At 32.3% G+C, this 60,948-nt stretch overlaps 2 protein-coding genes across 13 annotated transcripts in view; both read left to right on the plus strand.

Annotated features, from left to right (window-relative positions):
- LOC127730753 (collagen alpha-2(I) chain-like) overlaps positions 1-5,269 on the plus strand; it is a 23,112-nt gene extending 17,843 nt beyond the window's left edge. For 2 of the 3 annotated variants that reach the window (XM_052239280.1, XM_052239281.1), the window contains exons 3-4: positions 3,841-3,898; positions 4,846-5,269. In XM_052239280.1, coding sequence (XP_052095240.1) covers positions 3,841-3,869 — 29 coding nt within the window. In that variant the 3' untranslated portion in view covers positions 3,870-3,898; positions 4,846-5,269. Of the gene's footprint in view, positions 1-3,198; positions 3,220-3,840; positions 3,899-4,845 lie in introns of all 3 variants that reach the window. The other variant, XM_052239279.1, reaches the window with a different exon arrangement.
- A 27,038-nt stretch (positions 5,270-32,307) lies between these two features.
- LOC127730754 (uncharacterized) lies at positions 32,308-55,183 on the plus strand. Of its 10 annotated transcripts, none has more exons than XM_052239289.1 (8): positions 32,308-32,604; positions 34,875-36,122; positions 36,548-36,625; positions 38,068-38,115; positions 38,685-38,708; positions 52,463-52,957; positions 54,051-54,087; positions 54,616-55,183. In XM_052239289.1, the coding sequence occupies exons 1-7, from the start codon at positions 32,538-32,540 to the stop codon at positions 54,071-54,073; spliced, it is 1,983 nt and encodes a 660-aa protein (XP_052095249.1). In that variant the 5' UTR covers positions 32,308-32,537; the 3' UTR covers positions 54,074-54,087; positions 54,616-55,183. The 10 variants fall into 10 exon arrangements, with proteins under 10 accessions (XP_052095249.1, XP_052095250.1, XP_052095251.1 ...); XM_052239282.1 differs by lacking the exons at positions 52,463-52,957; positions 54,051-54,087; positions 54,616-55,183 and adding exons at positions 42,118-42,204; positions 43,581-44,384; positions 50,191-50,788 and having other exon boundaries at positions 32,323-32,604; XM_052239283.1 differs by lacking the exons at positions 36,548-36,625; positions 52,463-52,957; positions 54,051-54,087; positions 54,616-55,183 and adding exons at positions 39,883-39,921; positions 42,118-42,204; positions 43,581-44,384; positions 50,191-50,788 and having other exon boundaries at positions 32,323-32,604.
- Positions 55,184-60,948: the final 5,765 nt, after the last annotated feature.

Genomic DNA, 60,948 nt, shown 5'->3' on the forward strand with positions numbered 1-60,948 from the left:
ATGAAATGTTCGAAGATGTGACATGAAATAACAAAGCTCATGAAATGTTGGAGGACGCTTTTCGGTAACCATAAAACAAAATAACAACAATTTCATAAACGTTTAAAAACAGAGGTACCCAAAAATGTACGAAATATGTGTTATAGACTAATTATACATAAAGCGTTCATACGAGACAAGTATTACGTTGATGCAATTTTTTGAGGTTTGACTTCATTTCACAAATGTTTCACTGAAATGTTCATTTGATAAGCTTGAGTCTGGATACTTTTAAAATCAATTATATTTCTATATAAAACATAGGTTATTAACTTATTGAAAGCAACTTTAAAAAACCACGCAATTTTAAAGTATTTTTTTTATAACATCGAAATCATAATACAACACTCACGCGAATATTTATCTAGAATAATGGTAGCTATATGTCTGTCGTGTTTGTGGCAGAGAACGGTGAATGGTAATCGTGTAATGCTTTAGCTCTGCAACTACTAAGTTTATTACACACACCTTGTGTGAGTGTCTAACTGTAATTCTAAACAGGTGCTACCCGCGGTAATTGTTTCTAACAAATAGATTTTGCATGTTTGCTTTACTTGTCACCACAATGTCACATGGCTCGTTATATGCTTACCAACCCTTTCAATCAAAATTTTACAGTCCCATGAATTATTTTGATATGACTATAAATGATTTTTGAACAACATGTCTGCAAAGAGCGGATTATTACATATTTCTTTACTAAAAAAATCATATTCACAAACGAGACTAGGTGACAGGAAATGTTAAGCCACCATGTAGTTGAAGGTTTTTCATGACCATAGTATACACATCAAAATCAACTCTTCTGCCATTTCAGTTCCCTTCGTGTGCCCATTATATTGCCTTTAGAAAAGGTCATACAATCTGAGGATGATAAGGTATCGTATCATTAAAGACACTCCTATATGTTTGCTTAACACATACTATCTTTAATCACCATTTTCTTCGCGAAGTGCCTGTACCTAGTCAAGAATATGGCAGTTATAACGTTTCATTTTTTGTTAGTTTTTATGGACTTCCCTTTTTTTGAATTGACCTTGGAGTTCGGTATTTTTATTATACTTTTTTAATCCTCTATGATAGTTTGCACTGGAATAATACTTGTTATTAACTGTGCTAGATTTCTTATCTCGGTCCTTTATGAAAAAACAGTTGTACTTTTTGACACGAGTGTGCTATTATTAGTAAATTAATATGTGCTGATTGTTGGGAATCTCTTGTACATTTATTCTTATTTATTCCTTTGTATTATCTGTTTGATTGTCCTTATCCCAATTCTATTCAGTGTAATACAATACTACATTAATAAAGTCCATATATTAGTTAACCTAAATAATAGTACATTTTTGTATAGTATCGCTTCTGAAACTATACAACGTGAAAACTGATGAGTCGGGGGCAATAGAAAATCAATTCATTCTTCAAGCGAATAAGCTGACAAAATAGTATCTTTAAGTCGATAAAATCACTGTTTTAAAGTCATTTCGAATTATAGTAAACATTTTATTCCCGCCCCCATGAATTATTTCTTAATTGTGAGTAGTTGTACCGAATAGACAGATTATAGTGCTATGTGATGGATACAGCACTCTCTTACGATTCCTCTCTGCACGTGACAGAACCGATGCAACAACTTTTCGACGGATCCATCGTAGGTGGTCTTTTGCACGGCTATTTTTCTGTCCCTATTCAAACATTTCCCACCTTTATTCCACTTTGAAATAGTATTGATCTGTCCTGAATATGTATTAAATGTTTGCCACTGAAAATTCTACTCAAAACTTTGATAAATCAATCAATCGATGTTAAAAATTACATTTTGTTCAATTAGGACACACGTGAGACTTTTGCAAAATCAATTTTAAAACGTTTTAGACTACCGCTGGATAAATTAGGGCATGCTGGATTATTGCAGAATGCTGCTTGGCATCCGACCATCAACGGTTCCGTTAAAGACTTGATGCAAGGGTTTTTTTTATATGCACGAGGCAACTGTTTAACTTCCCAATTCTAACCGTCACCTTACGTGACTGCATATTTATACATCCCGCACACTGAGCCCACATTTCCGGTTTTTGATAAGGTTCGTAATAGTAATTTGTGGACTTGTTCGTCTTTTCGTAGTTTTTCGTTTTAATGTCCCCTTGGTATCATTAGCTTCTTTTCTACATAGGAGATCTTCGTAAACATGCTTTTTACAACATTTTTAATAACTGAACGTGAAAAAGGAAATATATAACAAAGCATAAATCAAAATCCGTTTCATGTTTTATTAATTATAAGTTCTAGCCAAAATTATTGGCCTAACATTTTTCTCATAAAAATGCTGGTCAATATAAGCCAATTTATCCCGTATTTTTATGTATAACAAATGGTCAAACAATATCCTTTGTAAATGTCGTACAATAGATTAAATGAATTGGTGTAAACAGTGGCACCTGTAAAACATTATACCTAATATATAATGTCTTAATTCACATGTCGTCTAACAGTACGAACCATGTACGTAACAGAAAATATTGTCAGCTAACCATTCCTTTGTATTAGGTATCAATTGATCAAGGGTAGATTGAGAATGCGTCAAATATTACAACGTTTGTTTTAAAACAAGACTTATAATGATTAAGACTAATGGTATTGTCGTCAATAACACATTGTATTATATAATGGCCATTTGTTACATTTGTATGTCAAGAATTTGATAGCCAACATGAATATGTATTCTGAAGTGAAATGATTAATATTAAATATATGATTAAATGATTAATACAAACATATAAAATGTCACAAATAATGTGATGAAATCAAGAGAAAGGATTAAAATATACGCAAATATTACACATATTGCTTTTGGTTATCTATTGAACATAATGACATGTCCATATATCCTAATTTTGACGAAGAATACGGTATATTGTATTGTGACGTCGTGAATATTTAGAGAACGTTTTGAAAAAGAACTTGACCCACCCTTTAAATGGCTTAAAATATTGCACTATAGTAAACAGGATTATCCAAGTCTTAATGTGTTCTTTATTAGATATAATTAATTTTAATACTATAACTGCTAATCATTATATCCCCACAAGAACTGTTTGTACATTCACGTTTGTGGTAAAACTTGCATCAAATTAATCATCAATAATGAACTTTTTGTAGTTATCAGAGCACAAACAACTGGTAAATTAATACAATCTTGTGCTTTATTTGTGGCATGCGTTTTAAAAAAAGATTTGTAATGCTTCTAGATACTTTCATAATAACACATTTGTATGTGGATATATGGGAAGTTAAATAAATCCTGTTGAACTAAATTCTTGTTTGTATGATGTTTAAGCAATGTCAATATCATAATCTTCCTCGTGTTTGGTCAAAAATTATAAAAATACGGCTTGCCATTGCTAAATATGATGTAGCACTAGTACTTATTGCTTATTGCATGATGTCGTATGGAATTTGAGAATACCTATTTTGCTTCAGCTAAAGAAAATTAACACAGATTACAATGTATCTAGAAATACTCTTTTATAGATAGAACGTTTAAAGCATTTGATCTTATATCTATTTTCTTATTTTTATTCTACAGGCACTTTGTTTATTAGAGAAACTCTAACTTTCTATTCAACCACATTTAATCATATATCAAACGACTAACAGTGTAAAAAATCCTAAATTATTAATTATCAAATATATTATAGTGCTTAAAATAAGTAAACCATGATTGAAGAAATGTATAATTTTGATGAATTATCAATATACTAAGCTTGTTATATCTTAAACTGTCTTCATTCTATTCAACAGTAGCACCAGCCAGAAGAACACGTCGATAGTACGTCTGTATACAGACAAATTTTGCGTCGTAAGTATCACAAATTAAAACACTACTTTTTTTTAAGAAATGAAGAGATTTAAGAACATGTTGTGATGCCTATAATTGTAAAAGAAAAAAGTGGGAATTATTCACGGAATACGTTTAATACAAACAGGAAACTAACGACTTAACTTGGATAGTTTATCAGTATTAAAGGCTAACGACGCAGTCAAACAAGGATATAAAATTCCTCCTGTTATTTTATACCAACAACTCAATTTGAGTATGTGCAAAATGAAATTCTAATTAGGATTTGGCATAAAGTTTTTTTTTTTAATTGTTGGATACCTTCTAAATAAAATTTATTGCACATGTAGATAATTCTACAGGAGATATATACTTTTACAGATATATTGTAATCTGATTGACTAAGATTTCGTTCAACTGTCACCCCTCAGACTAGTAGCATCTCAGAGAACCATTTTCTTTATTAGTAATGTTCAATTTCCTAAGGTATAGAGACTAAACTAAACAAAGCCAGCTTTATTTTTAAGAGTTACTGTTTATTTGTAAACTTCTGCACAACTGTGTGTGGGTTGAACATTTTTCTCTAACTTTTACTGTTTTCAAATCAATATTATTTTTTTCCAGAAAATTACAAGCATAAGACATTATTGAGTATCGCTGTTCAACAAACAGTTGAACTAAAATGGTCAAATTCTTTGAGAATACAATGATCAAATGAAATAATGTTATGATAAAAGGGCATGATTAAATATGTAACGGATGTATTAAACATAACTTATCGATGTTAAAAACATAACTGTGTCGTAAATTTATTGTTATTTCCCTGTTTACTACACTGTTACTCTAACGATAACAGTTTTTATGTTAATAGTAAGTGCATCATAATACGAATATTATGCAATAGATGAAAAAAAATTAACATGTTATGAAAATTATTCTCTAATTATTTCCCAACATTTTTTTTGCAGCAAGACGAAACTAATATGTGAGGGGCTTTCATATGTCAACCATTGAAAAGTAATCTAATTACAAAACACAGAGACTGCTTTTGAAACAGCTTCTTTATACTTTAACAATAGAAGTTTAGTTTTTGATAGTTTAGATGATCGGACTATGCAGTTATTTCTCAGAAATCAATTAAAGAGTATGCTTGTATGATCTGACAATGCCTACATAAGTTTATACACCAAAAAGTAAACTACAAGTCATATAATAGTGTCTTTATGTTTCCTTTATATTATGTTGTTAAATGGTCATTAAAGAATAAAAAAAAAGTTATTATTTTTAATACTGATTATTTTATCGGTAGCTGAACGCTTTATATTGGAAATGGAAATGTTTTTGTTGTTGTTTTACTTTGTATATAGCAGTTCAATAAAACATACATGTGTTTATGGTTGTGATTATGTAAAACAATTATTTCGCCTATTTCCACAAAATTTCACAAAAAAGATTACAACTCGCCGACTGCAATTTAAACCAAATACAACACATACTTTTGTTTACCACAGCACAAATTTGTCCTCGTTATTGAGTATCTAATACTTTACACATTATCTAATCTATAACAAAGAAACTGTAACGGAGCCTTTTCTTTTCATATACAGTATATATGTTCTTTTTTACCTCCTAAAGGAGAGTTAAAAAACCACGCTTAATCAATTGATAAAAAAAATGAAGTCAAATGTACATGGAGTCAAAAATGTTATGTTCAGTTCAAATGAATAGAAAAGTACGCATCAGCGGCTCTTTTCACAAAAAAAAAATTAAGAGTAAAAATACTCGTAAGTCATATACACATTTCAGTATAACTTACGATCAATTTTAATCGTAAGATTTTTTGTGAAAAGAGTCACAGTAACGGAAGGTACAGTTGGTCGGAATCACTAAGTAATGCTCCAAATTTGTAGATAACATATTGTTTGGAAGGTCTCTAACTGGTCAGGTTCCAGTTCGAAATCGTCAAGAAATACAGGAAAGCAAATAATAGCAAAGTTCTTCATCAGACATGTTTACAAGGAAGACACTGAAAGTTATTGGATTGATATTATAGACTTCACACCAAAACATATCACGTTTGTTGTCGAGATAGTCACAAGAAGTATTATGGATCCAAAAACATTTTACCACATCTATCACAGAGAACGTATTTGTCTGTTACCTTTGTCTCTAACTAAACAGCAAATTACATACAAGTAGTGCGTTTGTTTGCGGTCGCTTGTTTCCGTAGATGTGGATGCCTTAATGGCACAGTCCATGCAGAGTGAGGTACACAGGATTTCTTGATAATTTTAAAAAGCGACAAAGTCACCGTCTATTTTATTAGCCATTGCAGTTTTCGCAGTACGTTTCCATACTAGAGAGGATGGAAATACTAGTAATCCGGTTTCACAGAAATAATGCAGATATATGTCGATAAACTATACTTCTGTGAGATGTTAATTTTACGGAAAGATATCAGATATCCCCGAACCCGTACCGATAGTAGTTGTCTTAAGGACACTTGTATCAGAAGAACCTAGACCTATATTTCAATTGTAAACAAATGGAAACATCTGATTGTTTGACTGATTGTTGTTTGCTAAACGTTCAGTGGCAAATATTGCATGCATGTTCAGGACGAGATCAAATTAACAATGATACAATTAGTAGGTCCTGAAATAGGGTTGATCGGATGATAGGCGGAAAGTTTTGAATGCCACTGAAAAATGAGGGTACATTTGATATACATTGGATAGGGCCAGAAATTTAGCCTTGCAACAGGCCCCCCCTACGAACCCATCAAAGAGTTGATGGAAGTGTTCTTAATGTGCAGAGCGTGGAGAAATAATTGAACTTCATTCTAAATTGACCCATTTATCATCGAATTCATGATGCCTTTTTGTCAATTAATTTGGTACTGTCAGCAGAGATCCCTTATTGATTTGAATATTTTGAATACATAGCATAATAACGTTTGTCAGCACAGCTACATGTCACCCAATGTTAAAAACAAGTGTCTTCATTAGATGTTAATTTCCATTTTTCTTTTTTTTTCTTTATATGTATATGTACATACGACTGTACATTGTTCTGTCCACTGTAACGAATTTTGTTATCTATATAGGAAAGGAATTTGCATAAGTGACTAGTTACTTCTTTTCCAATACCTGCATTGTACTGCTGTACATGTTTATAAATTGATTTACTGAATATTGTTTATAATTATTGTGATACAAATAGGGAACAGCTTTATAAGGTGAATGAACATAGTTCTGTATCAGTAGAATACGACCAGCTTGACATCAGTAGCTTATTCGGTGTATGCAATCAAAGTGGGATTTCTTGATTAAATTAGAAAAAACTAAATTTTGAATCGATCACGGTATTTCTTCAGTTGTGTTTTGCTAGAATTTTGGAGAAAAAAGAAAAGGGAGTGTGTTTTTATGACACTAAGCATTGAGAAACAATTTCATAGCGAATGATCGATTACTACTAAACGTGCTTGTAATTCTTGAATCTTTAATGAAAATGTCCTATTACTTTATCTTCATTACTCAAAAATAAATCTGGAAAACATGTGATCTCATCTTTATAACATCAAATATTGTTTAAATATTTTGAACAATTAATTTTTTTTGTCATGTCAAAGATATCTTCGTGATGTGTTAAAACAAACTTTAGTTATCGCAAGAAGTGGCTAACAACGTTGACTACTATATATTGTAGTATGTCAATATTCTAATACTGAATAAAAATTGTAGGTTTTCGATCGTTACGTTAATTATATTCTATAAAATGGACCATAATAAAATTGATGGAGTTCTATTTTAACTTAGGGAGCTACCATTTGATTTTTATGGGGGGGGCTAGGATGAAATTTGAAAAAAATAGGCAGGACAGGAGTGTTGAGTAAAAAAAAAGACAGGATGAGATTATTTGCAAAAAAAAAAAGGCAGGATGACAATTTAGTTAAATAAAAAAGTCAGGATAAACTAAAAAAAAGGCAGGACCGAATAGAGTGAAAAATAAAAAGGCAGGACCGAATAGAGGGAAAAATAAAAAGGCAGGACAAAATTTTTCATCCTAGCCCCCCCCATAAAAATCAAATGGTAGCTCCCTTATTGGATATTGTTTTTTTAATGTAAAGCCACATATCTGAGATCAAACGTATCAATGGCAACCAACGAGTAAAACATCTTTCATATTAACCAGACTCAAGCTGGCAGCTACTTTTAGCAGCCAATCAAAATAGCAGCCAATTTTAATGATATGTCTAAAAACAAAAAAAAAATATAAGACTAAAACGTTCCAAAAATTTAAAATCTTAGTTTAATATAATAGCACCTTCTTTGACAGCGGAATTCGACATTTTCACGGCTTGTCGTGATTCACCTAAGATGACATTCCGTTTTATATAACAGTGATGCTAGGAGCCACTTATTTTTCGGAGGACACTGTTTGTTTGATAACATAATTTACAATTTAAAATCGTTTTGTTCCGTTCTTTTGACCCAGGCTATTCGCCACTTAAATATTTTTCTGGGATCCGGGACTGTCTGGCCACCACAGTTTTATTTATATGGCAATTATTTGTACTGGCACATTTGACAAGGAAAATATCAGTTTTAGATTAATAAATTGGTAATGTTACATGCCGTACAAAATAGCCTACGTAGGATTTTTATAGAAAATACTTGTTCACATTCAAAAAAAGATTAACATTACGTGTATATCGAAATGTTTTCATTTCATATACAGGAATAGATATTGAAAATACATTTCAACTGAAATACTAGATATTTGATGATGCGGAGTGTATGGAATACATGTATGTAATTTTATGTCGTACATTGCATCTTTTTTATTCCGTTCATGGAAATATATATATAACACGATTCCTCACAACTTACTTAAATCCATTATTAACAATGGTAGTTGAACTTTGATTTATTATATTTTCTATTCCTACATTGTTTCTGTACCTCCTAATAATAAGGAATCAAAACAACAGAAAAAGAACGGAAAAACGATTTTAAATTGTTTAATTTTTTATTAAAAAGTGGCTGCTATCATCATTGGTATTTAAAACGGACTGTCATCTTTTGAGAATCACGACAAGCCGTGAAAATGTCGAATTCCGCTGTTAAATTATATCTAACAAAGATTTTGAGATTTTTGGAACGTTTGAGTCCTATACAGTTTTTTGGTTTTTAGACATATCAATAAAATTGGCTGCTGGAAAAAAGTGGCTGCTATCTTGTTTGGCTGCTAAAAGTTGCTGCCAGCTTGAGTCTGGTTTTATATTATACTCTTGAAGATCTCTTATCTGTATTTTAAAACAATGGTAGATATCGATTATTATGCAAACTTGATCCAATACCAATTATTATACGGCTTTGTTTATACTTTTTGTCCTTTTTTGGTTTATAAGCTCTTCATTTTTTTAATAAGTTTTTGGATTTTCAAATATTTTGGCCTCGAGCATCACTATAGATACATTTATTGACGAAATGTGCATCTGGTGCAGAAATATTGGTCCACTTAATGTTTTTACATCATAATTTCATTTTTTTCAGTCCTTTCTATGAGTGTACGCGTATAACTACAGCTTATGGTCACCATAAGTTGTTCTCCTGTATCGATAAACCTGGAGATCATAAACGGCAATTTCTGATTAAATATATTAACAGAGGTATTGATTTTGTCAACTTATCTAGTATATTTAATGCCTCTAACATTTAAAACTTCAAACCTCTCTATTTTGATAACATAGAACCACCTATTATTTCGTAAACATACAGAAAACAGTAAAAGTTTAATTTCTAATTATACGTCAGTTACATCAGACGTCAGTGTAGAAAAAAATGTTCCTTCAATCTAAGACTGTGAAACATTGAATGATCCTTATGACCATTCTATTACAGGAACCTCTGCAGCATTCAAGACTAAGAGGTTTTAAACATCTTTTTGAAAACGGTCAAAATATCGTTCTCCATCTAAAAATTGAATAGAAAGAATGTAGTTTCTACCACGCCCAACAATATAATTAGAACCACAGTTTGTCCTTAATATGTATTGGCTGCCTAAACTACACAAAAAATCAGTCAAAAGCCCGTCATCCCGGCCACTAATCTTTCAGTTTCAGTTACAGCATTTAACTAGATCCCTCTCCACTACCTACAAACTTTTCATTAACTTTAGTAATAAAGCATACTAGAAATAATGGAATTGACTTTTTTTTTTGGAATTTAAATTATTTTTGGATGTTTTAGATGAGTAACATGCTTTTGATGGTCCTTTCAATTCGGTTGACAGTTTCAACTTTTCAACTCTACACTACGCATCTACACAATATTATCAAAGTTCAATAAATCGTCTTTTGAAAAATCTTATGGCAAAATCATTTGACACAACTCATATAAAGCCATCTTCTGTAGAGAAAATGGTAAATATGCTAGATATACCTAATAGAAGTGGGATAATTTCACTAAAGCTGTAAATGTTCACCTTGACAACATCTATGTACGTTTCGGCAATACAGCTTATCAAAAGATTGTAGGTATTCCTATGAGCACCAATTGCGGCCCTTGAATTGAAGAATTGTGCCTGTATAGTTATAAATCATAGTGTATGGGCAAATTCAGTAGATAATCCGTCTAAATATACTGCAGACGATTAACCAAAGGAAATTACTTTATGCAAATCTAATATAAACAAAAATAACTCCTTTCCTAGATTTAGACATTTCAGTTTCACACGGGCAACTACATTGTATATGTATAAATTTACGACAAAAGAGGCGATTTTTCATTCTCTGTTGTTTCTTTTCCTTTTTTTTGGGATGATCCTTTGACCCCATCTTACGGTGTTAATATGTCGCATCTCGTTCACTATGTCCATGTATGTAGTGACAATGAACGGACTAATCTATATATCACTGGTCAATTGTTCTTATGTGTTGTTACAGCACTGCACCATGTTAGGGGGAATTGATGAACGCTCTCTATTATGTTTAACCCCACCGCATTCTGTATGTGCCTGTCCCAAGTCTGGAGCCTATACTTCAGTGCTTGATGTTGGAAGCTGTCAAAATATTTGATTTTTCGTTTTTTGTTTGTTTTAAACGTAAGTCAGACCGTTGTTTTTTTTCACTTGAATTGTTTTATATTTTGTCATTATGAGGCCTTTTAGTAGTTTTCTATTATACGGTATGGGTTTTGTTCATTGTTGAGGGCCATACGGTGATCAATTATAGTTGCTTACATCTATAAGTTATTTAGTCTTTGGTGGATTGTTGTCTCTAAATCCCTTTATTTTCACAAATGCATTTTTTATCAAAATTATGCACGTTGTCATGCTCATGCATCATAAAAAGAGGTTCGACTTTTGTGAATATGAAATTGGCTTTTTCGTCGGATGTTTTTAAAAAAGGCAATGAAGTAAAGTTTCAGTTTTTTTTCTTATAATGCGTATTTGATCTTCATAAAACGTTTATAGTTATTAGAAATATCGTAAACATATCACGTTTTGTCTAAACAACATTTTTTGTTACATGAATAATTTTTAAGTTTTGACTTCATAACATGACCATCGACTAACGATAAAATAGTGAATTTTGAGGTTTCCAGATGAACAAGATTAGTGGATTGGGAGTGATAGTTGTGGACGGTCTTATTATCTCGTTTGGTCAGTCTGTTCGCCCGTCATTAGACAATTTGCATTTTCGTCATCTTTTCTGAAACAAATAAGCCAATTTGAACCAACGGTAGCAAGAATGGTATATATAAGGTTTTGTTAAAATCAATGTTTGATTCCGATAGAATGGAAAACATGGTTGTCGAAGAACTGTAATAGGCAAATAAATAAAGATACAAGGTGAGCGATATAAGCTCACTTGAGGCTTCCGTTATAAACAGATATATATTTCACGTTGAAAAATATATGTAGAAAACCAACTGAGATGTGATTAATTATTTTTGAAAAGTAAACAATATTACAAAGAGGGAAGTGACTAATCTAGGTAAATGTTACAAACGGAGGTAAACGTGCATAAAAATGTTACATACATTATAAACTATGTAAGTTCAAATAAATTTTATTTTATGGAGCAATATCTAAAATAAATGGACAGAAAACAAATCATGCGTACAGTACATGACATGACGGTTTACCATAATCACCGAAATTAAAATTGTTTAAAATATGATTCACAAACTAAAAAATGGAAAATGACATATGTGACCTTTGTTTGTGACGGCTTTTGTTGAAAAGATTCAAAAACATGAAAAATGTTATTTTTTATAATTAATTGTTAAACAGTACATTTTATAGGTATATCATCTTACATAAAATGCTATGGTATTAAAGACCAAACAGCCTATTGTTGATGCGCATCAACTAACGCAACTTGGTAGTGACATAAAAGCTCTATGACGTTGTTTCTAGCCATGAAAAAAACGTCAAATTATAACGTCCTATTTCGGGTTTTTCACGGATTCCAACATGGTGTACGCTTTAAACTACGTCTTCCAAGAAAAGTGGAATTAAGCGTCGCGCTGATACCTGTAGTAAATTAAACACAAATGGACACAAAAGATACTACACTATCTGTTACCTACGTTCTAATAAAAATAATAATAAAAATATTAATTTTGAACTCGGCTTTTTACATTTGCGCCGATCTGCATTTCACTTTTTTCTTTCACTTGCCGATTTTGTCTTTCATTTGCGCCGATTGTGTACAGGTAAATTATAGGTGAAAGTTATTTATCATATAAACCTCTTCCGTTAGCCAGTTGTACATATGTTATGAATTGTCAATTACAACATGTATATAAATGTTGTCCCCTGGTCACAAAGGGGATGTGGGAGTAGAATTTCGAGCAGGATAAGTCAATTTAAACGATATTTGTGCACTCTGTTTACATCCACTAAAATCACGGAGTAAAATTATATTTACAGCATTTGAAAGCACCACAATAAAATCCATAAAAATGTAATACTAGTACAATGAATTATTTTCTTGTCGAGAATTTATATGCCACACATCTGATATATTCCTTTCTTGTCATTTCATCTTTTCTATACTTGTTGTACTTGCCAACAACGAAGTCCATCTTTTCTTTCTCGTGTCAAAACGAAGTTCTCGAACAATATGACCAAAATTATCTTAAACATAAGGGAACACTGTTTATATCCATATATTACCATACAATATACATTCTAGGTTTACTACATGTACATGTATTTACTTGTATAGCAATATAGTATCGGGGCTAGTGATAAAAAAAAATAGAATAGGCGCTAATGAAAGAATCAAATCGGCGCAAATTAAAGATCGAAATTTTTTTTAAATCGGCGCAAATCTCGTACGCCCGTGTAACTTTAAACTGGTAAATTTATATGACTTACGCTTAGAACTTTAACTTAATATATGATTTTCAAAATTGGGTTTTCAGAAGGTTAGGCCGATAAACAATATTTTCTAGAAGTTTCGATATACTTGCAACGTATGCATGTTGAGATTAACTTATTTGTTTAAGATTCTCGTAAAACAATGGTGATCTTGCAATGAAGTTAAATTTTTATCTATACTGCTTAATTGACAAAATCTTATAGTAAAAATAAAAATGATAAAGGTTCATTGTCTTTTTTCATTTGTTTCATTTCAAATTGTCTCAAGGAGAAATGATAAAGATTTCGCCTGATCTCACAGAAAAATATAAGAAATTAATATACTCAGTGAATGTGAATTTAAAAATTTACGGTTTTTAAAACTAAACTCGTTGTAAATTTAACTTATGACAAAAACAATTGCTTCAAGAATAAGATCCAACATAAAATTTCTCACTTTCAAAAAGCTACAATGACCGGAAAGATTGAAAACAAATTTCGATTTGCAATGCCGGCAATCTATACATTCCTTGTCTTTGTTTTAATTTCCAAAATGAGCTATTTAGATTCATACTATTTCATCCTGTTTTGAGAAATACTTTATCGTTTTCAACGGAAAATTATTTTTTAGATTCTAAATCATTTTTTGAATTAAATACTTATTTGTTTTATATTTACTGTCTCGTTTATTCAAAAAATTGAAAACAACACGTTTAATAATTTCATGCGTCCGAAGCGCTTTTCTGGATTTACCTTCATCAGGAACGCTCAATGCCAAACATTTAAAATCCGAAGGATGTTTAAGTACCGAAACAGTTACAAAACACGTGCGGTAGTAATAACGGGGATCGTATTTTATGATAGGTTAAATGGATGTAAAACGTTTTAGAATCAAAAACTTTAATTCATATATTATATCTATAATTTTAATTTTCTTATATTCTAAATATTCAGAAATAATGAATCCACAAACTAGATGGAATAATTTGTATACGCTCGTCTTATTCGTAACACATAATGGTATAAAGAAGTCCGTCCGTGCTAATGTGTGTCCGTCTGTCAACAGTAGCGAAAGAGTGCGCTTAGAGCAAAGTTCTGAAATTGACGCGACAAAAAACCCCACACATCTAGTCTAATATAGTCAAATAGTCTGTAAGTTAGCCAGTGTCATCTTTCATTTCTCTTTTTATTTTCAATGGTTTTGTTAATGAAAGGGAGAGGACAAAAACAGACTTTCCTTTCTAAAGCGTCGTAAAAGGTTATTTCGAACAATTTTTCATCCCGACGGATGGTGTTTCTGAAGGTTAATTTTGTGCGGCTACAACATCATGAGATCTGATACTGATACATACATGTGATCTCTTGTATTACCGGATAATAAAGTAAGTGAATATAGTTGTTATTTTTGATTCTTGAAAATTTAAATGTGGGTTTCAAACGTCCAATTTTCAATTTTTTTTCAAATGGTGCGCCAGCAAGGAAAACTTGTACTATGACGTCAGATTCAATGTTCTGAAGAAAGACAACTCTTTTCTTCAAAACGAACGAGAAAAAAACATGAACATTAATCATAACTTTTTTAAAAGGTCGGTGACATATACATTTTTTTGCTTTATTTTGAAGAGTACAAATGGCACTTTCCTTCTTGAATTTTTTATGAAAAAATCACTGGTAGATATTTTTTAATACTTGAAACGTTTTTCATTCTTGCGTTTTATTTTTGTCGGGAATGAAATAAATCATATTTTTTCATATCAAAACAATAAGAGTCTTAAACTCTTGAACCTGTATTTGATAGACACAAATCTACTTTTTAACATGAAACAAGAATTATGCTATTTTGGTTTGATATAATGTGATTTTTTGAGAGTTTAAATAACAAGCAAATATCATGTTAATAATCGGGAAAACATGAAACTGAGGTTGCTATAGTGACAAAACTAAGTAGGTGACCCCCAATTTTTTTTATCATATTTTGTTCCTCAAATCATAAAATACCTTCACATAAAATTTTAAGGAAAAATCACTGGTAGAATTGAATAGGCTGTTTGGTCTTTAATCTATGAGTTTAACATTCATTATTGTTGTCAAGGCATTACACTGATTAACTTTCGAAACAACTGTTGTACAGCTGTTGAATTATATTGCAGGAACACTTTGGTTTATTTTAATCCTTTGTCGAGATGTTGCATTAGAAGCTTGCTATATTCATATGTTAATTGTTGCTGCATATTTATGAAAAAATGGAGGAAAACTAAAAACACATAAAATATAATACATATCTCTTGGTTTTCCTCGTAGTTTTAAGCATAACACAACTGAACCGAGTTTAATTGCACGTCAGTCTCCGCTCTTTTCACTGGCAATTTCAATAAAAAAAAATGGTGTCGCTGTGTTAATATTACGATTTAAGACATTCAATTTGTTCAGTTTAAAAAATGAATGGACAATATTATATTTAAAAAAAATGACTATTCATAAAAAGTTTATGAGTACGCAAACATATAATATGTTTCTTTCTGAAAGGTCTTGTCGAAACCTAATTTTAATATTGGTAGAACTGTTGAAACATATTCCACCAGATGCGTATACTAGAAAGAAAGGCTATAAAAGTTAAGGATTTACGGTTGTCAACGTCGCTTCTTTATAACCATATTACATATTTGAGCCGACAAAACAATTTCATTATACTGAAGCAAAATGTTCTTTAGGGGGAATTGCAGGCGGAGGATGCTATCCTGTATATGTCCTAGACAGATAAACAAACACACAAACGAGCATACTTTTGTATCGATCTGATGAGTTAAGCCTTTTTCAACTGATTTTTATAGTTTGTTCTTATGTTGTGCTGTTTCACCACTGTCCCAGGTTAGGGGGAGGGTTGATCGCTCACAAACATGTTTAACCCCGCCACATTCTTTATGTGCATGTCCCAAGTCAGGAGCCTGTAGTTCAGTGTTTGTCGTTGGTTCATGTCGGTCATATTTGTTTTTCGTGAATTGTTTTGTTATAAATTGGCCGTTAGTTTTCTCAATTTAATTGTTTCATATTTATTATGTCGGGGCCTTTTATAGCCGACTATACGGTATGGGTTTTTCTCATTGTTGAAAGCCGTACGGTTGCCTATAATTGCTTACATCCACTTCATTTGAACTTTGGTGGATAGTTGTCTCATTGGCATTCATACCTCATCTCCTTATTTTTATATAGGTAAAATAGGCTGTGTTCCTTATTTTCATCAGTGGGAATATGATATAAATATAGGAGAATATGAATTGTTTACAGTTTACAATAAGTACATTACATGTCTTCACATGTATAGTGCAGCAGGTTAATAAGCATGTAATCTCCGCCCATTGTGTTTCAAGTTTCAGACTGAATTATTAAAGGATAGTAGTGTCCTTTAAATATTTGGAGTAAAATCAGTTGAGATGATCATTTCTTTACAGGGATATCATATTGTTTTAAAACTATCATACCGGTAATAATGATATCTTCGTTTCAAGTGCCGGCTTTATAATTTTATTAATCATTGGCAATTACTGTTTTCCTTTTTTTGTATTGGATAGAGTACAGTCTGGAACGATTGATATATATTATTCAGTTAAATGTAAGATTGATTACCGCATATAATGTTTTTATGAACCCTATACGCAAGACCAAGAGTCATAGGGATTTTACGGTTTCCTATGATACAAGATAATTTCTGGAAATTTTACATCATGATATGGAAGCAGGTGTTATAAATGTGAAAGCCTCGTTCATTGTGTTCAAATTCCACATAAAAGTATTATAAAATATTGTTTAATTAAAAAAAGAGGCAACAGAAGTTTCGTTCTGACTAACAAAATTCTCGCAGTTACTGAAAGCAAGCTCAAATTATCCGATGATATCAAATCCTACATTTCATTTGTACATCAACGTTATAAATAGTACAAGAAAAGCTTAATTTCATGGTTGTAGCATAAACATGTAATTAAAAGAGTTGGATGGTTCTTTTTACTTTATAGGGGTGTAACAGCGTTGATCGTGTCCACATTTTTAGTATGAAGCGAAGTACTTCCGCGCTTCATACAAAATGTGCCTCGGTCAACGCTTTTACTCCTCAATAAAATTATAAAAAGAAGCATTCAATTCTTAAATAAAAAATCCTTAGCATGTATATGTCATGTATTTCTGATGTATAATGTTAAATAAACAGACAAAAAATTGATGATTTTTGAATAAAATTAAGTAATAATATATCAAATGTATTGCTTTTTATAAATTAGTGATAAAGGTAAGAGATGCAGACCGGTATATATCGTCTACAGCCATCCAGGTGTGAAATCGATACACAAATATTAAGACTATTTCACGAACATAGCCTGCAGGAGATTTTAAAGCAGCAGTAAAGTTTTATTTTCAGAAAAATATTTATTTTAACATAACCATTAATGTTGTTTAGCAATATCACAGATTTTATTGTTCAGTTTGTTGAAATTGAGTTAAATTCCACTATGATGCTTTCGTCATGAGATTCATATTTGCAGTCGAATAATAATACACTACTTTTATTTTCACAGAAGCAATCTTATTCACTTTCAATCAATAGAGTTTTAATTCAATTTTAATTCAGTCGATTCGCTCACAAACTAAATAAAGTCAGAAGAATTTGATAATGCTTATTTTGTGAGTGAAAGTCTAACGATTTACAAAAAAGAATCCGTAAAAATAGCATTTATTGCTAAAAATATCCAATTCTATTTTTATAATAATTCGTCCAAATATCAGTAGGATAGAATTATCCATTCCAACGACATTTCATCATACATCTAGGACAGTTGAGCACATCTACGGCAACAGAAAAGTTTTCAGTTTCGGTCTATATCTGGATAATAAAGAGCATTCACACAACGACCTACATTTTACGCTTGAGTGACTGGTTAATTTGTCAGTTTTGGTTTATATCTAAGGTGCCGTGTACATCACGTATCGATGCAACTTCATCAGTGCGTATATCTTGGACATAGAAGCTCGCCCACGAAATTTGACTTGCATTTCACGCTTGAATGACGCTGGACAGTGCATGCATCTTACACAGTAAAGGACGTTCAAGCTACAAATGAGTGACATTAATTTATGTTTTAATGTCTTACATATTGTTGTTACAAATAAGCAAATGAATAATTTTGAAATTAAAATCACATATTGCGAACAGTTTATTGTTACAAGTTTTGATGGTTCTATACCACGGATATACCCGCCGTACAGTGGATTCCAGACGTTGCTGCGTATCGAAGCGTAGTTGCTAGATAGAACATCCAATTGTTTTTCATAGTCTTATGGCCGTAAAAGTAAGTATTCAATTTTTATGAAAACAAATTTAATTTACTGCTTCCAGAAATTATTGTATATTATTTATATTACATGAACACCCGTATACGTGTTTCATTTTTAGATGGTTAAAAGACTTCACTCCAAGTTTTGTCATGGTTCGTTGTCTTTGTTTAGTACCGTTCATCGCAAATTCTTGTACTGTTCGTTGTGCATTTTGACTATTCAAAGCCTATCAATATGGTAAAAATATTTATGTTACTACTGCGTTACAACTTTTCAAAGCTTATTAAAGAAAGTACTAAACTTTTCAAGGAAAATGTCATAGAAAACTTACCGAAAGTCTTTGGATATTCATGATATGAACGTGTATAACCTCAAGACGATGTGTCGCCATGACCTTCGTGTGACCTTGACCTCAAGACCAGAATACTATTTTTTTAGAGAGAATATATCTCTTAGAAACTGGATTGCAATAAGGTGCTTCCGATGAGTGGGCTCCTCTTGCCCCAGTAAGTTTTGTTTCACGTTAAGCATATACAAAATTCACGTGTTTTAATTTTCAATATGAAATGTTAGAAATGTAAAATAGTAAAGTCGTTACGAAAAAAAAACCAAACAGATGGCTATTTTTAGAAGAGACAGCATATGATCTTCTCGAGGGTACGAAAACGCGTAACGAACGGTACAGTAAACAATGTAATTAGTTCAGGACTATTTTGAAAAAAATCATAATAATTACAACGAACTAGGTATGCGGAATATATTCTAGAGGAAAATAAGCTCACTATCTGCACATATATATATCTGTTGTTATTTAAACTTATTTAATGTTTGCATTTTTGAAGCATTTTAAGGGAGTTTTTGTGACCAATACGTGCGTTTGTCATTCAGTAAGTACAGTTGGAGTTAAAATTGAAATTCTTTAATTGATATTGACGACTTAACATCCATACAACGTGTACAATACATATTTTTATCGCTATTTTACAAAAATTTCCTTTGATCTTACTGACTGATAATTTCCTTTCTCAGCGGAGTCGAGTGATATGAAAATTATCGCTAGAAACTAAGGGGGAACGTGTCGTTGCTAATGAAATTGACATGAAATTGACAACGTCGTCATAGGTAAAATAGCGATAAACAGATTATCATTGGTCATCTCAACTCGATTGCTTTTCTCGCTTTCGCCGTCCCGGCTCAAGCGATAAAATCAATCTCGATGAGATGATCAACGATAATCTATAAGTATACAAATTGCTTACACAACTTAACATATTTTGAAAATCATATATCGGCTTCTCTCGGCTTGTTTTTGTTTATCACTTTAGAACGCATAACGTCTGAAATCAACTGTACCTCGGTTATACTACGTGTATATTCAAGTAAGTATGTACGATAGGTTTGGATTTCAAATTGTAAATATCATCAATATCAAAGTCATCAAATGAATACTGTCAGTTTTCACATGTCCAATTACCACATAAGACCACAATGAAAATCCATCGCACCTATAAAAATCCCAAAATCAGAAATGGTTGCACTTACAGTGATAATGCATCGCACTTATTGTTAAAATAAATCGCTTTCAATAATTGATATTCTAGATTCTATTGCTTTAATAACACATTTTTGGACTTTTATCCTGTAATTGTACATTGGAAGGTCATATTTTAATGGAATTGTGTTAAAACATATCTTGAAATCAATTATTTTGTATTTTAAAAACATAAACAAACACAGTTTTCCCCATCATCCTTTATTCTACTAAAGTAATACTCGCGTATGACAGTGAAAACAAACTATCTGGATTCGCACTTTGTATACACTGATAAATCTCTGTCTAGTAAACTAACATAGGACATTAATGAGTTGTCCTCCGTATTCATGTAGACATTGCATCAAAAGTACTCAATGACTACTCAACCCCGTATTATTCTTTTCCGTCTCAACATATTTGTACAAAAATTTAAACATTGTTACTACATGATAGAACATGTAATATGAAGAATTGTTCTTTTTGCGACCAATAGTTGAAATCTATAAATTTACAACAAACATTGACATCGGTAAAAAGTAACATACACTTTTCTATTTGAATACATAGTGCATGTAACAGAGCACGTAACAATGTCAAAACAATATGTCTGTACAAAATGTATCTAAAACGTGTTAGACAACACGTGTGTTAATAACCATACAGTGTAATATTAAGACAAAATATGAAAATTAGTCTATATCTGCACAGTAAACAAATATCAAGGTATCAAGTTGACAGATTTTATTCAATTTTCTGTGAGTATTTATTAAAACAATATGAATAAGAAGGACATTCTTTACGACAATCAAACTTTTAACTGAAGTAAAGTTTTTTTAATACAAAGATGCATGGCTAGTTTCCTCCGAAATTATTTCACACATTTTCAAAATGTTTTCCAATCTTTACCAAAATTTACACTATCACAGTTTGGTACGTGTTTTATATGATTCTAATAACATCATGACGTATTTCTTATCATATAATCAAGCTATAAGTGCCTATAGATGTCTTGAAACAGCAATTTGATGGATCATGGCAATTTTGGGGTATTTACCCCATTATTAAACAACAAGGACAATTATACTTAACCACAACCAAAATTCTACCGTGTGTGTAGCTAATGTATGTTCGAAAAATGTCTGTCTTTCAGACATACATTAACTCGCGTGGGCTATTAATGGTGATTTTATATTAACAAAAAACATAAAAATTTGTGACATATTTCACCAGCAATGTACAATGCTTATACATGTATCACATTTTGATTGAATGGATATAATTTATATTCATTACCATTCGTGGGATACCAATTTTCGTAGACTTCGTAGGTAAAGGTAACACGCGAAGTACACCTTTTTTTATAGGTTTGAATCTAGACTGATAAAACCACGAGAACAAATATCCACGAAAATACAAATTTTTTCTCAGTCCATAAAAATTGGTACACATGAAAATAAACAAATTTACAGTATGTAAAGCTGGTATACACGTGTATTAATAATTTTCTCAAATATTCACAACCCAGTTGAGTTGGTTAAAACAACTTTCTGATTTCGACTACTTGAATGAAACACATACAGAGGAAATTAGCTATACCTTTTTAATTATTTTTGGTTAAGGATGTCCTTATAAACAATTAATGGACAATGCAATTGGCCAATATAAAACTATGGCATGTTCACTAGTATCATGTTGGGACAAGCTTTAGAAGGTATTAAAGCGGTGAGTAACTAACGGAAAAATTTGTATTTTATGAATTAAAAGAAGATGTGGTATGATTGTCAACGAGATAAATACCTACAAATGACCAAAGTAAAAGGATGCTAACAACTACAGGTTATGGATACTATCATTATTATACACTAAAACAAACCTTACAGTCCTCAGTCCTTTATCAAATGATGTCACTGTCAGAGCGTCCAGTACACAACGGATGATTGTACTATCGGCGACTAACATTTTACCAGTGATAGTATCTATCCAGAGCATTTATTGATTGATTGTTTCTTGCTTAACGTCAAATGACAATTAGTTCATGCATGTTCAGGACGAGAAACTATTTTGTACTTATTCGATGTTATCTATGTGGCTTTGCTGGTACGGGTCCCATACTGTCGTGGCCAATTCCATTTGTGCTCTTACTAATATCTTATAGGCATTTGATGGATTTTGAACTGATGTGGATGTTTCGATGTAAGAAACTAAGGCTTCGGCTGGCTTTACCTGTGATGCTTTTTATGAGTTCTTATTTGCCATAGTACAGCCTAGGTATTTAATTGATGTTACATGCTCCAGAGTATGGCCTTGAAGCTTGTAGTCCCACTTGATTTATTTTTTAAAATTTTTTGAGACTATGAGGATGCTGCATTTTTCAGGGTGGAACTCCATTTTCCAAAGTTGTTCCCATTTTGCCAGTTAGTCCAGGTCTTTATGGCAGTCGTTGTCTGTGGAAATGGTCGAATAGACAACAGTATCGTCCGATAACAGTCTTACCGTTGAGTGGAGCCCATTTTTGAAGGTCGCATATATAAAAAAGAAATAGGCTGGCTGATCCTTGTTGTACTCCAGATTCTACTTTCACTTTGTCTGACGTTTCGCCTTCAACCACTACAAGTTGTGTTGTGTTCGTTAGAAAATCCTTTATCCATCTGTTTGTTTTACTTCTGATGCCATAATGGTGTAACTTATGAAGAAGTAGACTGTTGGACACCTTGTCAAAAGCTTTAGAAAAGTCCAGTAGTAACAAATTTGATTGTTTTCCGTTTTTCAGATTTTTTGTGATATCGTCAATAAATTAAAAAGTTAAATCACAAAAATACTGATATTAAAATAGAATTAAAGGAGTTCTACTTCGCTTGATCTTTTACTCCTGCAGCCATGTTGTAGAGGGTATAAGATGTTATTTACCTCTGCATGTTTCATGATGATATTGGTGACTATATGTTATATTATTTTGCAGCAGATACATGTTAGGGATATTGGCCTAATGCTAATGATGATCAGGATCGTAGAAATTCCACTGGCTAGATTTTGCAGTATCATTGGTTTAATGTTGTCTGGTCCAGAAGCCTTGTGCGGGTTAAGATTTTTCAGTTGTATTAGTTAGTAGTGATGATTATAAGTTCGCTGTTTGGACAGTTTTCCTTCCACATTTGTTTACAGAAACTGCATACGGAAAACAAGTTGATGAGTACGGAAAGACATTAATTCAATAGCAGTACATTCCTGAAGATTTTGATATAATAAACAATTTACTTTAAAAAGAAAGTCTATGTACTCGTGTCTGATAGTAAAACGTAGTCATTCAAGTACATAATCATATCTATTCTGTGGGTTAAATTTGAAGTATACTATGACCTTGAATTGAAAATGTATTCTTGTCGGAATAAGTATGAAATATTTTGCCTTTGAAAATGTTATGTGTATCTTTACTTAGTTACAAGCATCTGTATAATTTTTGCACAAAAAATAAAAATGTCATCATAATTTTGCAGTTACGAGTTTCGTGGCCCTTTTTCTAGTAATATTTTAATACAATACAGAATAATCTCCGTTTCAATTCTAAACTTTCTGATTGCTTTGCCGTAATAAACACTTTTGTTTATGACCAATTCAATGGAAGCACACATTTTATTCACCAGTTTAAGCGTCATGTGCCTTCCATCTTGAAATACTGGTAACGTAACATAATTTATCCAATAAAGTGACAAATGAACTAAATATTACGATAAGTGCAACCACAGTATGACCGTATGTGTGGTCACTACAAATGCTAGAAAAATTTCTTTTGACCGGTTCAATTAAGTAATTTGAATTGTTTATTGTAATTTGAGTTGTCGCGCTTATGCTTAAAACATAATTTATTGATACCTACTGCTGTTAAAAAAAGCCAAAGAACTATCCAGAAAGTTTGTTATAATTCCCTAAATGCTCTCCTTCTTTGCCAATGCTTCTCTGGAATTGTTTATACTGCTACGAGACTATACGGTAGAAATAATTTCAATGTATACACAACAAACAAAATATTTACTTGCAAATCACGGCGCACAGAATGAGGATATTTTTTCAAACATGATATAAAGATAAAAATGAATAACATAGATTAAACAAAGTATTTCATTATTAGTTTTGATTTAATTGATTCACATTTAGTTTTGAAGTAAATGAAATAAGACGTTGGTGATAATACAAATATATATATATTGATACGAAATTCCAGAGCTTGCGTTTCCTATGTCATGATTTCCTTGACAAAGGATTGCTGCTTACCCCTTCGAACTTTTGACAGACACCACCACGAGTTGGTTGGCCGTTATGGTATATGTTTTACAGATGATATTGATATGTTCCAATTGTCGTGAAGTCAAGTTCTATTCATCTGAACGATTCGGCATATGTTGATAGCATGTCTGTCTACCTCTATCCATATAAAGTTAAGAAGACGTGGTGTGATTGTCAACTATCAACCAGAGACCAAATGTCTTTGATGCAAACAGCTATAGGTAACTGTACGGTTACTCCCATACCATCATAAGAACAAAATCAGTTGAAAGGTTTGACTCATTAGATGGACACAAAGCATAATTACAACTAACAAAAAGAATAAAGACACAAACTACCGATCCGAGAAGATATTCAGTTACTGAAAGTTTGCTACATGCCAATTTCTACTAATAATTTAATAATTCGAGTCGTCCAGATAACTTTACGGGTGACGAGTACGATCATTTGAATTTCGGGGGTAGGGGGCTTCCAAATGAATATCCAGGTCAGGTAAAAGCTGAACAAACAACATTTTTCCCCAAGACGGGATGTAAAGGAATATTATACAAATTGCAGGGAAAGGTTGTATTCAAATACGAAAATACACGGTTGCTTTGCTTTGGCGTGCGACATAAATAATTCGGCCTATAAACAGATGAAAATGAATATTCCGCTAATTACTTATCTGCAATTTTATACTATGAGCTTGCCTTCAGTAACTGCAAGCGTTCTTAAATACGGTATAATTTTTCATGTATTTTGTGTTTTTGTTACCTATCATACCGTTATTTTAGAGTTCATTGCTTTTCAAGTACTGGCTTTTAATGAATGTTCTTGTATGTACGTGTCATTAATTAATGACCGAGATTAAAAAGAAAGAGGGTTGAGATATAAAAAATATAATTTAATCGAGCCATCTATTCATGTGCCTTGCACTAGACAAGGACATCGTCAGCAGTTGTCGTTGTAACTTCTGAATTGGGTTTTAATGACTGATTATTGTTACTGTTAAATTCATTCACTACTTGTATGACTCGGAACGTTTAAGGGCTTAACACCTGTCCATGGCTGACGATTATGTCTAGATTTTTTTTCGCAATTTTTCTCGTCGAGTTGCTGTCTCATTGACATCACATCTCCTTTTATTCAATACACAAGAAGAAAACGATATACCACGAACGGTAAAAATTTACCACCATCAATGTCTAGTAGGTTAATGTTTGGTACACATCACCTAAACTTAGTAATTTTAGGTACTTGCAGCGAAAAAGGGTAAATTTTCCAACATTAAGGTCAAGGCTTTCATTACAACTTGTAACTTGGATGGAGAGTTGTCTCATTGGCACTCATACCACATCTTCCTATATCTATCTGTAAGTTCTTTTTGTCCGTTTCTTTTAAACCCATACTTGTGTAGGTAACTTTCTAGTCTATTTATCAAAAGATCAATTCTCGCCGTCAAAAAAAAAAACTTCATGTTTCTTTTCACGATTTGTCGATTGAATCTAAATCCCCGTCGTTTTGAATTCGCGATCTCATTATGAATGTTAATTACGGTTACAATTTTGCCATCAGACAGTGTACTTTAGTCGTTTGCATTAAGCGGGTTTTAATAGAAGTACCAAATTGGCCTAGTGCTTTCTGAAAAATTCGTGGCATATTCTTTACGCTTCAAACTCTTACCCCAAAAATAACGTGATAAATGTATCAAGGAAGTCTATGTTTAATGTGTCGTATCTAATAGCCGTTCGATATAACATTGTTTTTGTGTTTGTGAGAAATAAAGTGAATTACTTCAAAGTCACCAAAGGATTGTTTTATTACTTGAATAATAAATGAGAACATCATCCTTTAATATTTTTAAAAACGCATTTGTTTTCTCACAATTACTAACTCTTCACATTTAAACTCTCAGTCCATGTATCATGTTATTTTTTCAAATAAAATTATTTCATGTTAAAAACCGTTTTCATCTGTAAAATTTTGGGAAATGATCTTAGCGATAAGGAAAATCAGCGTCAAAACTTTATAAAATTATAGAATACAATATCTTTATTCTCATAATCATTGCAGATACACAGAGGAGGTGCAAAATATGTGTACAGAAATATACATATATTTTACAAACATTTATATACAATACAGTTATTTCAAAACAATATACATTTTAGGCAGAACAGTACAGAACAGTTAAATAACCGAAAGACAAAATGATGAAACAATAAAAAATAAAGAAACTCAAACTGGACCATATGATATCCGAAAACAAATCTAAAAGAACACATAAAATTGTTTTTTGAAACACGAATTTTCGTAAAGGACTTGGGAGTAGTATGTTGTGAAGGTTTTTATATCTGCTCTGCCATTGTTACACTGTATAGCATTTTAAGCAAAATCTTGTAAGAGAAATATCTCCTATTATTTTGGTGCCATTTGATCTGTAACACAGTGAAACAAAATACGCAAAGAGTAGTATTGAAAACATTTGTATGAGAAAGAGAAAGTTATCGTGCTTTAGGTACAAAACCTAATAAATGCAACATTTACTGCAAATCAATGTGAGGGATTTTTCAGGAAGTAAAATAACAGATGTTTTTGATAGAACTGAGAGTGAAAATCTTTGTCGAAGTTGGTGTAAAGTTTTATAAAAAACTGATTATATAACAGCTACATGTACACACATATTTCTTTATATAGTTGTCTTTGTAATAAATAGCTGATGTAATTTGTAGCACGGTTGTCGTTAAAAGACGGTAATGTGTGTTTGTTCAAACACTCGTTGTCAATATAATAGCTCCGTCTGTCATCATAATTCTATTTAATATCTAAGGTTTAGGATCACATTAATAATAACGACACGGTTGATAGACAAGTACTCTATGTCCAGAGGGATGATAGTAGTGTCCCTAACCTGTTCTCCACTGTGCCATAGGAACAATTTTTCAATTAATGGATATTAAATTTTGATATTTTGTAAGTATTTGCAATTTTGACAATGATAAATTACTTGCTAAATGATTTCATAACTTTTTATGAATAAGATAATTGTGAAAATATCTTAAGTTCTCTTGAATTTAGTTGATCCTTCGATGCCATTCAATGTACTATCATCAGCATTATATTTGATATTTTTCGCGGAATTTACAATTTAGCTGTCAACAATAATACTTAAATTTCTACCTCAACTAAAAGAATTTTCATGTTACTGACATGTTTGTCTGTGTACGTATCTAAGATACATGTAGTTGCTTCGACGTTTATTTTGTAAAATAGTAAGAAAATTGTATAGAAACTTTTTCGAAAATGATAGATTTTGCTTAATCAAAATTTCTGAACGATGATTTCAGAAGTCAAAGAAATAATGATAATTGGCAAATGTAAAATAAAAAGATGCAGCCGAAATTTGTATATTGTGAATAGAACCACCTTAGTAGATATAAGTAAAAACCAAATAAACTACACATAAAAATGATTAAAAGAAAATTAACAAACGGTCTGTGATATAAAGACGATTGAGGCTACAGTTTGAAATATTGGACACATAACTGGATTAAAGCAATTTTTAGATCGAGGATTTTTATAAAATACTTGATTTTTCAGTCAATGCTTATTAACGACGTGAAAATGTTATAAATAGCAAGATAGCTGGGGTTAAAACACAATAACTATAACACATCCCTGTTACAGGTAGAACATAATTTGAAATGTTTTTTTGCAGTTTACCTGTAATGAGTTGGCGTTGAGTGAGCAACCATTGTCAATGTCATCTTTCTTTAAGATATTTGCCTAACTGTGGACTTTAACCCAATGTATAGTTTGATCAGCTATTGACAATTGTTACTAAAAAAAGAGAAAAAAACAAACGTTAGCGCCTAATCGACTATCGCAATTAAATCACTGCAATCACTCCTTTCATACAAAAATGTCTATTATGAAATAAAGGCATGCTCTGATTTCCCCCAAATATTTATTGACGATAATCAAACTGTATAGTGTTGTAAGCAATGAACATGTATAGCAATGAAAGTGTCATTGACCACACCATTCTTTATGGTTATGTTAATCATATCATAAAAATTCTGTTACTCTTGACATATTTATATGTCTTCGTGAGAGAACAAAATACACAATTCTGCTGTGAAATAATGATGTATTCATGCAATTTAAGTTTCAAAAGAAATACCGAAATTTCAATCTATTACTAAATATATCAATATACATCTTTCATGATAGCAGCAGTAGACGGTTTTACGTGTAAATATCAAAGGTCAATAGCAACAGGCCACCTACGGACCCCTCACAAGAGTTGTTCTATAGCGTACAGAGAACGTGGCAGTCTCCCTACTTGATACATCGGATTGATTTTACGTATACCCTACTTTAGTAAGGGTTTTACTGTCGGAGGGGAGAGGCCCAGGAATATTTTTATAACCCTGTCAACCCTCGTTTAATGTAGATTATTATGATGTAAATTATTATGACACTTAGGTTTTTTGTTTTTTTTTTATCTTTTAGAACGATGTTTCCATCCCTAACACATTCAACATAGGAATAATAGCTGGTACAATAATATGTTATACGCCTTGTGTTCAGCTTTTGATTTCATTTTAGAGTGTGTTCATATAAAAACAGTAAAGATTTACTGTTAAAATCTGAAAAGCTTTGAGAGAGCCATAAGGTAAGTTTAAAAAAAAGAAGAAAGTCAAAATTCCATCTGAACTATGTTCTACACAAATCCGCTATTTAAATGCCCTTAAATGAACTTCATAAACACTGTCAGAAAAGACATTACAACATAAAAAGGAGAAGTAAATTACATTTGATATATTTTATTGACATGTGCATTCTTTGCCCAATCAATATGTCGTGTTAATAGCACTTTGTCAATAATGCCTCCTAGCTTTTATTGAAACAGAAGTGTCCCTGGTGTCCTCAAAGAAGTTCGTGCTGAACAGTAAGATTCTAATTTTATATTTATTTTTATTGATATTACAATAATTATTTATTTATTTATTTATTGAAAATTCAATGTTTTTTTTTGCTTATTTATTTAAAATTCAATATTTTTAAAATTTATTCATGGAAAATAAAATACTTTTATTGATCATTAACCAATTTTAAACTTTGTATTATTTACGATTTTCCAAGAAGCTGGATCCATTAAAGATAAATGTGACCATTGTCGGTTTTAAACAGTTACACAACGAGTTTTAAAATGTATAGTTAAATAACGATACCAGTTGATTCAGCATTTTAAAAGTACTTCATTTAAATAAAAAAAAAATCAGTTCTGTTTGTTCTAACGCGCATAAGTGCGTGTAATATACGTAGACTACATGTGACAACCCTGTCTAATTACTCTAGAAGTGACAAATAATAAGCGATGTGTTTAAGTATAAGTTATAACTTCTTTATACTATGTTAACCAAAATGAAGCAATTTGATCTTTTAAATTGAAATAACGAATACAATGTGACGCCTTCAACATTAATTTTTGTGTCCAATGAGCATAATTTATACTTTAAGACAAATAAACTTAGTCAATATGAACACATTTGAATATCTCGTACTTAGTACTGTTGAGTAATACACAATTCGGTCATGTTGAATCCACTGGACTCTCCATCTTGAAATCACGTAGTATCTGATGAAAACCTCAAATATTTAAAATAAACAAAGCTTATTATTGGTATTCAAACTCTTTATTTTATGCTAAATTTATAAATATATATCAAAAGAATTATAATACAATAAACAAAACATTTTTGCACTCAAAACAATATATTGAGTTAATAAAGAATGTTCAGTGTAATGTGACGTTTAGGTGTTACATTTTTAGTGAAGTCTGTATAAATTGTCCAAGTGAGAATCACAATTACACCCAGGTGCTCCGGAAGGGTCAGTGGTTACTGCTCTACTTTTAGCACCCAACATGTTTAGCATGGCAAGGAACCCCGTTGGCATGTTGATTTGGAGATGACCCCATCGAGGAAAAGACAACCAGATAATGACTTCGACAAATTGATTATATATCCGCGGCAGATTCGATTTAGGTCAGCTAAATCATGTCCCTAAAACTTGCGAAAATATGTCTTCAGCTTTTCCATTAAGAACCTTAGTTAGACAGCTTCCATGTAAGCAACAACCAATCCTCTTTAAAGAAGTATTGATAGGATTTACGTATATCAATTTCGTACAGCAATGAATCTATTTAAAATATTACATGACATTTCAGTTTTAGTTATCTTTATTGCTTATTATACCGGGGGAAAATGTAAAAAGTACATTTCGATTTTAGATCAATAGATAAAGTTTGAAATATTCTTGTTGATCCTTTGTTCAGTTATACGTCAAATCGATCTAAATGAAAGTAGTTCAACAGTAAATTTTCCGCTTTTGAATACATTGCTTTATTCAAATGTGATAGAAAAATTAAGACGATCTTAAAAGAATCGACGTATAATTAGAAGACATTTGGGGCGTTTTTACGATTCCTTCTCTTCTGAAACAGTCTAATTCAAATTGTATGAATACATACAATGTTTTAACTATTGGTACATTTTTAATGTGCCTTGAAGATAACTCCTATATTTTTTATATGACATACATATGGTTGTTACACAGTTATACACTGTTAACCCAAACAAAAGACCTTCTTGTACCTTCTTTGATATTGGTTTCCTGTTGTTTTTAATCTATAAACTTTACTATAAAGCAGTTATTTAACAAGCTTTATAAATATACAAATATATGATTTATGCTTATTTTTTTATAAATTGACATAAATGACAGTGGTTTATTTATGTCTTGTTGTTTCACTTGAATGAAACAATCTGTCTTCTGTAAATATACATAGTCATATGATTGTTAGAATATCTATAACCGCACCAACCGACTCCACGACTATGCAAGGGAAACTACCATGATTTCAGTTCAAAGAAAATAAATAGAAATCAAAATTATTATGAAATAATTTTCAACAAAAGCTTTTCAGTTCAATCGGTAAGGTTATTCCTTGTTATTCTTTAAGAATTTAAGATCATATTAATATTTCGAATTACTGGAAATATACCGATGAAAATAGTTTGTTTTAAAGTGAATCTGTAAATTAACAATTTGAATCAATACAAACAAAAGTATCATATAAGTAGTAATTTATGACAAATTGGACATCAATTCAACTTCTATTTATACTATAAAGACTTATCGAACCTAAACTTTCGAAAACACAACTGAGTCTGTATAGAGAAACCAAAAGGCAGTTGTATGGGGATAAATGAAGGAATTCGTAAAAGGAGAATTTACGAAAAAATAAAATATTCATAGTTTAACTTTCTAAAGCAAAACAAACGAACGATATTTACGTGTCAAACTGTTTCATTTAAATTGCAAGTGATTCAATGTATTAGAATCATATTTAAACGTTTTAAGTATTCTAGTCTAGTATCAAGGCTCTACTAAGTAATCAAACATTTTGGAGTAATATATTTTTCGATTAAAGCGACCTTTCCTTCTTTTTTTTCGCAAACGCCATGTGAAAAAAATGCATTGATTCATTATATATACTCGATATGTTTGGTTCCATTTCGACAAGATACAAATAATAAACTATAGTAATCAAACATTGTATTTGAAATTCAAGTAACAGGTTAATTTTCTCTTGAACATGATGGTCGAAGTACGTCGTACATGTAACTAGTGTGTAAATGTTGTCTGCACTTTCAACCATCATAACTAACAGAGAAAAACAGAACTGTCCGATAAATGAATAAAAAATTGAATTTAGAATTAATAAACCCATATGTCCCCCATTATGCTTTTACTTGCGGTAAAAATCGACATCAGACGTGATGACGTGTATTTGAAAATCTCGTGATACATGATGCATTACTTGAACAAAGGAAACACTAAATTTAAGTTAGATAAAAACTTGATGAATTACTAATTTTACACTTTACTAAACCTACCGATTCGTTAAATGGCAGAACATTAGAGAGGATTCGTGCGTTGTTAAATCTTTGATTGAATACTTTTTCCTTTCAGCACTTTATAGATAACAAGTTCCGCTGTCCACTTTGATACCAAGAAGACAGAATTTAGGATTTTTTTAATTCCAAAAGTGGTAACAACAAGAAAGACAATCAGACGACAACAACTTGACAACATATGGTATATCAACAACTGAAGAAAATGAAAGCCATACTTTTACTCTGTTATATCGTTTCAATAGCAGGTAAGTATTAACAATAGTCGATCAAGTATAAGTACAGTTGTTCATAGTTTTTAGCTCTTTTCAAAGGTATTGTTTTGCATAAATATCTCTATTTGTCTATGTATTAGTCGCCATTTTCTTAAGGTAGTATGGGAGTATTTTAATGAAATAATGACAGCGTTATTATACTTTGCCTAAATTTTAAATAAAATTTTTGAAAAAATATACTAAAAAGAGTTATATATAAAAGGTCTAAGTGCTTGCGTCTAGCTACATATTCTGCTTTTCCATATTTAGTAAAGATTATACATACGAAAAACACTTTTATGCTTCTAGATGATAGAATTTTAAAAAAAGATGCGAGAAGATGACTCTTATAAAATGCTTCTGAGTCAGGTTAACATATTCGTGTTCTTACTACCATAATGAAATAGATGAATATTGAGTACATTCATTAATTAGATAAATTAATATGAGCTACTTTAGGTATGCGAACACACTGTTACGTGTTGCGCTAGTGTATGCGAACCAACAGCTTCGCGTTTCTGTAGCGAACCAGTCTTAGAAAATTGCATTACCTGAATGGGCCTAATCATGTAAAGCTGTGGAAATAATTACAGCCCAGGGTGCTCTCCAGAAGTTCATATTATTGAAATATTTCAATACATATTTCATCGAGCCCAATCCATTAAATCACTATAAAGCGTAGCAACTCAATGATGTCGACTGACAGTCTAATTCCAACTTCCCGTTCACAGGTGAAAATCCTTTCCTACCTTTTTCTTTTTCAACTATCTCTCATTATATGTGATCATATATCTCAACAACTTTACAACTGCACATGCAATATTTGATTTAGCATCAGGAAACATCTTTTCTGCACAAATTTCTGTCGTTTAAGTATTGTTGACCTTGACCGTAGAGGTATTGAGTTCAAAATTAATAAGGATCTTCTTCTCAATCTATGTAACAATATTTAAAAGTAATGTTGAAATCATATATGTAGCATTTGATTTAGCACCCGAAAACCTCTGTTTTACACAAATTTCAGTCTATTTTATGGTAACTACGTTCTTGACCTTTGACATGGTGACCTCAAAATCAGTAAGGATCTTCCTCTGATAATGTGTGACCATATATAAGATTAAGATTGCAATCAGATTTTTTAAAGTCTTTGATATTGTATCCGGAAACGAAAATGACCGACTGACGGTCGGACGGGTCAACTATACATCTCTCGATATGAAAATTTACCGTACACATTTATCAAACATAAATAAAACTCTTTTTGAAATAACCTCATCTTGTATAACACTTTACCAAAATATGATTAATCAGCCAAAAGTTAATCAAATAAAATATGTTTAACTAAGCCTTTCGGGACCGCCCTATTAAAGGATATAAGTTTAGTGTAGGACGTTAAGGACCGCCTTCCATAACTACCGAGGAATGATATAGAGTTACTAACGGTTTATACGGAAGCTGCATTGTCTTCAGGATTCTTTTTTAATAAGAATGCAACACTATGATGATGTTTATATTTTTCCACCTAAAATATTTCAATCATTCAGACTTTTGAAAAAAAACCTTAGAGTTCAATACATTTGTCATAAATGTGTAAAAGTTATTTATAGAATTTAAATGTTTTGTGGATTAACCTTTACATGGAAGGCTTGGACCCATAAGTCACTAGGAATACAGGGGACGTTTTGTGGGTTAACCTCTACATGGAAGGCTTGGACCCATAAGTCACTAGGAATACAGGGGAAGTTTTGTGGGTTAACCTCTACATGGAAGGCTTGGACCCATAAGTCACTAGGATTACAGGGGAAGTAACAATAAAATAACAGACAGAAAAAAAGAACTACACTACACGAGGGTGTTGTAGAGTGAACCGTCAGGCCAAATAAATTATCAACAATATAAGTAAAAAATGATATCTATATTTAAGTCAGTCATAAGAGCTACAAATAAATCAGTCATAAGAGCTACAAATAAGTCAGTCATAGGAGCTACAAATAAGTCAAAGTCATACAATGTTTTAGCTTTTTGTAAATTAAGTATCACATACCGTTTAAGCTGCGTTCAAAGCATATTACTGGATTGTTTTTCACCAGGAATCCACAGGTCCAAAAGTCTGCATAGCTGCAAAATGTTTTAATAACAAAAAGTGATACAAAACATAATAAAAGGGAATACAAAGAATAACCAAAGGGATACAAAGATTAACAAAAATGTCTGTTAAATGAGGAAGAAAAAGATTGAAATAATCGTATTTTTTCTTTTTACAGCCCAACAACAAAATCAATTAAGACAAACGACAGGTTTTGGCAGAGGAAGACAAACAGGCGGTGGTACAGCTGGTACCTTCGGTGGTGCTGGTGCTGGTGGAACACAAAGAGGTTTTCCAGGAGCTGGTGCTGGTGGAACACAAAGAGGTTTTCCAGGAGGTGCTGGTGGAACACAGAGAGGTTTTCCAGGAGCTGGTGCTGGGCAATTTGGGGGTTTTGGACAACCAGGTGCACAATTTGGTGGCGGTCCAGGTGGACGTTTTGGATTTCCGGGTGGTCCTCCGGGTGGTCCTCCTGGTGGCCCATTTGGATTTGGTATGGGTGGACCTCCAGGATTTGGACCCCCTCCAACCAGATTTGGACAAGGATTTGGTGGTGGAGCAGGATTAGGTGGTAGACCAGGTGGACAGTTTGGAGGCTTTGGAGGTCCAGCCGCTAGACCAGGTGGCCAGTTTGGAGCAGGTGGACTAGGAGGACAATTTAATGGAGCTGGAACTGATACACTAGGATCGTTTGGTGGTGGGGGAGCCGGAAACTCATTAGTGGGCACAGCATTTGGAACTGGAACACCAGGAACACCAGGAACAGGCACTCAAACAGGCACTCAAGCAGGAACTGGAGCTAGTGGAACACCGACAGGAAATACAGCTGGAACAAATGCATTGAATGGGTTTGGTGGACAAGGTGGCGGTGCTGGACAGTTTGCCAATGGTCTAGGTGGTTTCCCCGGAGGGCCAAATTTTGGTGGACAACAATTTGGATTTCCGCCGTTCAATGGTCTTGGTGGAATGAATAGACCTCCACGGCCATTTGGAGGACCTTTTGGACAATTTGGTGGTCCTCAGTTTGGTGCTGCCGGCGGTATGAATCCATTTGGTGGCGTGGCTACAACAGGGCAGTTTGGAGGTGGTGCGACACCTGCAGGACAGCTTGGAGGTGCGACACCTACAGGACAGTTTTTAGGTGGGGGTACACCAGGACAGTTTGGAGGTGGAGCAGGTACAGGACAGTTTGGAGGTGGAACAGGTACAGGACAGTTTGGAAGTGGAAATGCACTAGGAACAGGCGGAGCTGGGACAGGGCTTGGATTTGGAAATGGCCTTAATGTGGGAACTTTACCATCAACAGGTCTGTTTACAGAATTAGGTCAAGGTTCCACGTTAATTGACCCAGTAACGGGTAACAGAGTACGACCCCTGACAAATGATGTAGCCAATAATGCTATTGCAACACGAAGAGGGCAAACAGGTTTGTCGGCAGTACTTACATCTAAGATGATAGTTGTAAAATCATTAAGAGTTGAAGAAAGGAATTTAGAAATATACTTACATTTTTTTTAATTAGAAATATTAAGAATATTGAGACTATTGAAAAATATAGATTTTGGCTTTGGTCCGTATTTAAGTAGAAAAAAATATATATAGTATTATCTCATACATTCAAAATGTTATTTGTGAAGCTTTTATCAACTCTCAAACGTTTAGCTTTAAAATGCAAATTAATGCTGCATACTATATTTAAAACTGCTTTAGTTATTTTTATTGTATCATAGTTACTAATACGCATTATATTCAAAGTATTCCATCCTCTGTTGCATGTGTGTATCATCATAGCTTATGTGTTAGCTGTTTATAACGTAGCGTTAGATATATATAATCAGACTATATTTATAGCACTCAGGCGAGGCGGTAGAAATCCAAGGCGAGATGTTGTAGTGCAAAGAACAAGAGTATTCCCAAGGCAATTTACAAGTAGGCTATTGGTGGTGGTAAAAGCATGGTAACACCACAACCGCTTACGGCATGAATCCCCCCTTTTTTTGGTGCTTAATGTTTTTTAGTAAAAAAAATAATAATATTTAATTTTTTGTTTACCTATTTGATATGTTCGTTCTCTTATTCATAACTCTTTTGACAACAACAGTTTGTACATGCTGCCGTACGTCCGCTTGGCTCCGGCACATTTTAAGCACCATTCATTCATTAAATCATAGAATTTATAACATGTAAAATGTATCAATTCAAAAAGTGTTTATACTTTTCATTTTATTGGTGGTTCATATGTACAATCAATCACTTATCCAGCAATTTTAAATGTTCAATCCTCAGTAGCTTTTCGCAGTTCATTTCTTATAATCTACTGTTATTGGCAGATCGTACGGATACGTATAATTTACTGTTTTTGCCAGATCGTACGGATACGTATAATCTACTGTTATTGTCAGATCGTACGGATACGAGAAAGAACAAATTAAATAAGTGAACATAAGTTGTAAAATTATGAATTTTAAATTTACCAAAACAATTAACCGCCGAAAAAATGGGGTCAATGCCCCAAGTGCTTGAGGGTTACAAAATACATTTGAATATAGCTATTTAAAATGTGCAATTTTGCTTCTTCATAGTTTTTGTTATGACTGTTATTAAAGATACACAGATTAAATGTTATGCACTTGATGTTATTTCTGTCCATAACTGAAATTACCTCCTTTAGTTTTGAATCAATGTAATGATTTAACCTTTTAACTTATGATACGGATCATTATTTCTGTTCTAAATTGGTATTTTGAAATAAGAATTTTTGTCAGCATTAAGAAGAACTTCTATTGAATAGCAATTTTATCAAAACTATATATGCTCACACTATCGAACAGACATGACATTTGCCGTTTCTTATTAGCAAATAAGATTTTGTTGGCTTTATTGGGAAACGACCATTCAATTAGGGGGTTGAGATGGTATTTTTTCTCGGGACAAACAATTAATTTCAGTGGCATACAGGAACGAGAATATTTTTTATAAACTTTATGCCATATTTATTTTCTACCAATTATTTTTTTTCACTCTCTTCTGAAACCTTTTTTTCGAAACATTTAGAATTAAACAATTTATTAACAACATCAAGTAAATGTAGGTTATATTGGTTAAGAAATTGTTAAGGAATTGCTCGAAAATAATATTTTAAACTGACTTTGTTGACAAAAATGTAAATAGTGGAGATTTATTTGGATAAATGGTATGAAATATTTATTTTAATGCATGAGTTTCGGCTTATTACTTATCAAGCAAACTAGTCACTATTTTTTTCAGCATGCTTACCTATATTTTTTGCAGTTCTCCTTTTACTAGCCAACCTTTTTTGCTTTGTATTGCATTGCTTTGCATTGTTGCTTATAGCCATATTTATTTTCTAGATAGAAGACGACTTTTAGCCAACCGGCAGCGGAATGTTTTAAGAACACGTAAGAATATAATCTGACGCATCAATTGTCACATCAGCTGTAAACTATATGATAGAAAGAAAATCAATAAACAAAATCACTGCTTACTGCAAATTGATTGATATTTCAGTACCGTAAAACGTCTTCCTAATCCTGCCCGTTAGATTTACCCTCAATGCTTAATGTTATATGTGCAATGTATCAATAGCATCTTTTGTTCGCATGCAAAAATAAAACATGACTGAAATACAGTCAAACCAGTATATAAAAGTCACCCTTAGGTAAAAAAACCCTGACAATACAGATGACATGTGAATTGAGGTCCAAAAGGCATACGTATTACTGACTACATAGGGACAACGGACAAGACAGGTTTTTGTTTAATAGATGTGACCTTAATATCAGGTCCAACTGCATACGAACTCGAACAATATAAAAAAATGTAAGAAATCGAAAAAGATAAAACTATACGAAATCAAATAGCTGAACTAATAAACTTCAATCATAACACAACAGGCATTTATTTTAGATGTTCACTTAGGCTGGTACCAATATACAACACTCATGTATATATATATGTTATCTTTCAGGAACAGCAGCTGGCAGCGGAACAGGTCAGTGAACTTAATATCATTTAATTTCACAGCATGCACTTACTAACATCTCAAATTTCCCCGAATAACGTTTTAATATGATTCCAGAAACTGCAGCTTCATGTAAAAAAGGGTAGAATTGATTTTTTCTGTCAACATATCATCTTAAAAAAACAGATTAAAAGCTACAGTGGCTAGGATTCTGGAATTATAACACACCCTGCAAACCTTGGTATTAATGCCTACCTTCATATAGGTTCATCACTGGTCATCTGAATTGTGAGAATTTAAAATTGAGGAAAAAAATCTTTGATCGGATTATCTGGAACAAATTTAATAAAATTTGATTTGAAAAAAATTAATATACTTGAACCATAAAATAGCCCTGTCTAGCAACAATGATAAATATTAACGGAAAATGTTTTAAAAATTGTTTTGTTAACATTTTTTGAAAACAATAATTGTGTAAAATCGATTTATTCTGACGGCGATTTTAAATGTCAATTTCCCACGATGTCATTACACAATAATTCCTGATTAATAAAACATATCCCTATTGACATTCCGTCAAGCCAATGTTGGCCATTGCAACAACATGCAGCAAGTGCGGATGTTAAAATATTAACCAGAGCAGGAATTCATAGTCTATGATGCTCAAATACAACCCAATAAACAAACATGTTCTCGGTGCCAATAGGAACCAAATAAAATGAACACATGGCTGGTGATACCAGTCATGGCGACATTGTTCATGATTCAAATATAAATCAAACGACATTGTTCATGATTCAAATATAAATCAAAATATACCATGAAGCCATTGTTCATAACGCCAATATTAAGAAAACCCTTATGAGTGTTGGTTGTATTCGTTATTCAAGTATCATTATATATCACGACTCCTTATCCATAACGGACGAAAATCTTACAAAAATCTGATATAAAACATTGTCGAATTTCTTTGTTATTTTAGAGAACTTGTTGTTGATGGTAGATCTTTGATCGATTTGTTTAATTTATTCACAAATGTTTTACACAAGTGGCGATTTAGAGTTTGCAATGATGTCTAACACTTGTCTATTGTCGAAGACTACGTTGACCTCAAGATTTCTTTTCATTATTTGTGTCGTTTTGTTACTGTCTCATTGACACATACACAGCATTTCCTTTTATTCATAGTTATGTATAATTACAGGATTTCTATTTCCAACAAACTCACTCTCAATGAGTACAGGTTAGACTTATTATGTAGTTTACAAGGAACATGCTATGTAGGACATAAAATTAGAACTGCAACTAAATCAATATAGCAAGTTGGCGAAGAAACTAAATCAATATAGAAAGTTAGCGAAGAAATTAAATCAATATAGCCAGTTAGCGAAGAAATTAAATCCTTGTGCAAGTTAGCGAAGAAATTAAATTAATATAGCAAGTTAGCGAAACAATTAAATCAATATAGCAAGTTAGCGAAGAAACAGTTAAATACATTATGAATACCAGAAAGTTTAGATAAAAGATATTTGACTTTGTAGATCATTTCTATTTAACTCAGTGTGATGCCGTTAAATGAAGTGGTATAAACTTTTCAAATGAAGTTTGAATATATACATTTTCCTGCATTACCTTGCTTTTTCCTTTATCTATTTGAATATATCTGTATTTTGGAACATATGTTCTTTTCCTTGGATTATTATATTTCCAGCTTCTTTTGCTTGTATAGCCGATGTGCATTATTGTCTGCCTTTTACTCTCTGGCTCTTCTTTGCTTTCCTTTACTTTCTTTTCTGAATTCATAATGCATATGCTTCCATTGAAGTTGACCTTGCAAATTTTGCTAACTTTGGACAACCTGAGATCATTCCAGCGGGAATTGCGATGCAAGGAGATAATACTGCATCAGCAGGACTTCAAAATTTAATGAGGCTAACAGACTTTGGTTTATCAGAAAATAGTGGACTTTCTACCAATTCAGACACTACATCTTTTTTTCCTGCAAATGCCATAAGTGCCCAAGGAGATTCTTTTGATCCTTCAAATTTCGGCATAGCAAGACATCAAGAAAATGCTTTAGGTCAAGACGTTGGAATAGTTCAAAGAGAACCTGCTGAAATGTTATTGAATACAAATTCCGATGGATTTGGACTAAGTAATGCCTTTGGAACGTTAACACGGATGATGACACCAGGTTAGGATATAGTTCTACAAATGTAGTTTAAATATTTTCACATTTGATCGTATTTATTTTACAATTCCATTAAAAAAAAATTTTAAAGAACAAATAAGAATAATAATTCAATTTCTTGGTTTAGCTAATTGTTTTGGCTTGCTGTTTATCCGTTTAATATTTCGCCTTAAATGTCTTTATTTCCTTTTTGATTTTGATATTCATAAGAAATAAATAATAAGATAGCATATTTTATGACAGAGAGAAATGATTTAAATATGTCCAGTATAAGCTTTACTGACTGGAGTCAAATGGCCAACAGTCCACAAGATGGTGCAGAGCGTATGTCTTCATTGAATTCGTAGTATAGAGTGTAGAATATTTTGGGAGGCACGTAGCGCTCATAAAAGTGACGACAGATAGCTAGACAAATTCAACCAATACTATTTTTTCGTCTTTTTTTCCTTTCTTAATTAAAAAATCAGTTCAATATTCTTTTTATTACTATTCGATTTCTTTTAAAGTCGATTGAAATCAAAGTTTTTCATTTTTGATTTAAAAAAAGATAATAGCGATAAAAATATATATTTTGATTTTCTGAAGTGTGTAATTTGTTTGGACACAAAACGGACTGTGACGCTAAAAAATCTAGCAAAGGACAGAATGATATGAGGAAAAATGGATGAATAAAGTTCAGCATGATCATCCATAGTCATAAGACTTGTATGTGGATATACATTATAGATATTATATTTATTAGACTTTTTGAATTTGCTTCTGCTTTGAAACAAACCAATTATTTACCAGCTTTACTTTCGGAAATAACTATCTTTAACATTACAGGGAATTGTGTGTTCATTTATAGCGCTTTGCTTATAAAACTTATGAGATTAATAATAGAAACTATATTGTGCTTATACGCAGATTGGGTACGTTGCGCCTTAAATTAGCAGTGCTTTGGGTGCTTACAGGGAAATGATTTTTTTGTTGTTGGAAATGTCTGCGTCAGCTTATATTCCTCCTTGTATCAAATGCAGTGTGCCTCTATCGGGTAATTCAAAAGCTTTCATTGATAATTTTTGAGAATTAATGGAAAAAATTCTTCAGAAATTTTATTAGAATTGAAATCATTACCTGCTTTAAGATAAAGTTACTTAAACATGATTTTTTAATAATTTTAATCGACATTTTTAAAGCTTCTTTCAAATCTTGTTTGAAAACCAGGGCACATTAATTTATATATTTCAAATGACATATTCATATTAGGGAGTACCAGTTCTTCAGCGTCATCTGGCACTCAATTACCATCACAAACTCTCGGAACATCAAGCACATCCACTGGAACTAACAATGGTAATTTAGCTTATAGTTCAAATTTCTAATATGATATAGAGCGATAAATTCAGTCTCTTGAAAAATCATTATACAAAAATTAATAGCATTTGTCTAAAGAAATGTACTTTTTTAAACATAGTCTCAGAATTTCTTGGACTTATGATTTATATCCATTTAGGAAATTATAGCCCTAAACGCGTTAATATAACCAATATTAGATAAGACTTAGTGGTCCCAACCTACGACTCATTCTTACCTGTGAATATGATTAACCAATTCTGTATTTTATTTACGTCTCACCTTATGCATTCAAATATACAAAACAATCACATAAGATACACTTTTTTTTTATACATAAGCCTATCTGAACAGATTTATGTGAAATGATAACAACTAAAACAACACATATATATGTATATATATATATACATTAAAATTAAATATAAATTATGAAAATATACATCATAGTACAAGATAAAACTTTTTGGCGTCATTTCAAAATAAAATTAAGTTTTTTGGCACGTAATTACAAAATATTTTCGAATACCATCCCCTGACAGTCTATAAATTTATTAAAAAATTTCATCAATTTTAAGAGATTCAATGTAGCATGCAAGAAATTAATTTATTTATTTTAAGTTTTGATCTGTTTGAAACTAAACTGATACATGTATCTATTGGAATACGTACAGGGATATATCAGAATGCTGTATTATACAGCATTTAAACTATTTTAATGGTTTCTTTTAACACATATATTCTTGAACATCCGTTGTATAAGTATATAAGGTATTGCTCAAGAAAGTACAGAGAGATATGAAAAACATTGAATAAGTTCAAGACTCGGGACGTTCGTCGTCAATTCCAGAGTGACAATGTATCACGATGAAATAGATGAATGCGTTCTTTAATTATAGTATGATGGAATATACATCAAAGGCTTATTTATGTAGGCTTGACGCGCGTTTCGTTTTTGAAGACTCGTCAGTGGCGTTCGAATTAAAGCAGATGGATGGCAAGATAAATTACAAAAGTTCGAGAGCAATGAGCCTGATTCTAGTTAACAACAATTTACTTTTCAAAAATAAAAGGGGACAAAGATAAGTGCAGTAAGACTTTCTGGTCGATTTAAATTGTCATAATATGCTGAGGGAATTAGAAAAATGACTATTCTAATTAGATTAATATTTTCAAAGAAATGGTACGGTCATAGACACATACGTATCTTATTTGTCTTGTGATGTATTTATAGAATAAAGCGAGCAAACTTCTTGAATGTCGAAAAGATTTTGATTCTACACGACTTTAAACTGATATCTAAGTTTATTTTCAAATCTTTGCATGAATTAATGGTATTTTGAAAACTAACCAAGGTTAAATTAACATATTTTCAGCACAAGGAACTAATCTGGGTTCAAATGCTTTACCTGATATGACAACAGGTATGAACGCTTGGTCTGGAATGCCAGATATGAACTCTTGGCCGTCTGGAATGACACAAGGTATGCCTGGCCAGTCTGGAATGACTTCAGGCATGAATGCTCTGTCTGGAACGGCACAAAATGGTGCGGCCGGTATGGCACCCAATGGAAATGGTTTTGGAGGAGCCAACCTAATGAATGGAATGTTTTTACCTCCCATGATGCCTGGAGGTATGGGAGGGATGGGCGGAATGGGTGGAATGCCGCCTGGAGGTATGGGTGGGATGGGTGGAATGGGTGGAATGATGCCTGGAGGATTTGGTGGGATGCAACCCGGAATGAATGGCTTAGGTATGGGGCAACAGGCAAATGGAGCTACAACAACAGGTTCGTCATCAGGAACGACTGGAGCAAGTTCAGCTTCATCAAGAACAACAAATGGAGGTACTACTGGTTCCGCAGGCATGATGCCTGATTTAGGGGGTCTTGGTGGAATGTTTCCTTCAATGATGCAGGGAATGGGATCAAATGCTGGCGCTGCAGGAATGCAATTCGGTACACCTGGTTCTACAATGGGAGCAAATAGCTTAGCTTCAACAGGACAGACCGCAAGAAACGGTATGGGTACGAGCGCATTTGCAGCGATGAATCCTAATCAATTTTCTAGCGCTTCAAGAAGCAACCAGCCTTCAGCTACTAGTGGTTCAAACACCGGAAGTGTTCCGGTGATGTCTAATGTTGGTGGTAGGGCGGGAATGGCTAATATGTTTCCATTTGGTAATTTATTATAATACTAACACCAACTATGTTCTGACCAGTTTTTAAAGTTGTTTTCAATCTATCTTTGATACAATTACAAGTATCAATAAGGTGTCTTTGCCTTTAGAAAGGAATATTTCTTGATTTAATGAGAGATTTAAAAACATATAAGTAAACTGGTTCGAATGTAGACAAATTTCCGTGGATACCATATATAACAAAAAGTAAAATAACAAAAATACCGAACTCCAAGGAAAATTCAAAACGAAAGTCCATTATCATATGGCATAAGTAAAAGTACTATTAATATTAAGGAACATATGAAAGGTATACCAGAATTTTGTTGGTGTTAGAAAATTATTAGGCAGTAGTTAGTAGAAAGCTATTTCATTCATGCGAAGTGCGTTCTTGCTCCCAAATTGCTAGAATAGTACTGATATCGCATTTCAGCGTTGTACCAGCAAATTGCGTTTTTAGTATGTTCTTTACTACAAATTAAGTTGATTTTACCCAAAAATATCATCTGTTTAGAAATGTTAGTGTTCTGGGTTACAATTTTCTTTCACTAATGCATATCATGAAGATGGTATGCATGTTCAAAAGCGTTGGCTATTCTGTATTTCTGTAACATTGACACCCGTTATCTGTTTGTTGTACAACCATCCTCTTGTCCTTGACTTTAAAATCCGTCAGTTGTATTGTCTTTTCTGAACTTAAACATCCATTGGCTATAATTGTCACTTGTTTGTGTGCTGTATTTCTTATCTTTCTATAATAGTATCTTCATATATCGAAACACAAAAACATTGTGATAAGCAATGTCTTTTATTTACTTTCTGCCCTTGACGCCATTGTCTAGTATTTCCTATTTCTACATTGTCCAATTTTGCCTACTTGTTTCTATATAACTATACAATACTTTATATCTTGCTATAACCCGAAGAGTTTTCTTTTTTGAATATATAGAACTATTACTCGACGAGTTTTCACGAGAAGGTGTTAACCGATAATTCTGAGTCTTATTTCATATAGAGTAATTCCACTTCTTTGTTTGTATTACTTTGCTTAGCTCGTGTCAAAATCACCATTTTATGAAATATTATATGTTTGTTATGAACGGTTTTATTGGATCAGCTTAAATAGATCAAGGGAGTGGTAAACAAAATAAAGCAATTTATCTTAGGGATACTTAAATCTGACATGAAAAAATATTAACTAGTTATCATATGATAATGATCAATCAAAGTTACCATTATCTATGATCTGTCAGTTAGTTATGTTTTTCGTATTTACAAAAAATAATACTTCTATAAAATAAGGAGATGTGGTATGATTGCTAATGAGACAAACTATCCACCAAAGTCCAAATGACGTAGTTCTTAGCAAATATATGCTTATTCTCATAATAAACACGAATCAATTTATGAATGTAAATAGTTTCTATGCCGTCTAAAACAACAACAATGGGTCTTGTTTGAAATCTGTTATTCTATCATCTGAGTTTGAATTTCTATCAGAATGTAAACATTGTCAGTAAGGTTATGATAGTTGACTGCATAGTATTTGCATACAGTATAAAGTAAAATTTGGGAGGTGCACATAATTATACGGTGGTGTATTTAAAAAATTAAAAGTGTTATTTGCTTGAATTTTTAACTCGCCTGGCCCAAAGAGCCAAGTGAGCTTTTCTCGTCACTTGGAGTCCGTCGTCGTCGTCGTTAACTTTTACAAAAATTTTCTCCTGAAACTACTGGGCCAAATTTAAGCAAACTTGGCCACAATCATTATTGGGGTTTCTAGTTTACAATATGTGTCTGATGACCCCGTCCGCCAACCAAGATGGCCGACATGGCTAAAAACAGAGCATAGGGGTAAAATGCAAGTTTTGTCTATTATTTTGAAAACCATTATGAATAGAGAAAATCTGATAGGAGCAGAAATTTTCATAATGTTGAGCTCTACAAATTGTCCGTTATCGCCAATACCGTCAGACGACTTATAGGAGTTATTGCCCTTAAATGACAGATTTTACCATTTTTTTAAATGTTTGTCTTCTATCTTGAAAACTATAATAGATACAGAGAAACTTTAAATTGAAAAAAATGATCAGCAAGATAAGTTCTACAAATAAATCTGCATGGTCGGAATCGTCAGTCGACTCCTTATTAGAGTTATTGCCCTTTGATGACGATTTTTACCATTTTTTTTGCGTTTTTGCCTTATATCTTAAAAATTATAATAGATAAATAGAAACAGAGATTTTTGTCATCATTCTATTCTCGTCTACAATGTTGGAGAATGTCCTTTTTGAATATGCACATACACCAAAGTGAACGACACAGGCTCTTTAGAGCCGCTGGTTTAATACTGTGGCCTTGAAGATTTTGTTCACATATTAATTGGCTACAAATTGATATATCACTATATACTGCAGATAAGCGAGTAATGACCCACAAATTGTCTAAATATTTTCAGTATTAACTAGTTGATTTTTTAAGTCTGAATCGTTGTGCTGTTATGTTTGCCTCTCAAATTTTGGTAACATGTTCTAAGTTTACCACCTTTTTTAAAATTTTAAATCTGACGGGGAAACTCGACACAAAGATGAACAGTTTGTCATGACACCGTCACGAATCGTACGGCTTTAAAAAAAATTCACACGATACCATCTATGTCACGAATGGTACAGCTTTAGAAAAGTCACATGACCATCTATGTCACGAATAGTACGGCCTAACCAAATCAAAGGCTTTCATATTGGTACCTAAATATATTCCCAACTAGCTGCCATACATACTCCTTCAAAATCTTACCAATATGTTTATTTCCATATTTTAGATAGGTATTTTTCATATGACATATTGTGTATTTTTCCTGGAAGAAGGCAGTTTTACGATTAGAGTAACTTGCAATCATTGTGCATCTTACTCATGATTGAGACTGAAAGCTAATTGTGGCCTGGATATGTTCTAAATAGTAGTTAAACATGTTAAATATCATATGAGGGTTACTGTACAGTCCATTTATAATAAAACATAGTTAAAAATTATTCTTTTAACTGGGACATGTGTTTTTTTGGTTTGAACAAGTATAATTACGAACTGTAAAAGGGATACTAGTACTTAAGTTGTGCCTTTGGGCCATAGACAGAAAATATTGTTTATTCGATTAGATATGTATTCGGAAATGATTTATTTTTTGGGGTTCGAAGCGGTCATTTGGCCAGTGATCTTTAAAATCTTTCTGTGACATATCATATATTGACACTATTCCTAGCATCACCCATGTACATGTAACACGTCTTACTCTAACATTCACGTGTAGATTGTCGGTCCATTTGACAGTGATCTTTACCATCACCTATGTAACATGTCTTAATCTATAACATTCACGTGCAGATTGTTTTATTTCCTATCTTTTGTCATCTTCACTAGTTTAAGTTATGCATATATATATATATATGGAATCTTTCTAAAGTGATAATTACATTCAACGTTACACTAGATGCAATTCAAATGACTTTCGTTCGAAGACACATAAACTAAATCAAATCGCTTATATTGCTAAATGTTTGTAAATATTTTCCATATTTCTAGGTCGTAACGTCATTAATTCGTTTGAAGAAAAAAATTGTGAAATAAACAAATATTTACTTAACAATATTGAATTCAATCATGGTATGAAATTTAAACCATAAAATTGAGAATGGAAATGGGGAATGTGTCAAAGAGACAACAACCCGACCATAGAACAGACAACAGCAGAAGGTCACCAACAGGTCTTCAATGCAGCGAGAAATTCCCGCACCCGGAGGCGTCCTTCAGCTGGCCCCTTAACAAATATATATACTAGTTCAGTGATAATGAACGCCATACTTAACTCCAAATTGTACACAAGAAACTAAAATTAAAAATAATACAAGACTGACAAAGGCTAGAGGCTCCTGACTTGGGACAGGCGCAAAAATGCGGCGGGGTTAAACATGTTTATGAGATCTCAACCCTCCCCCTATACCTCTAGCCAATGTAGAAAAGTAAACGCATAACAATACGCACATTAAAATTCAGTTCAAGAGAAGTCCGAGTCTGATGTCAGAAGATGTAACCAAAGAAAATAAACAAAATGACAATAATACATAAATAACAACAGACTACTAGCAGTTAACTGACATGCCAGCTCCAGACTTCAATTAAACTGATTGAATGATTGTCTTCATCATATGAATATCAGGCACAATCCTTCCCGTTAGGGGTTTAGTATCAGCATGGAATAATTAATTCAGTTTGTAACTGAAGGCTTTACATATTATTTGGATACATAAAAAGACAGGGAGTACCGAACAATATGTTCTTGGTATTGACATGACATGAATAACATTTTTTTATGTAAATTTAGTATTGTACTAAAACAAACGTTGCACTTCCATCAAGTAAAGGTGACTTAAGAGAGCTATTTAGGTTTGTTTTGATGCTCATACGTTTTATGTATTTGACTTTCAAAGTTTTTATCTCGAGCGTATCTGACTGTAGGTTATTCCAGAGACACATGGCATGTGTGCATTGATATGATGCAATACACTTATAATCACAGATGACGGCAAATTCAAAAAGTGACTGCTAAAATATTCTGATCTCCTTTAATTTTTCTTTTGCATATTCATTTAAAAAGGACAATAAAAACGTAACAATTTAAAAAAACAAATTGATAGTCATCATTTTTCGTTATCAGGGACAATTATTCCTCCAATATCGTATAAGGAAAATGCAGTGAGAAAATGTAAACAGAAATAGACACAGGCTGAACGGGACTGACTGATCACGGCTGAACGAGACTGACTGATCACGACTGAACGGGACTGACTGATCACGGCTGAACGAGACTGACTGATCACGGCTGAACGAGACTGACTGATCACGGCTGAACGAGACTGACTGATCACGGCTGAACGAGACTGACTGATCACGGCTGAACGGGACTGACTGATCACGGCTGAACGGGACTGACTGATCACGTTAATTTTTAAGAATTGCCAGAATAAAAATGACTTATATAGCCGCAGATACACAAAATCAAATGTAGGATATAAAAAAGAAAAGAAAAAAATATATTTGAATCAACAAATGAAATTACAGAAAGTGAAATTTGTATAACAGTATTTGTGTGAAATATCTTTGTCACAGACATATCAGACAGTTCCTACTCATGTTCTTAATTAACTACATATCACTTGTTTTCTTTTTCTTAAGTTGATCATTTATTATAAACGAGTTAACACGAAAAGATTTCCATTCACTGAGCTTTTTTAACCAGTTCTAGTTGCTTTTAATATCTTCTTTGGCTTGCTTTCTAGGTGCACCTAGTCTAGAAAATGAACTGATAAATTTTCTAGGACTAGATCCACAGTTCACAATACCATAAGACGGGTTTGAGCTTGGAACATCCGGTAAGAGTTCTTCCCCTTCCCAGTCACTTGTTTAACTGCTTGTTTGGATTCTATTGATAAGTTCTCGTTGTGTAATAGCATTTTACTACTTTGTCAAAGCAATCTGTTAAATACACTTACGCGATATTGCACTTTGGTATTACAAAGGTTTATTTGTTTTAATTTGTAGACTGCAATAGAACAAATAAAAAGTGAAAAATTTGTCCTTCTGTAATGTTATCATGTAACCTAAGGGTTATAACTATTATAGTATATTACTCGCGTACATCTAATCACTAAAATTGTCATAACATACATTTTTTGTAAGTTTAATAATGAAAAGTAGTGGTTCTGATTGAGTGGGAAGTTCACTTTTTAATATTTGATCATTTTTAATTATAGGAGGCGCCAATCAAGGTTAGATGGAAGTGACGTATTTGGTTGTTGTGGGAACTTTGAACATTAAAAGAGACGAACTCTTAACATCATAACTGATCTGATATACAATATGAACTTGCATTTCTTAATGCTTATTATTCATAAGAAAATAAAATCAATAAGTGACAATTATACAATGTGGGATATGATATTCATATATATACACTAATGTGCTTTAAATCCATACGATACATGTTAACTTGCATTTAATCAAAAGGTTAGATTGAATGCTTGTTTGTCATGCTTGAAAGTCGAAAATAGTTGTCTTGGTATGCTTTGAAATGGAAAACTGAAATAAATAGATCTACTTATTTAAGTAAAATTAAAACAATTAAATGATCTAGAGCAAAAATAACATATATGACACCTTATAAGAGGTACTTCTAGTACCTTACCGTCAAACCAATAACTGTTTATTTGTCAGGTGCTTTGGGAAATATTATTCATGTGAAATGAAACAATTAATAACGTTGAGAAAATTTAGAGTAGACTGTACATTTAGCATATACTAATATTAGTTGTTGTGTATTGTATACGAAAGGGTAATAAAATTTTATAGATATTTGACTTTGTTTGTCTCAAGAGTCAGTAGTATGCAATCGACCATGATATATCTTTGTAAAGATGTAAATATTGCATTTATATACCGTGCGAGACCCTGATGCGTCGTTAAACGCCCCCGTAGTTCGTTGTAAATCTCTGATATAAAGATATAAAAAAAAATCACTGTACTACTATTAGCATCCATATTGTTTTCGTGTATTTTTGTCTTTAAGTGCAAAAAAGATGACAATGATGAACCTATATGTTAAAATTATCTAAGGCATTGCATGTTCTCAAAGGTGCTGCATCGAGTGATTACCAAAAAAAAATAATTACAAAAGCATGTATACACAATGTGTTTATATTTTTTTTATCAGTTGTATATAACAAGATAGAAGATCCTTACAACAAGGTACTATGTTGAATATGTGTCCCGTAACAAGCCATTTAACCGAAGAAATGTTGGTATTCATGTACATGTATACTGGTATTCTGTTAAAAATATGGGTGAACGATAATTATCAAATTGCGTCATAGTTTAGTTTGTGACGATTTCGAAAAATGTTTTGAATTGTAAATGTGCAAATCAAGATTTATTAGTTCTAGCTGCGCAACTGGAGGAGTGAGTACCCGACGGATCTCGCTTTTCCATCTGTGTAAAGCTTATAAAAAGAAATTTGCTTTTTTCAATACTGCGATCTTACTAGTATTCTTGCACAGCAAAATAAATATGAAAAAGGAAAGGGTTATTGAGATCTTTATCAGGTTTAGTCGAACAATTGTACCCCATCTCTACGCCATACACCCGTAATGACCAACACAATATATGGTAAACGAAAAATAAATTTACATATGAAAAAAGTGCTTTATAGATAGATATTCTGTATTGCAAAAAAAGGGGGGAAGACGGAAATTGGCATATAAGATTTCCCTCCTGATTTTTGTTCGATATGTCAAACGGATTTTACTCAAGATTTGATATGTAAAGTTCGAAATTCGATGTTCATATTATTTACAAAAATATAATTCCAGTTGACTTATATTTTTCTTAATTGTCGTATGATTCCTCAATTTTCGCAAAAAAGTTGAATATGTTTTATATATTCTATGGCGTAGTTTTACTACAAAACACGTGTACATAGACTTTATATTAAAAGAAAATCCCCTATTTTATCCAAATCTTCAAAAATGTACCGCTATTGAATTATTGTCTTCCCGTACTGATTCGCTGACAGCTTCTTAACCATGTCTTCTCTCGTTAGAATTAATCAAATATAAGGATTAATTAACAGAAAAAAATAAAATCAATTATATAACGATTTAAAATCATGCCAACCACTGATATTACGTAGACAGTATATTATTGTGTGTCTACATTCTTATATCATCTCATCTAAATTGATGGGATAAGCAATTTGGGTTCTAAATTTCGAATTTCGAATTTTAGATACTTAATCACGTAGGATCCTTCTTGAAATTAGATATTGTTATGATAATTTTTTCAAAAGAGGTCTATCTTCTTGTTGTAACTAAATAAGAAAACTGCAAAAGTATATACAAAACAAACAGACAAACAAACAAAAACAAAATTTAGATGAAAAAAAAGACATAAATAAAAAAAAAAACAATACCTTGTAACTTGCAGAAGTAAAATAAACTTCAACTTTCATTGTTTTAAAATTTCCACTATCAGTGAGGAGTGAAATCGGACGCATACCAACAAGGGCAGATATACAAAGAACTAGGGCACAGCCAGCAAGATCACAAATCAGCAGAACAGCCGGAATACCAATTACAACTAATGCTAGAAGAACAAGAGGCGAGTTACGAGACACTGAAATGACTGTTGGGGGTAGAACACAAACTGAAATACAAGCTGTAGATACATCTAGAACACAGGATAATGGAAGAAATAGAAATAATGCCATCAGGAATACTAGAGCAGAGAGTGCTAGAACAATTAGAACACAATCCTTTGGTATTGGCGAAACAGCTGCAACATTACCAGAACGAAGACAAACGGTTGCTGATGGTAGATCAAATTCAAACTTTGCTATCGTTCCTATGAATGTTGAACAAACTGGCGGAAGGACCTCAACTAACAGGAGACCAGTGTTAGCAATAGTCCCGATAAATAACAATGCTGAGCCAGCAGATTTTGTCAATTTTGCCAGAACTATTCCAAGATGTAAGTTGTATTGCTAAATCAATACGATGATAATTCACACATTATTGTTTTGAATCAGACCAAAAACGATTTCACAACAGAAAGATTTGTGCTGTCAAATATACATATGATTAAATCAAGACATGTTGATGCTACGACCAAACAAAATCACACTGAACAAGACATGTTAATGCTACGACCAAACAAAATCATACTGAACAAGACATGTTAATGCTACAACCAAACAAAATCATACTGAACAAGACATGTTGATGCTACGACCAAACAAAATCACACTGAACAAGACATGTTGATGCTACGACCAAACAAAATCATATTGAACAAGACATGTTGATGCTAGGACCAAACAAAATCATACTGAACAAGACATGTTGATGCTAGGACCAAACAAAATCATACTGAACAAGACATGTTCTTTACTCAAAAGTTTTGTTTCATGAAAATTTAGTAATGGCACATGTGTGAGGCGTTCTGCAAATGATGAAACTGATGCTATTCAATAAGAAAAAAAAATTATGTTATGGAAAGTACAGCTGATCTATTGCTATTATCCACCTTGAATGTTCGATAGGAGCAAATTACAAACATTTTAATGGAACGACATTGAATGAATGCATAGGTGGATAAACATTCCAACCCAATCATTTTCATGAGTTAATTTTTAATTTAAAAAAAAGTCCAAAACTAAGTAGAATGAAGCCGTATGTTAATTAAATGCAGTATTCTACACCCACCTGTAAACTGTTGGTTTAAAAAACATAAATTGGCCCATCAATTTTTTTTCTGAAATGAGATTCTTATTATTATTAATACAATACAATACAATACAATACCATACAATACAATACAATACAATACAATACAATACGTGTTTATTACAATTAAGGTTTTGGTCAGGGGGAAAGACAAAGGTACAATGTACAATCATAATTCAGTCACACAAATAATGCAATACAAGAATACAATGTATAATACTGGTGTGGTAATTAAATAAACATGATTTTAGATGTTGCAATAAGTATGTTTGATAGTAATGATTGTTTAGTATGTAGAAACTGTACTGTTGTATGAAGATTCATTTTTCTATTTACAGCTGTTTTACAACAAGCAAGATAGAATTATTACAGAAGGTAAATATGTTATAAGAAAAACGTACTTTATATTTAAAAATTAAAATTATGTTGGAAACAAACTTGCTCTAACAAAAACCAAAAAACAAAAATCCACCAAAAGAACAAGTTTCTTGTGAGAATAAACATTAAGTATCGCAGTATCAACGTGATACATTTTGTAATTAATTTTCAATATATATAAGTAACGAAGAAAGAAATGAATTTGAAAGTGTTTTTCATACCCATTGCAACGAAAATCATTATAGAATTTTATTACTATCATGTAGAAAAGGTAGCTCTACATTTCTTTTTTTCGTAAATAGTTATTTTGGAATGTTGTTTCGTTGATTTTTGTCCCAAACATCTGATAATTCATATTCGCTTATGAATAAGACTTAGAAAAAAGACTTAGAAAAGGTATAAAAAATGTAGAAATTATAGAAGATTGTAAAGGAATTTTACCCAAATAAGTAAACATTTTGTAAAATATTTATTCGAATATGTCTGTCACTGTAATGTTTTTAACTATTTCTTATAATCTTGCAGATTATTCAAGCTGTAGAAATCACATTTTGCTACATCGAGATAATATTTCACAATGTCATATTGTGTAAAAAGAAATGATTTATATGAGTATACAGATGATTAAACAAACATTTAATGAAGATTGGTGTCGATCCCAGAAGCTATTCAAAGTGCAAAGCTAGACACGCAATAGCTATACAATTTATATACCATTGTACATTTCTGTTAGATTTGAACCATAGGCAAAATCATTGATAACCGAAGAAACAATGCTGTTGAAATGTTTTGTTGTATAGTATATAATTACTTTATTGTATATATCGTATAATATGTACATGTTTTGTACATAGAGGGAATCCGAGAGTTGATATGCCAGGATATATATGTTTTTGTAATACTGTTTGTTTATAGTTATTTAACATGTATTTGCTATGTATGTGCTTGGTCAACGAAAGTTGAAATAGTCAATTGTCTAGTACAAGCTCTGATCCGTTTAAACTTCATAATTACATGTGCGTGATGTAGTTTGAACTTTAACATCACGTTGACCTTGCATTTATTGTTTCCAATAAAAATTCAGAAATAAAAACAGAGACAATTCTTTCTGCAAACAAATGCAGCTGGTTTAAACATTTTAATAGGCGCCAACCTTCACCCTAACCTGAAACAATAGTGTGACATCACAACATAGAAAGACACACTATAAAATATCAATTGAAATGGCTTAACTCAATCAAGAGAAATATTAACAAAAACAAGTGAACATACACTGAACGAATAAAGTTGATCTATGACACAATGTAAATACAAAATTAATAAAAAAGAGGGTTAGATGTAAAACAATATCAGAAAGACAATCATAACCTTGGACAAAATGCCGCCAAATAAAATAACGTACACAGGTAAATAAAGATAATTTTGTTATAAGGTCTACATGGAGAACGGAAATATTTTTTACAAAAAAACTAATTTTGATGTTCATAGTACGAGAATGTCATTTTTATGAAAAGTATCTCATTACTCCGAACCAATCCACTTCTGTTCGTCATTTGCATGAATGTATTGACCGCAGTACATTGCAAGTAGACAGAAAATAATATTCAGGAATAACTAGTGGCGTTCTTTTCAATAAAAAAATGGGGAACAGATACATGTTTCAAGCAAATTTAAATTTATGAATCGAAGAAAAGAGTGTTTCGTTTCCATACTAGTCATATGCTTTACTTTTATTATCAACTTAAATGTATCTGAAAACAATATATATATATTTATTTAATTATTTAATTAATTGTAATATCAACAAGTTAATTTCTGCTAAACAGACTAAGGTGTGGCAATCAAACCACATCACCTTTTTTATAAGGGAAGTAAAATGCTGAGTAACATTTATTAAAAATGTAGGGCCAATTTCACCTGGACTTGTTTTACTCAGAGAGAAAACATTAGTAATGTGTTAAAATCTATTGGAATTGGAATTTGACAAATAAAGAGTCAATATAAAATACTAAGTTGACCACATCTGTCCCATCGAACTTGCAATAAAAGATAACGCAGATAGATAGATAGCTTGGTTTTGAGAACTGAATTTTTCGACAAAAGAGATGATTTCAGCTTCCCGAATGTAAACTTTCAATTCCACAAATAAAAAAAAAACAAGGAAGATATAAACAAATTGTTTTTATTTGTAAAGTTTAAGACATCCTTAGAATAATATACACTGACGCCATCACGATGTCGCTTACTGTTATGGAATATCTGTCACATATAACCACGGATACGTTCCAAGTGTCGTAGCCACAATCCCGTCCTCTTTTCCTCGATTGAGACATAATTATTTTACGTGTCATGTTCAGCACGACGGCTGCGACTAGTAGATCAGAATATGCTATTCTTTCGGAGCACATGAGATCACTTCCAGATTTAAGTGGCTTTGAAGACTGTTGTTTTTCTTTTTGTCGGTCTCTACTTTTTGGCCATCTACGTCGGTGTTGGTGGTTGAATTTGTTTGTTATACTGTCCAGTTTCTGTAATACCTGTTACCTTTTGTATATTACTTGTATGATTATTGATTGTCCCTTTGGTATCTCCTGCCTCTTTTCTCAAACATTTCTTTTTAACAGTTTTTACTTATTTTCATGATGTCAAAATGTTATACAGCTATACTGGCATTATTCTGCTGTTGAAGACATAAATGCAAATTTTACATGCTTTTGTTAAACATTTCTTGAAATGTCTTATGCTTCTTTAAATAGTTTTCAATTCAAGGTCCACCTCACAAAATATGGTTTAAGAAAAGTAGACGGTTCATAAAAACTATCAAAATATGCACCTAAAAAATATCGATGGGACTTTATTTTTTTTCTCCGATTTATTTTTTTTTATTGTCAATTTTAATCCTTGTCTCGATGTTTAATTATGCTTTTTATACTTTTAAAAATCTAGCTGGTTTTAAATACGGAAATTAAAATTTCGAACCCCTTTTCTTAGCTCACCTGGCCCAAAGGGCCAAGTGACCTTTTCTCATCACTTGGCGTCCGTCGTCCGTCGTCTGTCGTTAACTTATACAAAAATCTTCTCCTCTGAAACTACTGAGCCAAAGTTAACCAAACTTTGCCACAATCCTCATTGGGGTATCTAGTTTAAAAAATGTGTCCAATGACCCTGCCCACTAACCAAGATGTTTGCCATGGCTAAAAATAGAACATATTATTAGGGGTAAAATGTAGATTTTGGCTTATATCTCTGAAACCAAAGCATTTAGAGCAAATCTGACATGGAATCACATTGTTCATCAGGTCAAGATCTATCTGCCCTGAAATTTTCAGACAAATCAGACAAACCCATTGTTGGGTTGCTGCCCTCGAATTGGTAATTTTAAGAAAATTTCGCAGTTTTTGGTTATTATCTTGAATATTATTATAGATAGAGATAAAATGTAAACAGCAATAATGTTCGCAAAGTAAGATCTACAAATAAGTCAACATGACCAAAATTGTCAATTGACCCCTTAAGGAATTGTTGCCCTTTAAAGTCAATTTTTAACAATTTTCGTAAATTTTTGTAATCTTTTACAAAAATCTTCTCCTCTGAAACTACTAGGCCAAATTTAACCAAACTTGGCCAAAATCATCATTAGGGTATATAGTTTTAAAAATGTGTCCAATAAGCCCACCTGCCAACCAAGATGGCCGCCATGGCTAAAAATAGAACATAGGAGTAAAATGCAGTTTTTGGCTTATATCTCTGAAACTAAAGCATTTAGAGCAAATCTGACATGGGTAAAAATGTTAAGCAGGTTAAGATCTATCTGTCCTGAAATTGTCAGACGAATCAGATTACTCGTTGTTGGGTTGCTGCCCCTGAATTGGTAATTTTAAGGAAATTTTGCAGTTTTTGGTTATTATCTTGAATATTATTATAGATAGAGATAAACTGCAAACAGCAATAATGTTCAGCAAAGTAAGATCTACAAAAAAGTCAAACATGACAAAAATTGTCAATTGACCCCTTAGGAAGTTGTTGCCCTTTAAAGTCAATTTTTAACAATTTTTCGTAAATTTTTGTAATCTTTTTCAAAAATCTTCTCCTCTGAAACTGATGAGACAAATTTAACCAAACTTATCCACAATCATCATTAGGGTATCTAGTTTAAAAAATGTGTCCGATGACCCCGCTTGCCAACCAAGATGGTCGCCATGGCTAAAAATAGAATATAGGGGTAAAATGCAGTTTTGGGCTTATATCTCTGAAACTAAAGCAAAAGTATAACAGTTGCATTATTTCATTCATCAATTGTAAACAAAAATATTAGGCGAGCGACACAGGCTCCTTGGAGCCTCTATTTTCTAAATACGTAGAATTGTAGATAATTTCAAATGATATCAATCGTGTGTTTCAAATGCAAATGAAAATAGGGAAAGGAGAAGGTTATAAAACTAGGAGATGTGGTATGATTGCCAATGAGACAACTATCCAACAGAGTCCAAATGAAGCGGATTTAAGTAAATATAGATCACTGTACGGCCTTCAAAAATTAGCAAACCCCATACAGTATAGTCAGCTATAAAAGATATCGACATGACAAAATGTGATCCAATGTAAACGAAAAAAAAACAACGGCCTAATTTATAACAAAACAAATATGACAGACAGCTACCAACGACAACCGCTGAAATACGGGCTCCTGACTAAGGACAGGAACATAAAGAATATGGCTGGGTTAAACATGTGTATGGTTTAACGGAGGATGGTAAAGGGTGTTGTATGCAAAAAGGGAGGCTAAATTGAAAATTGTATATTGGAGAACTGAGGTTTAATTTCTTTTATTTAACATGTAAGTGAGACGTTTACAGTGTCGAACGGGTTTGTACGAATTGTAGTCTGAAATGGTTTTTTTTTGTTCTCAACAATATTGTCTTGTTTAGAGATTTTTTGTAGCAGCAATTCCTCGACTGCTGCTTGTAGTCGACCAAGTACGGTTCAGTCGCTTTCCAGATAGTTATTCATATATTGGTTGCAATAGAGGTCGTTGTGAAAAATTTAAAACTTACCGCTCTACGAACTCTTATGCTACACCTATGATCACCTTCTATTTTTAAAGACTCGTGTTTTGTAAGACGCATTTCTTACCTCTATGACACTAATTTCAATCAGAAGTGGTTACAATATATTCGAAAAAGTCCCTCTCCTTGCACAAAAGAATAAAACATTAAAATTCTCCATATTTTACAATATTTTTCTTCATTATAAAGACAAATTAGAGATTGGCCTAACTTTGCTTCATAAAGAGAATATTCATAATAGATACGAAAACTAGTTTAAGAAAGGGACACATTATTACACTTTGTAAAAACACTAATCTGTTTCTAACACAAACTGTACAAATTTCTATGAAATTGACATCATCCAGATGTTTGATTATTTGCTTTGTAACGTATGATGGACGTGTTTTCAACAAAGAGTTGACATTCCTATGGAAACCAATTGTGCTTCCCTTCTCACTGACTTATTATATTATTAACATAATCCATACATCTCATAGGGATCAAACATTATGGTCTTTTGAGGAGCGAGAAGCTTCTATCTTTATTTTTTATTCCACTTAAATTTATTCAGATAATAACCTCTCGCTGAACAATTTTCATTAATTCCTAAGGATATGACCCATACATTTCTGTATGAATCGTATCATGATTGACACTAAGAAATTAGCAGGAATTATGTGGTGTGAACTATACTTATCGACAAAAGTGATGAATTTAATTTTTCCTTTGTGACCATTTTATGAAGCAACCCTCTAGAAGCACCTACATATATGTAGGGTAGGCCTCCATGTTGATCCGATTATCCAACGCTAGCGTTTTCTCTAATGATTTTGTGCAGTTTTTATGGTTTTTCTTGCGGATGGAATATTAATCTTCACCTGTTGCTATTACGGCTTATCTATTTACAAAACAGTTATTATTCCATGAAATGTCAAAATATTCATTTTGATCCTGATGTGGGCAAAGTTTTTTTTATCCAATTATTACCAGGCTTACTCATTCCAAAATCTTCAAGCCCCTTCATTCCAAAGAATATACAATGGACATCCCCTTACTTCTAAATACCTTCTTTTTTCTTGTAAAAGTTTACAATACAAGAGTGCACACGCTGAAGTGTCTTGCCTTCTTTACTGACCATTGGTTTTACCTTGAAAGTCTTATAGATAAAGGTTTTACTACAATAGTATCACATAAACATAACATTTTTTCAAGATCCATGACAATGAGGTCAAGGTCAGATAAATCCTTTCAGACAGACATGTTCAGCTTACAATTATTCCATACACCAAATATCGTTGACATATTGCTTATGGTAATTGAAAAAAACAGACCAAATTACAAACACTTAACTTAAGGTCTTATATCTTCTGAAATATAAAGCTTTATACAAATAGTTTACGCCGCCTCCGCCGCCGGATTGTAATCCCTATGTTTTGCATACTGCGACGAAACTGGCGAGACAATAAAACTAATTATTCCATATTGATAGAACTTTAGTAGGTTTTTCTATATGAATGGGATTTTGAATAAATAAGTATATTCACCTGCGGAAAAAGTATATTCACCGCGCAAAACGTCGCGTGCTTTTACGTGCATAATTTTGGTAAAAACGTTTGATGTACAATTGGTTTTTGATAAATAATTGCCAACACATAAATTTCTCTCGGAATATGGAATAAAACAATTACTGTCTTATGTTTCGGTAAATATGTGGTTTAATTGACTTTTGAAAACTGATATTCACTTCGGCCGTTGGCCTCAGTGAATATCAGTTTTTCAAAAGTCAATAAAACCACACATTTACCTCATC

The sequence above is a fragment of the Mytilus californianus genome, unplaced genomic scaffold (genome assembly GCF_021869535.1).
Source record: "Mytilus californianus isolate M0D057914Y unplaced genomic scaffold, xbMytCali1.0.p SCAF_2, whole genome shotgun sequence".
In the NCBI taxonomy this organism is placed as follows: domain Eukaryota; kingdom Metazoa; phylum Mollusca; class Bivalvia; order Mytilida; family Mytilidae; genus Mytilus; species Mytilus californianus.

What these genes read in the sequence shown, in the direction of transcription:
- LOC127730754 (XM_052239282.1), top strand. Translation starts at nt 32,538, where the DNA reads ATGGTATATCAACAACTGAAGAAAATGAAAGCCATACTTTTACTCTGT. An exon ending in AGCAGCTGGCAGCGGAACAG is followed by an intron (nt 38,709 to 42,117) that starts GTCAGTGAACTT and finishes TATTCATATTAG; the next exon opens with GGAGTACCAGTTCTTCAGCG. An exon ending in ATCCACTGGAACTAACAATG is followed by an intron (nt 42,205 to 43,580) that starts GTAATTTAGCTT and finishes ACATATTTTCAG; the next exon opens with CACAAGGAACTAATCTGGGT.